The sequence below is a fragment of the Melanotaenia boesemani genome, chromosome 1 (genome assembly GCF_017639745.1).
Source record: "Melanotaenia boesemani isolate fMelBoe1 chromosome 1, fMelBoe1.pri, whole genome shotgun sequence".
Lineage (NCBI taxonomy): Eukaryota > Metazoa > Chordata > Actinopteri > Atheriniformes > Melanotaeniidae > Melanotaenia > Melanotaenia boesemani.
In genome coordinates this window covers 5606954-5677066 of record NC_055682.1, presented here as the reverse complement: position 1 = coordinate 5677066, position 70113 = coordinate 5606954, and the positions used below count along the sequence as shown (strand labels likewise).

The window sequence follows — 70113 nt, the reverse complement described above, 5'->3', positions numbered from 1 at the left end:
TCAATGCTGGAAAAACAAAGAAAATTATTTTCATTAATGTTTAATCATTTTGGACAATAATGTATGTGTATCTATGGTAGCTTTGAGTGATTAAAGAAATCTTAAAAGTTCCTAAAACTTTAATGATGAACAAAAGTTTCAGTCAGCATGTAAATATGGTATAAGGTGATATATGAACCTTTTTATTATCTATCAAACAACAAACAGGCTTGGTGTGCAAAGGACTCGACACAACACAAAAACCTACAACAACTCTTACCATACTTACCTTTCTCTCTGCCAAGGAAACGAAGGGCTGAAATCTCAGAGAAGGTACATCCACCGAGGAACATGACCAAAATGATGTGCTTAGCTTCGCTCTTTGCTCTTAAATCAGCTCCGCTGCTTCCTGACGTGAGACAGAGAACATCCAGCGCTCAGCGATACAAAAATGTAAGTGTGGGTTTACTTAGATGTATTAAGAGTGACCCTCGCTTTATAAAATGATTTATTAGGTGATAACCTGTAACAGCAAATTCATGGCCGTTTAGCAGCCTGCTGACTTCTTCAAGCCCCGTCCAACCGTCGCGCTCCAGCACCTACAAAACAGACACCAGCAATAAAATGACAACAGCTTTTATCCTGATAAGTCACATCCAGTGGAAGATTCCAGTTGACAAACTCACCTGCTCGATGAGTTTGCAGCTCAGAGGGATGTAAGCGCCGCTGAAGATGTAAGCCATGTCTCGAGGGACACGCAAGTCATATTCTTCATCTGACTTTGGCACCTTTACACAAAATATCACAATAAACTTAATATCAAACAGCGTTTTTAGTGTGGTAAAGACAAAACATAACTTTACATTTTTACTGACATAATTCTAATAACAAAGGGAGTTAAGCAGTTAAGATTATCACCAGTTACCAGATTAAGCTTTCGGCTCAATGCTCGGAAATTGCTTTTCTTTGCCAGAGAGGAAAAAGCATCAGTCAGCTTTCCTAGGAGGAAAAAAAAAAGTACAACCAAATGCAACTATAAAATTCTGCATCCAGCCATGAATTCTAGACTAAGGTCTGTTTTACCTGCAGTTCGGTCATTGACCAGTTTGCCCACTTTGCTCTCCATAACCGTAAGTGTCTCCCCAGGCTGCTGCTCGACCAGCAGCCCCAGCTGCCTCAGGTTGGAAAATGTGAGTAGGTGGTCCACTCCATAGCTCTGATGAGGTCAGGCAGGGAAAACATCACAGAATGCACCAGCACGGGTCATAAAAAATCAAATCAGTATGTGTTAGCCTGCCTCTAAGAAATCCCAGTGATAGCACTGACAGAGACCGATTATGCTCAGAACATTTCTTATAAAACATAAACATGTTTTGGCCACGCTAACAAGGCTGAAAACTGTTTTTTTTCTTTTTGAACAGAAGTTGCTAAAAATGGGCATGAAGGGTTCGTCTCCATTTTTCATGCCGTCTGCACATAAAAAGTAATAATCCCACAAAAACACATTTTACCTTAGATATTTGAAAATAAAAACATGTCACAACTAATATAGAAACTTTCAGTAAAAAAAAAGAAAAAAAAGAAGAAAAAAAAACAAAACAAACAAAAAAAAACCCACAATAATTCCCAGTTTATTTGCAGTCATAGGGCAGACAGATGCCTGTAACTGTTGCTGTCATAAAAATGTTCTGACAGCTTTCTGTGCTCACCTGAAGATACTGCGACTTTAATGATCGGAAATCTTTTGGAAGAAGTCCTGGAAGGAAAATCACATCCCATCATTTGTAAAGAAAACAGAAAAAAATATTTTTAATTTCTCTTTTTAAATAAAGAAAAGTAAATCACCATTTTCTGTGATAGACAGAAGACAAAGCAGCCTCAAACTTTCTATCATGGAAACCTGCAGAAAAAAATGGACACACACAGATAAAATACTTTATTTACTTTGTAAATATTTTCACCCGCCTACATCTATTTAATAGATAAAAACCAACCTGTCTGTTGATGTGCTCCTCTATGAAAGAAATGCATTCACGGATTTCAAATCCTTCAAGTAAAGCTAAGAGGGAAAGTATAAAATCCTTATTAGTAACAAGCTGCACAAAAACAAACAAACAAACAAACAAACAAATCACATCCTGTGGTATAAAAATAAAAGTTTGGTTTTGCTTTGGTTGTACTGACTGTAGGATTAGTGAGATGTGTTTGAGAGAATACAGTATATGTGGGTGTGTGAAAAATAAAAAACAAACAAAACAAAACTGACTTTTCATGTTTTGGTTCTCTTCAGTCGGAAATCGTGACTAAATGAGTCAGTAAACATTTTTTTTATCTGCAGGGTAAAGTTTTATTCCTTTAAAAAGTTGCTGCATTCGCTGTAACTCAGAAATGGGACATTTGAACTTTTCTGTAGCTGTATTAACATCTAGTTGTATCACCTGAATGAGCAAATAATTCTATACCAGAACATTGATCAATGTTTTATTTCCAAACAAAGAAACTTTTAATTGGTATTCTTTAACTTTTTACCAATCAAAAGATGGAATTCTGATTCCCCATTTGTTATTGAATGCACCATTGCCATTACAAAAAAACATAAATAAATACCACTGCTGAAATGTTGGATATATGTGCAGCAGTTCTTAGTGTTTTCTGCTGAAAACCTTATCAAAACACAGAAGAACATAGCAATAAGGAAGTTCAGTGTTTATGGAGCAAATAAGTAATGGTGTGAGTTCTCAGTGGAGTTACTAACCTGCTTAATAACTATCTGATAACGTGTTTTAACAGACTTGTGACCAGACTGTGCCTATAAGAGGGCATCAGTAGCCAAACAGCAGACCATGGCCCAACAGGACACAGAAGAAATTAAAGTAATTGATGCTAAAATTGACTGTCAGGCTGTTTTTTATCACTTCGGTGTGTGGGCAAAACTCTCAGGAAATTAAATACATGATCTCCTTCTATACCGTAATTGAAAGAACTCACTCTACACCCCCTAAAATGGTCTTTTGGACTTGAGTTGTAAATTAATGGAATAAAAAAGAGCTGCTACAGTCCATCTTTGTGTTACCTTGCCCAAAGCACTGAGCATAAAACCTCAGGACACTGTGCCAGTTTGTGGGGAAGGAAAAAAAAAGGATATTATGCAGAATATCTCCTTTTAAAAGCAGGATAGTTTGACTCATCATCATTAAATTATACAGAATTTTCCAGCTGCAGAGTAGAGAAAGGAATCCTGACTTACATCTCCAGACCATGCTGCTCTGGCTTTCTGATTGAGTTGTTACAGGTTTCCTACACTCTTGAAGTACATGAAATTCAACAAGCTGCCTTGTTTTAATAACTTCATCTGCCATCACATAACTTCACTGATCAATTTAACAATTCTGTTTCAAAGCTATAGAATATCCAATAACATGAGCAGAAAAGACTAGTAAAACCAGAGTCTCATGTATTCTTACAATGTTCTGTCTTCAACAGCTCCTGAAAGTCCTGCTTTGTTTTCTTCTTCATTATAGATTCACTGGCACCGATGTCTGAAAGAAAACGTGCCGCTCAACAGTGCAGTCTTGCAAATATTACTTTAAAATGTGGAATAATCACTCTGAAGTAGGGTGCAGTGCTGCAATGCTCACGTAGACTAAGCAGCCGATGCTCCTGTTTCAAGCCTTTTAGCTCCTCTGACACAAATGCCTTCATTTGCTTTATGTCCATCCCCCGACGTTTCTGCAGTTAAAAGAGGGCGATACTTACACCAGTCACCTTAACTACAGAGAGGAATGACTTTTTGTAAACATGTACTCACATCATATGCAGTCTGGAGGTTCCTGGCTTTCTGGCTGAGAAATCCAAAGACGTTAGAGAAATGTTCGTTTCTGATTTCACCGAAGACCTGCGAGACGAGACGGCTCAGACGTTTAATTTAACATCATGGCAGTGACGACATGCAGCAGACGCTTCAGCTCTGGTGTCAGCCTTACTTTATCCTGAGAGTTCAGCATGACTTTCACACTTTTGTCAGAAGAAGTGACATCGGGTCCAAACTCCACACATCCTGCAGAGCACACGCTGCAATGAGACGACACTTCGACACAAACAGACGCTGCAAATACTCAGTTCAGTCACATTAAACGTTCAACTGTTTGTGATTTAACCTGTTAAGGCCCGACCCATGAAGAAATTGTAAGAAAAGTCCAATTTTTTAAATATGAGGTCTTTATTTGGCCTTTTAACAAACTGTAACAAAAAATTTACATTTTTTTTGGGGGGGGGGGGGGGGGGGGGGGGGGTATCTACCATTTATTACCATGCGATATATTAAAAATATTATAATGTGGTTTTCTGCTTTCTGTGAGCAAAGTGTCTCAGAAACTGTACGTGACAAATATGTCACATTGGACTCTTTTGGGTTAAACCATCAAATCAAAAGACATGAGGGTGTAAAGTTATTGGAAAAAAGATTAAAGATCATTCCAATCAAAAGAAACGTGAGGAAATAAAAACGATGGGGAAGCCTTTTATCTTGAATGCGCCCCAACACCTCAGAACCTTCAAATCAAGAAGACTGGCTCTTTTTAATCTATGTCTGTATCTGACTTTGTCTCAGTCGAGTACAAATTCAAGGCCATAAAAACCAGCTAAGCTTTGCTGTTTTTGTCCAAACTTCTTTCAGAAATCATTCTCTGTCCTCCTACGTTTGCAGTCATTATAGCCTGGAAACCAGACCAGTCTGTGAGCCAACCCCCAGAGCCCACTCAGCCTTCCACAGGCCAACCAATCACAACCACGTTGATGAGCATTTGAAACAATGACATTGTTGTAGCTCATTTCCAAGTCTTACCAGACAGGTTTTTTTCTGCTTTGAATGGTTTCAGGTCTGTCCAGCAACCTCCAGTGGATTTTTGGGTTATGTCCCCAGTTAATAACTAGTGGAAATATGAATTCTTGAGGTCTTAATCGAAGTAGCATTTGTGTGTTTTGTCTGGCAAACACAAATATGTAGATGAGACATGCCAAGACATGCCTCATCATCTTTTCTCAGATTTTTGGTAGATGAAATGTCTGCTATTGATTTATCAATAGCATTGGTACTTTCACAAATTTGTCCATGTTTTGCTAACAGGATGCTCACAGCTAACAGCAAAACCTATTAGTTTTATTTAGCCTCGCTGTATTCCACAGTCATAACTCTGGGCTGCTCCCTAGTTTGGGAACCACTGTACATCTAGAGGAAGATGTAAGCCATTGAATCGGGACCGAGCTTAGTGAGGAGACATGGCAGCAAATGAAACTCATTCACACCTCTTCCTTCGCACCAGAGACATCTGTCTTAAAGTAAACAACATGAATGCAGACCTGACTTTTTTATCAAAACCCACCACATTTGATCCTGAATATATCATCCACGAGTCCTTCATAGACGACTTGTGAGCACAGCGGCGTGACGAAGTCCACGTCTGCAAAGGCAACAGTAATGTTATGGTGGGAAGAAAGCGAGGCACAGCATCAGCATGGAGGACGTGTGGCTTCTTACCTCGGTCAATAAGAAAAACATTCCCGATTTCAGCCTTATGAGCTTTTTTTTCTCCCTCTTCCACCTGCTCCCTCCAAGACTCGTAAGTCATCTGGTGTTGAACAAACAGAATTAATGGCAGCTCAATTCCTCATTACACAAATATCATAAAACATAATTTAAATAAACAAAAACAAAAAATCAGAGTGGATCTGAATGCTAAACTCAAAAACACAACCAGTCTTTGGCCTCTAAATATGCAGACCTTAGCACAGCGTCCAATCCCGTAGACCTTCGAGAAAGGCCCGTAAAGGGAGTGAAGGAGGTGCAGAGCGCTGCCGGCTGTCCTCACCCACCGCTGGTCTCCTGCCTGAGAAAACACAGCTTTTATATGCTTTTAATATGCTTTTAAATGTTGTGTGACATTTAATTAAAATAAAAAACAGACAGAATAGTTTTACCAGACATGATTGTGACAACAATGCACCCTTTGTCAAACTTAAGAGCTGTTTTTACTGAAAGTTCGTCCCAGTTTGACTAGAATAAAGGGCTAATAAACCAAGTAAATTCATCATTTAAATGCTGGAAACTGGAAGATCTGAATGACTGAAGTAATAACAAATTTTGTTTTTGTGAAGTGGATATGGGGAATGACACATTTTAAGGTCAGAAAATTAAATACTGCTTTATTAAACTATACTAATTAACCCTTTCCTTCTGTGTTTTGCAGAAAGAATGTGTGCATACACATTACCTATACGTACCAGAAAGTTGTCTCGAAAGAACTCGGGCAGCTCCAGACTGATGATATCATCATCCAGTGGAAGAAGGTAGAAAGCCCATTCATCAATGGTCACATCTGTAGAGACAGTCACCATTACTTCTTCCATTCACTGACAATGATCAGTGCTACTAGCAAAAAAAATCCTCACCACCAAAGATGCCCTGCTCCTCTAGCACAGCCTCACATGCATAAAACTAAACAGCAAAGAAAGACAAAGGAGTTCAAAAAATGACTTGTTACAATATCAAACCAAGATATACACAACACCAAAGCAGGATGTACCTTTTGGGGGGTAAAGATTATCTTGTATCTTCTAAATTTTCCAGATGCCTTGTCTGTGTTGGCCACATCTGGAACATGTGGATAAGTAGTTTGAAACATCTATCAGACAGTATGTAAAAAAATACAGCATTCAAGGACAACAAGAAGTCAGTGCAAGCATGTACATGTACATAAGATTAATTGTTACATACAACAGCTGTACATACCACATATCCACTTCACAGTTTTTATTCTTGGCCGGATCAGAAAACAGAGCCTGAAAACAGAATGATGCCACATTGTCAGGAAGTCACATTGGGCATATTAGTGTAAAACTGGGTATTAAGTGGTATAAAAATGAAAGCTCACTGATCTGAGGTGCTTAGAATAGGTTTGTGCTCCACTTTGTAGAGTTTATCAACATCATGTTGCTGCAAAAATAGGGAGATGATTTACAAAGTTCTTCGAAATGCAGGTAGCTTTTTTCTGTCTTTATCTGATGGGTGAAGGAAAGAGTTGTTAATATGGTTCACCTTTAGTGTTGAGACATTTGCAATTCGATCCAATGGACTCATCAAGTCTGCTTCAATGAAGAGATCTTTTTTACCCGGCAGCTGTGGGACAAGAGAGGAAAGAGACAAGACCATGGACATCTGGAACTGGAAAATGCAAATGCTCCTTTTTTGTTGCTTTTAGTCTTTTTCAACTTTCTCTTTCATATTATAACAGGGTGAAACTATCACCAAATGCTTTTGGATGGGGGGGGGGGGGGGGGGTCTATATCTGTCGTCAATACTGCTACGATGTACGTGGGATGTGATTAGAAATGCAACATCAGCATGGCAAAATTTTACAATAGATAGATAAAAGTAAACAGTGACATCGCAGGGAATTTATCTTAAACTGAAGCCAGATGGCTGTGGTATGTGGTATACCTGTGGTATTGTGACTTGCTCCTACCTGTTCCAGAAGGTAGATGAGCTGATCTCTTGCCAGCCTCTTGAGCAAAGAGAAGTCCGGGAGCTCCGGAGAATCTCTCCTGGCACCGTGAGCCATCCTGGATTACAGCTACGACAGTACAACAGTTACTCATCCACCACTCGCATATATAAAATATCAATAAAAAAAAAGTTACTATTACAAAATTATAACACGCAGTGCCAGCGATGCTACCAGTAACAGGAAACAAAATCTGTACTGTGGTAAGCCTACAAGCTGTTAGCTTATAGGCTAAAAATAAAAACGATATTTCAATTTCCCCATCTAAAACTGGCGACCAAAACTGACATCGACATCATTTACATAGAAATGCATTAAACATATAAATAGATTTTATGGCATTTGTCTTTAAAAAAAAAATCAACAAAAAACGTTTAACTGAGAGTAGCAGCTACCTGCTTCCGCGGTTTTAGCAGCGGAATAAATGATGTGATCGCTTGTTTCCTTCCGGACACTACAAGAAGCGGACTACTTTACCAACAAAAAAGGGACGATCTGGCGACGATACAGTTAAAGCCAGATGACGGTTTGATTTGGTTAAATGTAAAATTTCAGCATGAATTCAGACGCGGCATTATTGTTAGAAACGGTCAATTTCGCTGCAGACAAACATCGCAACCAGCGACGTAAAGATTCGGAGGGAACGCCGTACATTAATCACCCCATAGGTCGGTAGGAACCTTTGAACATACATGTTTGTACAAAGTTGCTTTAACACTTAAAACCTGAGCCGGCTGAATAAAACACATTTCATATATTTAGTTCGTTTCTTATTAGTTGTTGGAGTCTTGTTGCTGAATTGGAAAAAAGAACAATATTAGATAATATAATTGATTGCATTAAGTGAGAATAAAAAAAAAAATCATAAAATCATTTTAACTCTTAGCACAATTAATTTGTATCTCAAAATTTCAAAGCACAGAAAAAATTATATTAAGACACAATGTCTACGTTTCTAGATTATTAATAAACACACACACACACATATATATACATATATATATAATCTCATGACATATATATACAAACTATATATATACTTTTAATAAGTTATTTAAAGAGTGGAATATAGAACATGTGTATGAGGTAGTGGAGAGAAAAGTCATAAATAAATGCATATAATTGGGCATTAAGTTAGTTTCAGACATAAACGGTGGCCTGAGTACTTGCTGGGAGGGTTTTTGCAGTTGAAGGTGGAATAGAAATCCTTTTTGTTCTTTCTTGGAGAGTGCTGTCACTTCTCAGGTCTTATGTGGTTTGTAACTGACTTTCTACATGTCACCTATAGTAAATTTGTGTCTCTTTTCTTACTAATTTCCGTGTCAATGGAAAGGTTGTTGATGCTGGTAGTTGGTCCTCGTCTTTGTACAGTAAGTTTCCATTGCCATGACAAAGGCCACGAGTTGTATCACCTGTAAACTTTATGCTAAAAACATTTCTGAGCATTATAAGACTGAGAGCTTTGCCTTCAGGAGCTAAAAGCAATAAGATCTTTTGCTGACTTTCCTTTCTCTGATGCAGCTCTGTGTGTGTACTTTTAAGGAGTGGCAAGGATCCTTAGCCATGAAGGAGGAATCACAGACATTGAGGTTTTGCAAGTATGTTATCAGTTGCTGACAGTCCAATCCATTCAGATAATTTGTATCCTGTCTTGTTAAACCAGTTGTGTTGTTTAAACTCTGCAGGCCGCTTTGCTTCATGACACTGTGGAGGACACAGACACCACCCCTGCAGAGCTGGAAGCTAAATTTGGGCCAGTTGTTTCTCGAATTGTCCAGGAAGTGACAGATGACAAAAGTCTGTCAAAACAGGAGAGGAAGCGACAGCAGGTGGAGCATGCACCTCACCGCAGCCATCAAGCCAAACTGGTGAAACTGGCAGACAAACTGTACAACCTGAGGGACCTGAACCGCTGCACACCGGTTGGTCTGTACCAGTCTGTCACTATTTTTAAACTGTAGCTGAACCTGAGACATTTAACTACTTAGATTTTTTGTTATATAATAATTACTTTAATTGTGAAAGTTACCACAAAGTTTTATCAGCAACTAGTCCAAAAGCCAGGCCGTGTGATGTGGTTGGCGATGAAGTCATATTTACATAATGTGATGGCAGCATTAATGCAGAAATATTTGTACAGCAACGTATGTCTTTAAGACTGCATCTTTTCCAAAGACATCCATGTATTTTTACATGGATGATTATGAAAAGGGGTGCAGTTACTTGACTGGCCCAGACTTGCAGCCTCAATATGTTTCCAACAGAGAAAAGTTGGAGAATTTTACAATACCATGCTGTTTAACACTATATGAGCTCCTGTCCAGTAAACAGAAGAATCAGTCAGTAACAACAGCCCCACTACTGAACTTTGTTAGACTTTTATTCTTTTGTGCCCTATAATGGAGGTTAATTTGACATCTGTCTTGCATCCTGTCTCTTCTCTCAGCTCCATCCAGCCAGTAAATGTCAGTCCAATGTTGATTCTTTTCTTATCTCTTAATCTGTTACTTTCTCTCGTTCTTCAGCTTGCTTCCTCCGCTAACATCCTCTTTTGTTCCATTGCTAAATCAGCCGTAGTGCACATTTAAAATGGCCAATGTGTTGATATCCACTTGCGGATGTGTGATACAGTACGATGAAGCAAAATGCAGCTGTCACGTGATGCTCTTGGCTGAGGGGGAAAAGCTGTGGTTTCTCAGCTTCAGGACACTGCATTGCAATCACGGCTCTAGGAATGTGCACAATTGACGTCAGTTTGCCATCAAAACTAGACAAAAGCACTGAGTTTTAAGAAATTTATTTAGTATTGCTTTATTTTACACTTTCGACTCACTGTGTTTACAAAACAGATGCACACTTGCTCTTCTGACTATACTTTGTTGTCAATAGCTGACTCTTCTTTTTACTGAACTGGAACTGTGGAGCAAATGCATCCTATGGTTTAAAACTGTATGGTATTTAAGGTTAGAAACATAGTATTACAACCAAATTTTCAATGAAGCTACTGTCATTCACATATTTCTGTTTCTTTTGTCAGGTGGCTAAAATAAATTGAGACTAAAACATAGACCATCTGCCAACTTGCAGCCACTTAGACCAGTTTCATTCTGTTGCTTTGCTTTAATATAAGTTTTGCAACTGCAGTTTCATCTGACAGTCACCGTTTGTGTAACTTAAAGTCAACATCCATGCAGTGAATTTGTCTATACCCCCCGCTCCGTGCATGTACAGTGAGACAAGGGAGAATATTTAAATTAACCAGCCAAGTTTGCATGCACTGTTAAGTCTAGCTATAACCACAGTTTGACTTACTGCAACTGTGCATTTAAATGTACTTTGTGTAAAATATTTGCTGATTTTTTTTTGTGAATTACAAAAACATTAACCTAATCAATTACTATCCCTTTGTCTGTGTGTGTGTGTTTCTCACAGGTTGGACAGCTGAGCGGGTCCAGGAGTACTTTGTGTGGGCCTGTGAGGTTGTGAAAGGCCTGAAAGGAACTAACTCTGCTCTGGAGGAGAAGCTGGAGGAGCTGTTTAAACAGAGAGGGGTCCAGCTCTAACAGAACGGACCACAACAAGCTGGAAACAGACTCCTTAAATTAAAAAATAACATCTAATTTACATCTAACATCTAATAAGTTTGAAATGCTCAAAATAAATCTTTCTTTCATACACATTTGTGCTGCACAGTGTTTATAGTATATGTTTGGAGTAATACCATGCCATGAAAATGCATTTTGTCGCGCATCTTTATTTGACCAGAAAAAATAAACAGTGTATATGTTGAAATTTTAATGTGTGATTATGTGAATGCCATATTAGCGTATTTATTTGTTAACCATAAAAATGGGTCAGTGAGGATCTGATCGACTGAGCTACTTGTGTTGTGCATAAAATCGAGTTTGTAGCCACTAGAGGGCAATGTTATTCAGAATAGCTACAAATTTGTCTCATTTTATAATTTTTATCAAGGTGTTTATTTCTGAAAAAAATAGAACATAATTGCGAATGATTATTGCAACAACATAATTAGAAATGATTTCGTTTTAAATTCAAAGTCATTCAAACGGAAAACAGCGTCGGAACAAATCCACTTCCTGTCCTTCGGCACATTTAGTCAAACTTCCGTTTAGCTTCTTCTCCAACGAGCTTGTTTTTGGCTGCGTAAATACCCTTGATATTGTTCCTGTTTATTCCTGTTAATTCAGCATTATATCGGCGACCAGGCAGTCATGTCTAGTCACGAATCCATCAACATGAAGCTTCCACCGATCCAGTCCACGGCCGGAGCCGTACCGGTCCGGAACGAGAAAGGTGAGAATTATCAATTAGCTAGCTAGGTAAGTTAGCATAGCAGCGTTGCTCAAGTTAGAAAACATGTTCATAGATATAATTTAGTGTATTATGGACACTTAAATTATTTCTTCAGTGGGAGCAAATAACTTACATAACTCATAACTCTGGTGTTGGACGGAGAAATAAACGCATAAAATTCCCCTTAGGATGCAGCACGTCTCCAGCCAACACAACACAAAACACAGCACATCGGAGCATTTTGCAAAACTGTTATCATACATTTCTATTGGTTATTTTTAGTCTATAACACGTAAAAAAAACTGTTAATAAAAGTAGCTGTACTATTACGAGTAATACCGCTTTTGATCGGATGTTTGTTCTCAAAAAGGACTTAAACGAGTCGAATCAATACGTCTATCTAAATGACGACAGTGTAAATAGAACAAGTACAGAAGTGCAAATAAGAGCAGGTTAGTGATAGGAGAGGTGTTATTTGAAAAATGAGCCTTGAAGAAGTTATTGAAGGCACAGATTATATCTCTGCACTGACAGCACCTGGTAGCTCATTTCACCATCCTGGAACCACAAATGGCACTGTAAACGGTGGGCTGAGACTGCCTTGTGCATAGACATTTCCGAGCGAATCAGAGTGATCAGGAATGATTATGAACTCCTATGACTGAATTTAGATAGCTGCCTGCAAACCCTTGTTCTATAGGGGAGACTTAGTGACTTGACTTTGATTCAAGCAGCCATGAGTAGCTAGTGGAGTGCATTAAGCATTGAATTGGTCCTTTTTGGTTGATCAAACACCAAACATGTACCAAGAGTAGAGCTGCTTAGTGGAACATGATAGTAACCAAGGTAGGAGATAACCATGGCTTGTACCAACAGTTGGGTGGCATTTAGAGTCAGACACAGCCTGATTTTTCTTATGCTAGGGTCAGAGTGACATGACTGAGACAGATGCATCCATCATGACATCCAGGTTTCTTACATCTCTTGGAGAGAAAATTGAAGAGGCACTTTTTAAAAAGCAAAATTATGTTTCAACTCCAACTAAAAAGCATCAATGATTTTCAAACACAATTCATGTTAGTGACATATTCATGTTCAACTTTTAGTGACATACGTTTAACTGAAGGACCCATAGTTTGAAACGGAAATTGATTTCTATAGACTGAGGTGTGTGAGACGCTTGGATTTCTTATGGCTTATCCTGGTGTGAGCTTTTTATTACCACTCCACATCCTATTTGCCTAAAGTTGAATGTGATGACATTTTTGTTTTTACCAACAACTGCAAACTGTGTCTATTTTATAGTTTAATTAAATAGAAAGCAGAGTAAAACATTAAATCAACATCTTTTCCGAAATAAGAATTACTTGAGTTGTTTTTATTAGTATTTTTACTTCATTTCACGGACTGCTTTGGTTCTCAAATAAGCACAATTTCCAGGAAGTTTTCTAAAATACAACAGATCTTAAAGTCTGTCTGTCTCGTTGAATTGCTTTAAATTTAATTTGATATTCAGAAGAACAAAGGAAATCATTAAAAAAATTTTAGTTTTGAAAACATTTTCTCTTGAAATAAGGATTTTAGATTTTACTGTACGGTTTCAGAACTTTAAGTGCATAAAAGAAATACTGATTAATTGCAATGAATTATCACCTTATCCCTCAGTCTCAACAAAAATGCGACATTATAAACTTCAAAGTTGATTTTTTTGTGGATCTGTGGAAGTGCTGTCCCTGATTAGTCTTCTGTTTTAAATGTCTTGCTGATGTTTCTGCCTATTCCAGGTGAGCTCTCCATGGAGAAGGTGAAAGTGAAGAGGTATGTGTCAGGTAAACGTCCAGATTACGCCCCAATGGAGTCGTCAGATGAGGAAGAAGAGGAATTCAAGTTTGTGAAGGTGGGAAAGGAAATGGAGCCTGAGGTGGAGCAGGAGGAAGAGGACGTCTCCGATCCACGCCTTAAACGTTTGCTGAATCGTGTTTCTGAAGATGTGGAGGAGAGGTATCACTCCGCTTGGAAAGTTTTACAGAAATGATCTCCACACTCTGTGGTGCTGAAACACTTCCCGTTCCTTTGTGCTCAGACTTGCAAGACACAGACAGATCATGGAGCCTGAAGTTGTGGCTGAGAGCAGCGAGGACTCAGATGAAGGCACTTGGCACCCTGAGCGTGAGGAGAGCAGCGAGGAGGAAGAGGAGGAAGAGGAAGAAGTAGATGATGAGGTTGGTATAATGAAAACAGTTCTGTTTTTTTTTTTATTTCATTGCATTGTAACAAATTATTAATAACGTGATTCTGCACAGGAAATTGAGAGGAGAAGAGCAATGATGCGCCAGCGAGCCGTAGAAAGGAAAAACGAGGAGATGGAAGTCATGGAGGTGGAAGAGGAGGGGAAGTCAGGGGAGGAGTCCGAGTCCGAGTCTGAGTATGAAGAATATACGGACAGCGAGGACGAAGCAGAGCCACGACTCAAACCTGTCTTCATTCGCAAGTATGTAGATGCTCCTAGAAACAAACACAACTTAACCCTTGATTTTCTGTTAAAGATTTTCATCTTTATTCTCCATTCAAACCAAAACCAATAACACTCTTGGGAAAATGATAGAAAATGACATCCTGTTTCATCTGACCGCTGCCTGAAGCAAACCAAAGATCAACTTTTATAGATGGATTTCTTGTGTGTGCTTTAACGTTTGTGGCACCAGTTCACAATAAGGTTATTTCAGTGCATTTGACACACAGAAATTCTTTAATTGTCTTTGAGCAGCATTTGGTGACAGTGGGGAGGAAACCAGACTCTCTTTATCTTGAGAACCCCTCAGACAGGACCGGGCTCATGGAGACCATCTGCCTAAACTGGTTTAGATGAGGAGGAAAGTGGTCCTATAGCAACTAATCGGATCATTCTTGTTCAGCTGATTATGAGCTAACTATAAAATTTACAGAGAAAATAAATAAATAAAAAGTTTGGGTAAAGATGTCTACCTCAAGAACTGAGGTTGGGAGGAGAGGAGCCTGACAGCTGATGACTCCGCCTCCCATTAAAAAAAAAAAACAGTAGTAGCTTTGTTTGAATGTTATTGGGTATTTATTAATTATTAAGCATGTCTGACTCTTGTTCCCTTTTAAAGCTGAACTGGACTAAAAAGGCTGTTTAGCTATCAGGAGAAACATGTCGGACTGGATTCTGGAAGCTGTTTCCATGTGAGGCCCAGTTTGTTACAGGAATAAATACCCAGTTCTGTGAAGCTTCGAAACTAATGAATCTTATTAAATTTTGATCTTTTGTCTTATAACTAAGGTCACTGTGTATCACTTCTCTGTTAGAACAAGCAGACTGGAGACACGTGTCTTGGTTGTCATAATTAATAAAGCCAGCATGATAAATGTTGATGTGAATTATTTTGCTTTCCTGTCACCAAACTATTTCTGCCATCTTACTCAGTAGCTGTTGATTAAACAACCAATCAAAACTCATATAAACATCTTGAATTTTAGAGGTATCATTAATTGTGAATGTCATATTGACTGTCTCTGATGTGTCTTTGCTTGTAGCGAGGGGTAAAACCAGTCAAATGCAGATTGCAGTGCAGTAACTGGTGTCCATGCATCTGCTCAATCAGTTATCAAAACAACAGCTAAATTCCCTACACTGGAACTTTATTTAAGAGCATTTTTATCTATTTGATTTTAATTTTTTTGTTTCTGTTTTTAATTTCTTTTAAAGTTTGTTTTTAATGCACTTGTTATTGCTTCCTGCAGCCCACCGTGATGCTTTAAATGTTTTATGTAAAGCAATTTGAATTGTCTTGTACATGAAATGTACTATACAAATAAACTTGCGTTGCCTTTCTCTGCGCTGTAGGAAGGACAGAGTCACAGTGGCGGAGCGTGAAGCAGAGGAGCAGAGGCAGAGAGAGCTGGAGGCCGAGGCCAAGAGGCAGGCAGAGGAGCGGCGGCGCTACACCCTCAAGATTGTAGAGGAGGAGGCCAAGAAGGAGTTTGAGGAGAATCGTCGCACCCTGGCTGCTCTGGAAGCCCTGGACACCGACGGCGAGAACGAGGAGGAAGAATACGAAGCCTGGAAGGTCAGAGAGCTGAAACGCATCAAGAGAGACAGAGAAGCCCGAGAAACGTAAGTAAATACAAATTCCACTTCCTCAGATGAAAGTCATATCATGTTTTGTGGAGGATGGTAATGTGTGGTGTTTGTCCTCAGCATGGAGAAGGAGAAGGCAGAAATCGAAAGATTCCACAACCTGACGGAGGAGGAGCGGAGGGCTGAGCTCCGCAACAGCGGCAAGGTCGTCACCAACAAAGCCACAAAGGGCAAATACAAGTTCCTCCAGAAGTACTACCACAGAGGAGCCTTCTTCATGGTGAGTCCTGGCAGAGGCTTTTCTTTTTGTGGTTGTCTTTACTGGACATCATACGTCTTAGTTTGTTTGGTGCATCAGGATCCACACCCAGAAAACAGCTCGTTTTACCCCCAGAAACCTCCTTAGGAATACATGCAGGTGAGACTTGGTTTATAAGTTTCATTCATCGCTTATCTACAGTGATTTATTGGCATCTGGTGTGTTTTAGTTTATCTAAATATGATTTGTATGTAAAATTAATAAAATAATAATAAATCATATAATAAAATAAGTCTGATGGATAGACAGCACTTTAACCATTTAATGTTATTGTTGAATGTTTAATGCACTAAGAAAAAAGCAAGAAAATATTTCTTTGCATTTTTAACAATAAGAAGAAGAATCTGTGTTTTTTTTTTTAAACAAATTGTTTAGATGGCAGGTAATAATATAGCAACTAAACTGTCAAAACTTAAAACAGTAATGATAAAAAAAAAAACACTTAATTTTGCATATCACACCCAAACCAAGTGGTAGAGATGCGTCAGGCAGGTTTATTTCATAAGTTCTTAGTAAGACTCATAGTTAGAAAGATTTGCTCTAGCAAACAGTAGAGCAGGCTGTTAGAGGGGTAAATATGCTCCTTATAATCTCAGATGTAATACATGCAACTAAAGTATTGATATGTTTACTAGATTCAGTCTATCTGAAGTCATTTTCAGCTAACTGAGTGTGTGTTTCAACTGTTTTACACGTAGGATTGTTATTTCCTTAAAAATCCAGCAGCATCAAACACACACTGGATAATTTCCCACATTTCACCTGTAAAGGTGTATCTGTATTTTCCGTGTATGGTTTTTGTGCACATTTATTGGAGCTCTGAGGAAGTTTAGTGTAGAAACTTGCTAAAATACTTCTGACTTGAAAGGATTTATCTGGATGTCATTGTTAGATTCTTGAAGCACTAAAACAGGGATCACCAATTCCAGACTTCCTGGGCCAGTGTTCTGCAGGTTTTAGATGTTTCCCTGCTGCAACACATCTGATCCAATGAATGAATCAAAAGGCTGGTGCAGAACTTGCTGGAGAACTATTTCATTTGAATCAGGCATGTTGCAGGACCAAGATGTCCAGAGATCACGACCTTTATTAGATCCTGAAAATGTAAAAAATTAGAAAAAAAAAGCCTTGAGACTTCATTTTCTAGACACAAAAAACAGTTTTCTTTAACTCCTTATTGCCTAATGACATTTGTTACGTGCAGCTACTGAGACCTTTCGCATAATTGTATATTATATGTAGTAATAGTAATGTGTGTATATATGTAGTAAAAGAGCTTTTCACAGTCAAAAAGCACTTTTACATAAAGAGTAAAACAGATAAGACATCATTTCCAGTAAAAGGTAGAATAATAGACATTAAAAAAACTGCTTGTTCAGACATAAGAGTGTCCACATGTGCACTTGGCACCAGGACACACTAGGCCGCAGTTCGATGATCGACTTTGTAGTCGTGTCGTCGGACTTGCGGCCACATGTTCTGGACACTCGGGTGAAGAAAGAGGCGGAGCTGTCAACTGATCACCACCTGGTGGTGAGTTGGCTCAGATGCTGTGGGAGGATGCCGGTCAGGCCTGGCAGACCCAAGCGTGTTGTGAGGGTCTGCTGGGAACGTCTGGCAGAGTCCCCTGTCAGAAAGAGTTTCAACTCCCATCTCCGGCAGAGCTTCAACCATGTCCCAGGTGAGGTGGGGGACATTGAGTCTGAATTGGGCTGTGTTCCATGCCTCTATTGTCGAGGGGCGGCCAGCCGCAGCTGTGGCCGTAGGGTCGTCGGTGCCTGTCGTGGCGGTAACCCCAAACTCGTTGGTGGACACCAGCAGTAAGGGATGCCGTCAAGCTGAAGGAGGAGTCCTATTGGGCCTTTTTGGCCTGTGGGACTCCAGAGGCAGCTGATGGCGGGCCAAGTGGAGCGCAGCTTCGGCGGTCGCTAAGGCAAAAACTGGGCACGTCCCACCGGAAAGAGGCCCCGGGGAAGACCTAGGACACGCTGGATGGACTACATCTCTCGGCTGGCCTGGGAACGCCTCGGGATCCCTCCAGATGAGCTGGTGAATGTGGCCGGGGAGAGGGAAGTCTGGGATTCCCTGCTCAGGCAGCTGCCCCCGCGACCCGACTCCGGATAAGCGGCAGAAAATGGATGGATGGATGGATAAACTGCTAGTTAAAATGTTGCTCATAACCCTGTTGTGTGAATGTCATCTGCCACCTGGTGGAGACCTTTTGCTCTACAATAATTCTGACATGTCGCACAGTAACAAACGGTACATATATTCAGGTTATTTTATTTTATTGTTTTTGTTCAAGGTCCAAATAAAGACTTTGGATTTAAATAGTGATAAATTTCTGCCCATTATTTCTTGGGTCAGGCATTTGAATATTATAGATTAGAGTCTGATTAATGTGGAAAATACTGTCTTTTCTCACATATGACCATATCCTTGAATAAAATGCCCGTCTGAAACTGATTCATACATTTGAGATTGTTTACATTTTAAGTCCACCACATCTCACCTCCAGCTGTACATGTTCACTGTAAATGATCCCAGTCTGTAGGCGATTTACTCGATTTGAAACAAGATGAAGTTAAAAGCCTAAACAGGAAAAATGTTTCAGCAAAAAGTGGATGGCAGGATGCAGCATCAACTCATAAATTGGTGTGCAACTATAAATATGTGGTTTGTGTTGCAGGATGAGGAGGATGACGTTTATAAGAGAGATTTTAGTGCCCCTACCCTGGAGGACCACTTCAACAAAACCATCTTACCCAAAGTCATGCAGGTGAGTCGTTTCTCAAATTTCATCTGACTCGCATGTGAGTTTGTCAAAGCTAGACTGTGTTCAGATGACGGGATAAACAGGCGGTGTTTGCAGCTTTGCGGTTATTTGTGTGCTCATCTTTGGATGAAAGAAAACTTTACCTGAATTGTCTTATCCAGAACAAGAAGCACACCAGTACATTGTGTTTCCTTCAGGCTGCAGCACATAACAGCCTTTATTGTTCAAGATGTATTTGCTGACATCGTCATTTCCCCCCCATAAGGTCAAAAACTTTGGGCGGTCTGGACGCACCAAGTACACCCACCTGGTGGACCAGGACACCACATCATTCGACTCTGCCTGGGCCCAGGAGAGCGCTCAGAACAGCAAGTTCTTCAAGCAGAAGGCAGCAGGCGTGAGGGACGTGTTTGACAAGCCCACAGTGAAGAAGAGGAAGACTTAAGATGCAGGCCACTGTGCACAGAGACTGAGCTGCATCCAGAGTGATTCTACCACTTTAATCTGTTTTACCAGGAAGATGCAGCATCTTCGTCGATTCCTCAAAATCCAAGTGACAAATTTAAGGATGCATCTTGGGATGTGGAACTTAAACTGAATTCAGTGTCATCGCTGCTCCAGCTGAAAGCAGTGGCTTGTGATGTAATCTGTAAATAGTCAGCTTGTAACTACTGTTGGTTTGAAAAATCCTCCCTCTGACTTCCTGTTCAACCCCTTTTTCCTGCCAGTTTTGTGTAATTATTACAGATATTGTCACCTGAGTGTTTCAATAAAACATATTTTCATCATTTCTACAAATGGGCACAAAAGATTCAAGTGAAGTATCAACTTTATTAAAAAAAAAACAAAAACAACCCTGGGTAGATCACAGTAGATCACACCCCAACAGTTAAACTGCTCAGCTTGACTGATTTGATGAGTTTAAATGAAGTAGGCCAGTGTGTCAATGTCAGTTCAGTTGGTCAGAGCCACCAGAGCCTCCACCACATTCCCCATGTGTTCCCTCAGGCTGCGCTCCGCCGTGGCCCTCGAAATCTCCATCTCCGACATCTACACAGGACACAGACATCAAGTCTATGAATCAAATCCAGCTCAAACCAGAAAAATTAAATGGATCAGATGGAAGCAACACCTTCAAAACCACCACTCCTTTGATACGACACATTGTTGATACGGTTTGGGCTTTGGAGTTGTTAATGCTGCAGTCTTAACATGACTGGCTGAGTTAATACTGGATGCAGGAAGTGGCTTTTTTTTTTTTTCTTTCTTTCTTTCCACCAATTGACAAATGTTTTCATGTCAGATTTGGACCACTTGCATTAGTGGCTCTGCCTGTGGTCAGCATAAATATAGAGGCAAATGTACCACTTACAAAAAGTTAGGAATATTTAGCTTTTTGTACGATGTCAGAATGAAACTAAAATACACTATAACTTTTACAGATTAATTTAAACCCTCTAGAGCCTTTGAATACACATTTACAACTTGTCCCAGTTTAAATATTTATTATATAACATGCTGTTTTCTAACAGGGCGTTTACCGTATTAAAAACCCCAAAAGAAGTGTCTGAAGTTTGAATCGATCACTGAATGTTCTGGTTAAAAGCTTGTATCTAAACAGTCCTTTTCATCATACTGTAGAGATACAGACATCATGAGACCAAGACGACACCTAACACGTGACAACTTATTGACACGTTGACATATTTATGTTGTGCTATACCAGGGGAGCCCAAGTCCGGTCCTCGAGATCTACCATCCTGCAACTTTTAGATGCATCCCTTCTCCAACACACCTGAATCAAATGACTGGCTCGTTACCAGGCCTCTGCAGAGCTGAATGACATGCAGATGGCATTTGATCCCAGTCTGTTGGAGAAGGGTTGTATCTAAAAGTTGCAGGATGGTAGCTCTCGAGGACCAGACTTGGGCACCCCTGTGCTATACCCACCGCTGTTAGCTTTTCTTTAAATAATTTGTTTGACACTAAGGAAAAACCATCTTATGCATCTGATCCCAGATCTCAATGAAAACATTAAAAGTGACTTGGTTTCAGTCACCTTTTAGTTTTGTTTCTGAGACAAATAAAATCCCTGTAGCCAGATTAAAAGAAAAATAAAGCTGGAAAACCTTTCAAGAAGATTAATGCCCGTTTTGGAATACAGGTGAAACTAAAAAATTAGAATATTGCACAAAACTTGATTTATTTCAGTAATTCAACTTTAAGCATTTGTTATAATTTTGATGATTATGACTTATAGCTAAGATAAAAACCCAAAAATCTAAATCTCAGAAAATTAGAATAGTGTGAAAAGGTTCAATGTTGTAGCCTCCAAGTGCTACATTCTAGTCAGCGAATTAAAACATCTACAAAGGACTCCTGAGCCTTTAAATTGTTTCTCAGTTTATTATATTAGAATTCACAATCATGGGGAAGGCTGCTGACCCGGCAGTTGTGCAGAAAACCATCACTGACTCCCTCCACAAGGAGGGGATGCCTCAAAAGGTATTTGCAAAAGAAGTTGGTGCTTTCAAAATGCTGCATCAAAGCACATCAATAAAAAGTTGGGGAAGGGAAAAGTGTGGAAGGAAAGGTGGAACAACCAGCAGGGATGACTGCAGCCTGGACAGGATGGTCAGGAAAAGGCCATTCAAAAATGTGGGGGAGCTTCACAAGGAGTGGACAGAGGCTGGAGTTAGTGCTTCAAGAGCCACCACACACAGATGGATCCTGGACCTGGACCTCATATGTTATATTCCTCTTAGCAAGCAAAAGAACAAAGGAGCTGGTCTGTTGAGTAGTGGTCCAAAGTGTTATTTTCTGATGAGGCTACGGGGCCGTCCCCACGATGCCGGATTGCAGCAAAACCACAAAAGTATTTAGCAAACCACCCTTTCATCTCCACGAAGCCAGGGATTAGCCTCCATGAAACCGACCATGTCTGAAGCCAGGTACCAGAGTGGAGAGGTTTGAGTCCTCTACCGTCTGCGGTACTGTGCGTACAGATAAGCCGCACGACTCCAGGATATGATGTCAATGTGATGAACACGCGCCGATTCCCAGTCCACCCTTCCTCGAGTTTTTTATGCTTTGTAGTCAAGCATTTTTGGAAGCAGCAGCTCAACTTCATTAGTCCAAAGAAATGTTTGTCTTTTGCCTCGCAGTGAATTTTCAGCTATCTTCTCTTCTCTGCTTCCATTGTGAATTTTCTGCAACACGCAGCGACCCTTTATCTGCGCATGTGTGGTTTTAATCTAGCTTTGGAGTGTTACTCTTTAGCACCCCCCACAGCCTTGTAGTATGTACCACAGCGGTGTCGTGGGGATGTAGAAGCCTTTCTCCTATTTTTCGGCACCGTTTTCATATTGTTTTCACACCTGAACCGGCTTCGGTGCCGTGTGGACATAGCCTAAGTTTGCACATCATTTGGTAATGAAGGTCCCAGAGTCTGGAGGATGGAGAGGCAACAATCCAAGATGGTGTGAAGTTTCCAGCCTGTGTTGATTTGGGGAGCCATGTCATCTGCTGGTGTTGGTCCACTGTGCATTATTAAGTCCTGCCCACACTGCCAAAAGAATCAAATCCTGGTATAATGACGAAGGGGATTGCTGTGCTTGATTGACCAGCCAACTCTCCTGACCTGAACCCCATAGAAAATCTATGGGGTATTGTCAAAAAAAATAATGAAGAGTTGAAAGCTGCAATTCACTTCTTTTTGGTCTCCCCGATAAATCACTTCATAAACTACAGCTTCTTCAGAACTCTGCTGCCCGGATTATCACTTGCACACCTTCTTTTCAACACATCACACCGGTTCTCAAACAACTTCACTGGCTCCCAATAAAATTCAGAATCAACTACAAGATCCTGCTTTTCACCTTCAAATGTCTCCATAATCTGGCCCCTCCATATCTGTCTGACCTACTCCATATAGCTACTCCCTCCCGCACTCTCAGATCATCTTCCTCCATTCACCTTTCTGTGCCCCGTGCCCGTCTCACCACCATGGGGAGCAGAGCCTTCAGTCGCTCTGCTCCCCAGCTCTGGAACACACTCCCACCTGAACTCCGTAACATCGACTCACTTCCATCATTCAAATCACAACTTAAAACTCATCTGTTTAAACTGGCCTTCTCACCTTAATGTTTTTAACTGTCTGCTGCATGATGTTTGTTTTGATGTTTTGTTTTATGTTTTAACTGATTTTAATTGTCTTTTGTGAGGTGACCTTGGGTCTTGAAAGGCGCCTTGAAATAAAATTTATTATTATTATTATTATTATTATTGAAGCATCCTGGTCTTCCATTATACTGCAGCAGTGCCACAGGCTGATAACATCCATGTCATGCCACACTGAGGCAGTAATTCATGCAAAAGGGGCTCAAACAAGGTACTGAGTTTATATGCATGACTATACTCTTCAGATGGTCAACATTTGTGTATTCAAAACCTTTTTATTTTTTATTAATTTATGTAATATGTAATGTAATATTCCAATTTTCTGAGATGTTGATTTTTGGGTTTTCATAAGCTATAAACCATAATCATCTAAACAATAATGAATAAACGCTTGAATAATCTCACTATGCATGTAATGAGTCTATATTAGTTTCCCCTTTTAAATTGTTGCAGTGCATTAGTGCCGACACATCTTTTCTCATGGACTGAACCAAAAAATGTCTGGGTTTTAAATGAAGCAGATAGAAGAAACAATCCCTAAATGAAAATGTAAAAAGAAAGAAAAGAAACAAACTCACAATTAGCTCAACATCTTCTTTCTTGATGGTGACTTTGGCCAACTCTTTTTCTCTGTAAGCATTAAAAAAAAAAACAGCTCATGTCTTTTCTGCATTAAAGTTAAAAGCCTAAAGTGCATTTCCCAGATCTGCCAGGGACATATTTGACAAAACATGTGGAGAAAATTGATTTTATAGATGGAGGAGCTAAAATGTTAACGGTCAGACATGAAGTGTGAAATGGTGAACTTACCTTTCTTGTTTGGCTTTCTGTTCTCGTGACCTTCTGTCTCCTATCACTGACATGGCCTGAAAGAACAAACAGTTTTTTATATATAAAAAAAAAAAAAAAGAAATCCATTTGAAACTTTACTTATTTGACTTCAAACCTGCTGCTTAAATAAAACAGTTCTTACAGTAAATTCTAACTATAAAAGTTTAAACAGAAATATTCACTATATAAGCAATATTAGGGTGATTTTGTTTGTGACATTGGTCATTATCCTTATACAGCTGTACCGCTCTGAGCTGCTTTTCCCATATTCGAAGCCTGGCACCTCAGCTGATCAGCTCCTTTTGGAGGTACTGAGGTCTAGGTGGAAGCTCAGAGGGGAAAGCTTTGCAGTCGCTGCGTCTAAACTGTGGAACTCTTTACTGCTACAGGTTAGAGAAGCCCCATCACTGTCCATCTTTAAAACCTGCCTGAAGACTAGCATATGACTCTTGTTTTTCTTTTTCTTTTATTGTTTTACTGCTAGTTTCTTCTTTTTTTTATTTTACTTTTAACTTTTTTGCTACTATGCTGTGTTCAGCACTTTATTTGAACTGACGTTGTGTAAAAGTGCTCTATAAAGTTGAGTTGAGATATGGTATTACTACAGGTTGTATTATCTTTCTGCATTGACATTTCCTCCAGTGATGACGAGCCTTGTTTTCCAGTGAGGATGATGCCACCCCACAATCTTTCTATCTTTTATTTTCTCCAAATGTTTTATAGACTCTATTTGAAGATACCAATAACAAATATTTCTTGCAGCTCTAATGTTACTTTCAAAGTTTTCTGATTGGGTGAGTCGGAAAATTGCGTGTCAGATGTACATATTTAAGAAATAAAAAGTTCAACCAATGTTTAAATGTTTTCAAATATCACTATTTATGCTCTTCTATCTAATGTGAGTCTTGTATATTTGCTTCTTTATTTATATGGGCTTTCTTGATATTACTACCATGCTCTGTGCCTGTGTCAGTGAAGGTTCAACATAGTTCTATTAATATTTGGTTAATAAACAAACAAATAAACAAGTAAATAAAGTACACGAAGTTAGCTGGCTGGCTCCGATGCAGTTAGCCATATTGAAATGACTGAAAACGTTAGATAATTACACACAAAAGTCGCCTCATAAACTTTGGTGATCATTCGAAATGCACACAACTTGACAGTGTAAAAAGACTAAGTAGGCTTTCATAAATCAAACTCAATAAATTTTTTGGTTGTGTAGCAGCCATCATGTACGGCCAGTGAAGGCAGCGTTGGCCGCATGCTGACGTTAGCCTGCAGCTCTCACCGTTTCTAAGTCGGAGCTGGAGATTTCCTTCTCCTCTGCGTAGTCCGTGACTCTCTCCAAATCAGCGGCTCCACTGTCATGTTTGCGAGGTTTTTCTACCGGCTTTCCTGTACAGTTTTCCTCAGCTTCGAGGTCCAGGTCAACGTCTCCCTCCGCTGCCATGTTAGCTACACCGAGGCCGGAACAAAGAGAAAGGTTCCAACAAAAGTCGGAGGGAATTCGCTGACGTGCCGGAACTAAGACTTTAAGAATATGTGCATTGATATTTCTAAATTTAACAATAACTGTTTTCTATTCAGTTCTTTTAAAACATGGTCATTTAGTCAGTAAATCATGCAGATTATATCCTTCATTGATAACATACATAATTTAACATTAACAACAAAGCAAATAAACAAAATACCCTATAGCAGCCAATTTAACCCAGCAGTATTAATATAAATTATCAAAAAGGATAAGTTCTATTTTAAAAATGAATAAAATTTTCTATTATAAGTTTTATATGTATCAATGCCACCGTTTACATAACAAGAGAAAAAAAAACATGCAAACTATACTGGGAGAAAGACAGGTGAACATTTAACAAAAAGATTACAACAATATAAATATTAAACAGACGAGTTAAAAAACTTGCTTAGTCTGTTTTTATACAGGCAAAACACCATTTAATCTGAAATACACTGAGATTAAACAGATCATTCAGTTTTATGTATCATTTATTACTCTCACAGGAGGAGAAATTTCTAACTGTTCTCGTTTATTTTGTGAGCCAGTGACTGGAGTACAAAGAAATGTAATCAGAACGATTTGAGGAGTGTAAAAATCTACTCAGCTATTTTATTTTTTGAAGAAAATACAGTGACTGGATTATGTGACCCTCAAACTGTCCGGATTACTAAATCACTGTGCTTCTTTTCGTTCTATTTTTGTCTGTTTTAAGAGGTTTACTTTTACTTCAAGCACAGATTTCCTGTCTCCAGACTCTTTGAGGCCTGTAGTGTACTTGAGCTTTATCTTTTTACCCACCATAATAAGCTTAATGGGAAGGGAAACCTGTTCAAGCTGTCAGCCAGGAACACGACTGATAACCGTATCAGTGCTTTTTGGTTTGGTTCTTTAGGAGATGTGTGTTCTTCTGAGGAGCTGGAGGAATGGCACCAGGTCCGGAGAGAAGTCATTGCCGTCATATAAATCCCTTCATCCTGCTGTATGACTGTTTGCTGTCAGGCTGTTTGGAACTTGCTGCACTATGACAGGACACTGTTTTCGAGCTCAGGTGAGGCAGATACTACTCAAATCCTGTTCAATGTTTCAGTGCTAAGAGGATCTCCTTAGAAACGCACCTGCATTTCTTATCATCCATTCATGCTCTGTGAAAATTCTTAACTGGCCCAGTTCATTCTGCATCTGCATCACGATGCCTAGAACAAAATAATGGTCTATATCTGCTATAACTCCCTTTTTAAGGCTTTTCTATTTAGATAATATCTGGAAATGTTTTTAAGTATTACTGACACTGATTGGTTAGAATGTCTGCTGAAGCACTATACACTCATACTTTCTCCCTTTTATGTCTGTTTCACATTATTTTATCGCCTGACTATTTTGATGGAAAATTATCTGCTGTGGGAAACAATGTTAAGAAAAGTTTTGGATGCCAAAATCCACAAAATATTAAAAAGGCCATAATAACCCCATTCCATGCAGAGAGTATATCTGATCATAAGACTCCTTACCAAAATCTTAAATTGTGACTGGTGGACTTTGATTTAACCAGTAGTCTCAAACTCTCCTGCACAAGCAAATCATTACTATCACAACACAGTGTCCAAGTTATCTAATATGGTCGCATATTTCAGATGGTATAACCCAACTAAACCGGCATGCACATCGTCTACAAGAACTATTTTAAAGGTGACATATGTAGCATTGACACCTAGTGTTTCAAATCAGCACTGCAGCACAAATTAAAACAAAACAGAGTGTTCTTTCACCTCCTTCCCTTCAGTGAGTGTCATACAGGTTACCAGTTTGGACGGAGAATGTAGTGCCAGCAAAACTCAAGATGATGAGCAAAGACGATTCACACACGGTAGTACATACACGCATACATACGTACTTACACACCACTTCTTTTACTGGATTTTATTACTGCATGCTGCTGACACAAAACAGCAATGCTGTGATTGCGTCTCTTACTTGGCAACCTAAGGGGCTCACATTTGACTGGCTCTGAAACCATGGAGGAAGTGAGGGTCTACGCAGTGCCCTGACGTTATATTGCTCCATACCTCCCAGTTTGAAAAGAGAAAAACTGGGCGCAAACATTGTTGGTGGAGAAGACAGATTGTTCAAATGGAATCTTCTTTCCATCTTGGGTGAAAAAATAGACAGTTTTTTTTTTTTTTTTAAATTAATTTTATAGTAAGTTTCTTACTTATTCAGCCTTTAAAAGTAAAAGTTTTTGCACCACAAAGAACAAGTGAGCCAACCATACTTCTACAGTGTAACACTTGCTTTTATTTCTTAGATGTCTCCAATAACACTGTGTTTGTTATACTTTATGGATGCCTGTTTCAATAATAAGGTCTAGTACAACTTAAATTGAACCTTACGGTCCGGGTTGTTCTATCACTAAATGAGATGAGTTAAAGGCAGCTAAGGGGGTTAACAGTTCTATGTGTTCATATTTATTCACTGGGTAGCAGAAAGTATCTGATTCTTCTACAACTACTCAGAAACATGGAATCACTCACATAAATAATGATAGTTAGAATTAACTAACCAACCCCCCCATTGCACTCCATTTGTTGCATACAAAGAAAAGTCATCAGCAATTTGGGTTGCAACTGACTCAGTAACCTCAGACACACCAAACATGCATGAAAACATGCAGAGCCACATCTAAGTTTAGGTGTTGGCAGTAAATGAAAAGTTCCCCAAAATCAAGCTGACTTCACGCTTAAGTCCAGGTTTATTACTGGACACCCACACTTCTCCTTTTAAAGTAATTAGGGAAAACATTTTGTAATCAAACTGAGATGCATCATTTCATGCCTTGGAATGTGCTGCTATATCAGCCTCCATTTTTTAAGGTTTAGTTTTCTGACAGATGTTGAGTATAATGGGAGGGATTTGCCCCAGTTTAGCCATCACAGCATTAGTGTGTGGCTCAGTGGAGGCTTTTAGGTAATCTCAAAGGTAGTGGATGTACAAAGTGGATGCCAAACCATTTCCTGTACAGGTGCTTTCTCAACTTCACATGGGAAAAACAACCCTGTGCAAACATAGGTTCTCAGCCCAAAGCTCCCAAACTAAATATGGAGCCATAAACATGTGAACATACAGTGCATAAGAAACCTTTATCAAAATTTAGACTTTTTATTTTAAGTACTGCCTGTCATTTACTCAAAAACCCTCCAAATAAGACAATCACATACAGGGTGCGATGCCGCTCACAGGCAGTAGATTAAAAAGAAAAGTGCTAACACTAGACTCAGTAAAATCCCTCTGAGTACGAGCAGGTTGAGTCATTACTTATGATGTGTTTCTATGGAAGCACAATGGTGCCGTTCAAGAGTGTATTCTTACTGTAAGAGTTTGATTCTTACAGGCAGCAGCTGCATGGGATCATTTATAAATGTCAGCCTTTTATTTACACACACATAAAGCTAATCCAAGTAAAACACCAGTCAGCAACCTTTAGCGACATTTAGATGGGGCCCGTGATGAGAAATGAATAGATAATTTTTTCTTGTCCTTTTTTATTGTAAACAAGGCTTGGACCTCAGCCAACTGTTATTGCGCAAGCCTATTGAAACCATAGATTGAGCGCTTTCACTCAAGCAGTGATTTGCATCCGCTAATTTGCTTTTGTTTGTTCTCTTTGGCACTTCCTCCTCTCTCACAAGGCAGCAGTAATTATCTGAGAGTGAAGGGGCCCCCAGGAATGCCAGGCCCTGGCTGACTGGACGCTCAGTGCAACACGTGTTTATTGCCGGGCTTGACTGATTTACACCCAGCTCATGCTGGAGGAAATAATCCAAATTTAAATACATAATATACTGTTTACTAAACAGCAGTTGTTTGTAAGCCTGGAAGGATGTTTGTTGGCTCTGGTTTTTGTGGGACAATGAATATTTATAGTTGTTTTAACTTAATTTTCTCAGCTGGATTCACATTTTTAAATTTATTTTCAAAACTTAATTTTAATAATCACTTCCATTATCCATAATCATATTTAGAGCCCTGTAATTAACAGGTGGGTCATGCTGTTCTTTTGCTTTAAGCTGCATCAGTTTGAATGGAGGAAAGTTTGGGTGATAATGCTCTGATTTTGCCGTATATTTCTTGCTGCTTGTAAACAGTGAGTGTTTAACAGACAGAATTGCAGATTCAGGTTTGTTATGTGTGGACTAAACTCAACCCAAGTGTTAAAAGCATGATCAGATCATGAAACCAAGGGCTTGTGAGCTTTGACAGACATGAGAAAAGCCTCCCATATTTCTTTACAACATGACACAGTCTGATCATGTAGAGCATTTGTAGGTCTTCTTCAGTCTTCTTGTGATTCATTTCTCATAGTCGTTTTATTTGTTTGTGTCTAAGTTTTTGGTTGTTTTTTTTTTGTCTTATTTCTAAGCCTGTTTTTGTAATTATTCACATTTTTGGGATTACTTACATTCTTTGTGGTTACTTTGCATCGTATTCAGGGATTTTTTCATCTCTTAGTTGTCATTTGTTGATGTTGTTGTTAGTTATGTTGATTTATTAAAATCTCAGCCTCTGAAAACCAGGGCCAGAGTCCTTGGACCCCTCTGAGGCTGCTCAGACATCCATTCAGGGGTTAAAATTTGATCAAGACAACTAATTAAAATGAATAAACAGCTGTTTTAAAGCATGGTTTAGATGTGGTAGTTTTCAGCTGTGGCGCGATGGTTCAGTTCATCCTAAATACTGGGCTTTGTAATCTTAGCTGCTCCTTTGTCACCATCAGTCGACTAATCCTGCAACCGATGATTTGCTCGAAGGTTCTGGGAGTAACTCCATTCACTGGATCTGTAAGTCCAAGCCTCTTAGGTGGGTGTGAACCAGGCTTACCTCTTATTTTCTCTTATTTAACTATCTATTTGTTAACCAGTTCTGAGAAAGTGAATCTGGACAGACTGTGGCTCGTCTTAAGAACTTACTGTAGGCCAGACGTTGGCACAGACAGACCAACATAAACAATAGGAATTACAGTCCTAAAAACAACCTAGTAGGACAGAGAGACATAACAACAGCGAATGTGATAAACAACCTGCTGTTCTCTGCTTTTGTCAGAAAACCATCAATATTAAACTTACAACAACCACGTTCACCTGCAGTTAATACCTGTTTTCACTCTGAACAAAAGGCCATAATTATAGAGACTTTACTGTATTATCAATTCATTCATTTATTTATTTACTTACTTATTAATTTACTTATTTAGTTAAGTATTTATTTGCTTATTCATTAATTAATTTATTTTTGTATTCCATTTTGCTTTACATGCAAGTTTGGCTTAACAAAACGATCCAATAAAATTCACAGTAATCTTTACCAATCCATCCATCCATCCATCCATCCATCTATCCATCCATCCATCCATCCATCCATCCATCCATCCATCCATCTATCCATCCATCCATCCATCCATTCATCCATCCATCCATCCATCATATGCCTGAAGTTATCTTTGATAATTATAATTAAATTTGATTTCAATTTCAAGAAATTTGAAACTTAAATAATCACTAAGAAATATTTTATTTAAAAAGCAGAGATCAGAGAAAAAATATCTCACATCTCATTTAAAAACATTTAGTTCAGTGGGTTATTTTGAATTAGCAGCTTTTTACTTAAGAAGATTGCGTAAATTCAACCAACAGTCTGCCTTTAACATCAAATTAAAGTTGCATGTAGGTTAATGCGTGGGAAGCAGCGCAGTACTCGCCAAGCGCAGCATGGCCGGATAGCTTCTGGCTCGCTCTAACAGACTGCAGCTAAAGTCCTGCCTGGGCTGTTGAAGGTCATCCTGACTGAGAGGAGGGCCGGACAACGACAGGATTATCCTGCTGCTCCGCCCTGCACACTAACCTAAATCTAATCTGACTCTCTTCATGCACTCAGCACTTTTTAACCGTTGTTACGCACATCATTTCATTTCATTGCTGCTGCACATTGCAGGAGACAAACTCAGTGTTTCTACATGCTGCTGCACGATGGTTTATATCCACACGTATCCATCCAGTTAAAAGCATAAAAGCAAATGCATCACCAAAACATAACCTTAAATACTTACTGAAAAATTAAAAGGAAGCTTTAGATAAAACTGTACGTTTTTGTTAAAGCATTTTACATCAAAGCAGAGCAAAACTTTTTTTATCCATATGATACCTCAAAGTTGAATATGAGCCTCTTTAATATAGAAATTGTTTATTTTATGTGGACAGAAATTGACAGAACTCAACAAAGGAAAATACTAAGTATCTGAAGAGACTGGAGAGAAGCACACTGGAGTGTGCAACCCTGAAGCTACATTATAACTCTGATAGAGGACTGTGTTTTTCTTTTTCATCTCAGACTTAAACAAATTCTAAAAGTTAAAAAAGAAACTTTAAAAAGTGAAAAATGACAGTAAAGAGCAAGGAAAAATTCTATCAGTGCAGAAAAACTGTTAAGAAATGTTATTACTAGTATCAAGTAGCTTTATTTATTTAAAAAAAAAATTAAAAAGAACAACAACTGTAAATATAAGTAAGAAAGGGACAATTACCAGCAGGGTTTATTAGATAATTAATTATCTAGAAGAACAAATCATGTGAAATCTGAACTGCTGGATGCAGCTCTATGTATTTTCAGCCTAATCCCGTTTTGGCCCTCCATCTGAGGCCCCAAAAATCCACTGGCCTGTTTATTATTAAGCTGTGAGAACATCTACTAATGCACTCTGCCTTTGTTGATTCCACATCAGTAATACGTTCCGTTCCCGTGTTCCTGGGTGCTAATGCACTCATGACAACTCACTGGGATTACGGATGTGGCCTCTTTCAGTGAGTGACACACAGACTCAGATTTGGACCAGGTCTTGATGAGGGGGGTCAGCTTCAGCATCCAGCAATCAAACTGGGTAATTGTTCAATTTTGTAAATCCGGCTTAAATACAAGAATTGTCCAATCCCATCATAGTAGGGTTTGAGCAGTGTTGGGGGAAGGGGCAGGATGGACAGATGGAACGGACACATGGTATCTGTCGACCTCCTCCCCCGCCTCCTCCTCCTCTTCTCCTCACCCTCCTCTCCCTCCCTTCACTGACTCTGCCTAATCTGAGGGGGAGGAATGAGGGAGGGCACTGGGCATTTGCCATCAACTCTCCCTCTTTTTTGGCAGCAGCCAACTCAGCAGCAGAGTGAAGGCACGCAGGATATGGGCAAAAAACAACTTTTTCCCCTGTGAGAGTGGACCGAGAGCAGCTGAATCAGGGCTCATGCTGAGGGTCTCGGCTGCAGGGAGCCCTGCTGGACAAGATTTACTGCTAATCCAGCATAAGGAGCTCGTAGGGACAACCTAGTGGACTTTGTGGTTTTACTTTTCATTTTCCTGACAGGCCTGTTAGCAGCCGTGTTCTGGCCTCTTTGAGGATGTAAGGATGCCATCTTTGCAGAAGCTCTGAGGGACTGCTTGTACTGGAAATTTATGGCCAAATGTAGAACCGTGGCAGCTGAGGAGAAGCAGTTTAAGGGCACAATGTCGGCCACACAGGGGATGAACCGCACCAGCATCTACAGCTACTTCCTCAATATGGTGGCCTATCAGGTGAGAGCTGATGAGGAGCAGCTGGAGGTGGAAAGCTGTCTGAAGTGTTATTATCACTAATAAATCAGTGTGCAAGCTGCATTTTAATGTTATAGCTTTGTTTAAGAGTTTATTTTAAAAGTAGCTGGCATCAACCACCTGTTGTATTATTTGTATTATTTGTATTTTATTTTTATTTCTCAGCATGAAAATTTAATTTTAAAATTTACAAAGTGGATATATTCAAGCAAAATAAATTACAAATAGTATAAAATATGTTTTAAGGCTTTTAGAGGCACTTCATAAACAACTACATAATCTAATCGGGTGATTAGAATGGCTCATAAAGATTCATAACTACAATTTCTTCAATGCAACTACGGTAAAGGGGTTGATTTGGGTTTGAAAGGCCTGATTTGGTTGAACTTTTCTTGACTTTGTGATATTATCAAGTCTGTGTGACACTTTGTCCTCTATGTGTTTAAAAACTTCCAGTCCACTTTGAGTTGAGTTGGGTTATTAGAATTCATAGAGAATGTAAAAACAACTTTTTTTTTAATTTGTTGATGTTAGAATCAGTGATTGCGAAGATATTCAGCCCAAATAAATAAATAAATAATATGTCATATATAACAGTATATATGATAAATAGAACTGATCAAAGGGCATCAGTACATATTAGTCTGAAACTGGCCATTCTGCATTTTCTCTTTTGATGAAACCAAACAAAATTTTTGCTCTGTGATAATGTTTAATCAACTGTGTTTTACATCTATTCTGCCTGAACTGACAGTGTTGTGTTTCAGTGGTTCTGAAACTTTTTGAGCCATGACTCCCACTATCACGCGATGACTTAGTGATTAATTGTGTGATGTATCAAATGGGTCATCTTGGAGCCATCCTCTAAATGTAAGGTTGGAAAACTGTCAGAATCTTTATAAATAAGGCGGATAAAGTGGTTTTTGGTGGTTCATTGCTGTGACAAGCCACCTACATGTCCCCAATTTCAGTTCTCTCTTGCAGCTCTTAATATGGCATGTGTACTAACTTTGTTGTTTATGTGTTATGGGCTCGACACACAGGAGGCAAAGTTGCTCCTTCTCCATTTACTTCCTATGGAACTTGCACGATAAGATGGAAATCGCTCCTCCAGCCAAGCGACAGGAGACAGTCATGCACGTGAAATTTTGTGCTCGTTCACGTAGACGTGCACATGAGGGCTAGTGACACAACACAAGAAAATAAAAAAATGTTTAATTTTTGTTGCTTTTGCATGGCACTACAACCAACCAGCGAGCGTTTCATGGACTGACCAATGAGCGGAGAGCAGGCTAGACAGTGCAGTCTGCAAACTCTTTTAACATGGAGGAACAGATCATTTTAGCTGTGTCGGACTTTACTACACTCTACAATATTTCAGGCAAAGATTATAGAGGTCCTGGATTTATCTAAATCAGCCTTGAGGTCCGCCATCAAATGAAAATATACACCATGCTGTTTCCTTGTTTGTAAAATAGGATGAACCCAGGGTTGTTTTTCTCATTTCTACAGTAGAGTCAACGACAAGATTTCTGTCAGTTCAAGCAAAAATCTTCTGACTGTTCATCCTTCATGCTTTGTCTGTCATGGACTGCTTTGAAAATGTCAAAATTTCCTCCAGTGTGTAACCAATCACATTTTTTGGAGAGAAGCGATCCGAGCGAGCGAGCGATCCGAGCGAGCGAGCGATATGTGACGCTGCCACTGCCACTGCTGTTTGTTATGTCAGGTGTGTTGGGTTTCACCTGCGTGGCGATGAATTTTCCATGTCGCTGTCATTTGTCATCCCCCCCCCCCCCCCCTCCCATGTGTCAAGTCCATTAATAATAAACAAGGTGCTAATTTCAAAGATTTATCTCTTCATTAATAGTTTAATTTTAACAGCTGTGCTAAAAACGCCTAGTTTATTTGATAAATGTAGGCTATATTTTGTAAAATTATCTGGTGACCCCCTGAAATGATTTGACGACCCCCATGGGGGTCCTGATCCCCAGTTTGAGAACCACTGCTTTATTTAATGCTGAACAACTTCTCATACAAGCACCACAGAACCCTGTTTAGTTATTGAAATTGATAGACATGAGGCCTTTAAAATCCTTCATTTTTGGCCTAAAACAGGTTTTATTGGATAAAAGCTTTGTTGTGGACCAACTGTTTTACTGGACTACATTTATTGGATTCTTGCTGATATAACAGCAGCTTTTCTGTTGTAGTACCATCTACTGCTGCATACAGTATGGCTTCAAAGATAAATTGTATTGGCGATTGGTCAGAAATAAGTGTTTACTGAATCTACAGTTATGATTGTAGCTAGAAGTGGTATACAAAATTTAAATTCCCAGAATCTTAGCTTTCCAATGGTGTATATCATGTGTTTGTAATTGGAAGGGAGAATGAGTAAAATACATACTTATTTCTTGCGTCCCACCCACAGGACCTCTGGTACCAATGGGTTAAATTACATTTTCTGTGCATGTATCTGCTTGAGAATGAAAAATGTCTTGTTCTTGTTTGTAAGATGGATAAATATTTAATTTTACAAGCAAGCAGATAGGTGGAAAATCTTCCTACATGCATTATGAATCTAATTATACAGTATATTTTGTTAACTGAGCAACCTTTATTAGGAGAGACCAACCAACTCCATTGTATTTAGAAAATGTAAACAAATTTTAAATTTGATACAGAATTTAGATGGACAGAAAGACACTGGACATGTGGTAAAGATGAGAAGGAGCATCCAGGTTGTTATCAGAGAAAGATGTAAAAGCCTGTTTGTAATTGTATGATGGTATGGTTGTGCATCAGTAGTCATGGCATGAACAACTAAATGTGATGACTGATGCAGAGGTGGATATTGGAATTTTAGAGAGACATATGCCACCATGAAGGTGACATCTTTTCCTCTGAGATCTGTAATTATTTCAGCATAACAGGGCCACATCTGATTCTGCATGACTTCCACATACACACACAGAGTGTATGTTTGACTGGCCTGCCTGCCCCCACATCTGTCCACAAAATGTAAGAAGCATGAAGAGGAGAATCAGACAACATCAACAGGCTGCTGAACAAGTGAAAACTTCAGCAAGAACAGACATGGATTCCTCTGAAAAACTAAAACAATTAGTATTCTCAGGTCCCAAACCATTAAACAGTACAATTAAAAGGAAATTGATTTAACTCAAGACTAAACACATATATATATATCCCAACTTTTTTGAGTATGTTTCTGCATCAAAATTAAAATTTTGATATACTTTTCTAATACAATGAAGTTGGTCATTGAAGACAAACAGGTCAGCTCAGCTGTAGAATGATGTATATTTAACAGCCAGAAGGTATTTCTATTTGCAGATCATTTCCAGTTTGGGCTATTTTGTGGGATTGTTTGACAGAAGAACATTTAAGAACAACAGTAGCATCGTTCTTTAAAGTGAGAATACACGACAGTGTGTGTTGTTTGTGTTTTTTGTTGCTAAACTACACTTTAGCATGTCACAGATGAATGTATTATTTTAATCACATAACAAACTGTAAACAGCTTAGGCTGCCTGATGAGGCGCCTCCCTCTCAGTCAATTCAGCTTGTGACAATGTTTTTAAATCTGATCAGACAGGAAAATTGTGGGAATTTAAAAGTCCCATATTATGCAAAATTCACTTTGTAAAGGTTTTACAACAGTCATATGTGTCCTAATAGTCTGTGTATGAGGCCCAAAAACTGATCTAAGTGCATCAGTACTTGTGGCCCACATCACTTTAAGGAAACAAATTGATTTACATGTGTGAAAGGGATGTAAACTGACATGAAATGACGTTGATATTTTATTTTATTTCACTTTCCTTTAGTTACAGATAGAAAAAGTTACATCCTCATATGTAGAACAGTTGAAAAATAACAATAGATAATCAAAACAGTTACTAATCGGAAGTGCATTGCTTTGCAGGACTGAATAACAATTCTGTTAGTTCATAAATGAGTTATTGGTTTTGCTTTCAAGGATATTTTGGATTGGAAACTAGATACGATCTGCAGAGCAAACCTGATTTTTGGAAAACTTTTATACCATCACACTAGCTTCAAGCCACAGAGCAATAAAGAGTATAAGTTAAGTTTCACCAGAAAACATTTAATTGGTATGTTTGCCTAAAATGTTGCAGAGTCACAATCCATGGTTGGAAATCGTAAGAAAGTGATGTATCAGTTTGGGCTTGTTTTATAAAGGATGGTATCCATGTTACGTTACAGCAGCCACTCGTGCACAAAAATGAAAATGTAATTTGTGTGGCAATTTTGCATCATGTTGCAAGAATCTGGGTATATGCTTCCCTTCTTACTTTTTATGTTGTCTTGAAGCTGCGTCTTTCCTTGTCTAGGCTATTATTTTTTATGAATTGGCTTTTATGAACATTTATGGGATCACAGTGAATTTGCACAAATTAATTTGTCTAAGTGACCTAAAATTACTTTGTTGTAAATTGGTGCTATACAAATAAAGCTTAATTGAATTGAATCTTTGTACAGACAAAGAATAAAGACTTAGACTGAGACAACCTAGACAACTTTATTAGTCCCACCAGAGGCAATTTGTTTGAGCAGCACAACAACACACAATACATAAAACAACAACAACAAAAACATACGTATAGCATGAAGGACACAAGAAGAGCTCAGTGATATATATATATATATATATATATATATATATATATATATATATATATATATATATGGTAAAAAAAACTTTACAAACTACAGGGAATTTAAAAGGCAAGGCAGTTTATTTGTATAGCACATTTCATGTACATGGACAATTCAAAGTGCTTTACATAAAGAAATAGTAAAAGGCAGCAACACATAGCAAGAATCACAATAAAATAATAAATTACATTAAAATGATTAAAAGCAAGATGAGTTAAAAAGTTAGGATGCAGTTTTCATGCATGGGCGCATGAGGAAAAAAAAAAGTTTAAAAATGTCTACATTTGGGGAAAGTTTAATCTCCACTGGCAGTTTGTTCCACTTGTTTGCAGCATAACAGCTAAATGCTGCTTCTCCATGTTTAGTCTGGACTCTGGTCTGGACTAGTTGACCAGAGTCTTTGGATCTAAGAGCTCTGCTAGGTTTATATTCTCTGAACATATCATAGATGTATTCTGGGCCTAAACCATTCTGGGATTTGTAAACAATCAGAAGGGTTTTAAAATCTATTCTGTGACTGATTGGAAGCCAGTGTAAAGATTTCAAAACTGGTGTGATGTGTTCAGGTCTCTTAGTCCTGGTTAAAACTCCAGCAGCAGCGGTTTGGATGAGCTGCAGATGTTTAATGCTCTTTTTAGGAAGTCCTGCTTAAAGACCAGTACAGTAATCCAGCCTACTGGAGATGAATGCATGGATGAGTTTCTCTTGGTCTTTCTGGGAGACTAAACTTTTAATTATGTTGATGTTTCTGAGCTGGTAAAAAGCTTCTTAGTGAAGCTTTGATGTGGCTGCTGAAAGTCAGATCTGAGTCTATCAACACTCCCAGGTTACGAACTTGGTTGGTGATTTTAAGAGCCTGAGTCTCCAGGTGTTTACCAATGTTGACCCTCTTCTCTTTGCTACCAAACAGAATAATCTCAGTTTTGTCTTCATTTAATTGTAGGAAATTCTCCATCATCCAGGTGTTTATTTGCTCCAGACACTGACACATTAAGTCTATTGGACTGCAGTCATCTGGTGACAGAGACACAAAGTTGTGTATCATCTGCATAACTTTGATAATTAATACTATAGTTCTGTAATATTTGACCCAGAGGGAGCATATACAAGTTGAACAGAAGAGGTCCAAGGACTGACCCCTGGGGGACTCCACAAGTCATGGCCACTCGCTCAGATTCATAGCTGCCGATCGTAACAAAATAACTCCGGCCTTCTAAATAGGACCTGAACCATTAAGGACCGCTCCAGAAAGTCCAACCCAGTTTTCCAGCCTGTGCAACAGGATTCTGTGATCTACAGTGTCAAACGCAGCACTGAGAACCAACAGAACCAGGACTGATACTAGACCAGAATCAGTATTCAACCTAATGTCATTTAACACTTTGACCAGAGCTGTTTCAGTGCTGTGATGAGGTCGGAAGCCGGACTGAAATTTATCAAGATTTCCACTTTCATTTAAAAAGTCATTAAGCTGGTGAAATACAACTTTCTCAATAATCTTGGAAATAAAAGAGAGGTTAGAGACAGGTCTATAGTTGTTCATTATAGAGGCGTCTAGAGTCCTTTTCTTTAGGAGTGGCTTAATAGCAGCTATCTTTAGTGACTTGGGAAAAATGCCTGATGCCAGTGAGCTGTTAACTATCAGTAGGAGACCACTTTCTACTGAGGTAAAAACTGTTGTTAAAAAGTCGGATGGTATCATGTCCAGAGTGCATGTTGTTGATTTCAAATACCAAACTGTTTCTTGTAGGATTTTTAAATCAACCATTTTAAATTGTGACATAACATCAGAATTATTTCCGGTTTTTAGACACAGAGTAGCACTTGGGATACAAGATTTTGTATAACAGTTTGTTTTACAATATGGTAAAACATAGCGAAGGCAACAAGGAAAACTCATTTTTTTAAGCATGACCAGAAGAAGATATGATCCATTAGCTTTCTGGACAATCTGATTATTACAGAACAAACCAGGTCCCTCTGCTGCACTCCTGTGATTTTAGAACAAATTTTCACAATGCGATTGAGACTGTTCTTGTCTTTGAGCGTGATGCTGTTATACCGGCAGATAAAAGAGAAACACAGGAGGTTCTCAATGAAAACCTGATAGAACCTACACATGATGATGGAAATGACCGAAAACGAGTTCAGTTTCCTCCAGAGGTAGGTTCTTTGTTGTGCCTTTTTCAGAACAGCTGCTGTGTTGACATCAAATTTAAGTTGGTTGTCAAAGAAAGTACCAAGGTACTTATAGGAGGAAACGATTTCCACCCCTCGTTATGAAAAGTACTTTCAGTGGCAGAAACCTTTCTATGTCTAAAATCAAAATTGAGTTCCTTTGTTTTTGTGACATTTAGCACCAAGAAATTGAGGTCACATCAAGAAATAAAATCAGAGAGCGCAGTTCTGATTCCAGACCACTGAGAAGAGACACCTGTGCAGTGTCATCTGAGAACTTGACCAAGTAGCTGTGTTCAAAAGTGCTTTTACATTCATTAGTGTATAAAATAAAAAGAAGATAAAACACAGCCGTGCGGCGAACCTGTACAGTGACACAGTCTGACAGACGGTTATTAACAAGAACTCTGTTTCCTCATAGTCAAGAAATCTAAAATCCAAAGGACCATTTGGTGAGACAATCTAAATTAATTTAAGAGCCCCTCAATTAAAAGATGTGGCTGCATTGTATTAAAGGCAAATGAAAAATGTGCAAATAAAAGTCTAGCTTGAGGCTTTTCTAAATGCTTTAATAGAGAATCCAGGATAAAGTTTTGCATCCTCAACTCTCATTCCTGCTTTGTAAACAAATTGCATGGAGTTGATTTTCCCTTCAACATAGAGTTTGGAAAATGTAGTCATGGAACATTTTAGTGTGAAACTGCAATGTTTTGCTCCGTGAACTGCAAGTTTTTATATGTTTTAAATGAAATCAGTTCGAGAAAATGTTAAAAAATGTTTTTTTTTATGGAAGACATACACTTTAAAAGGAAAATGAACAACAGTGCTGATGGTATTTTTACAATGCAATGAAAACTCTGCCATCTAACCTGGGTGCACTGTATGACCCACTCTATTATTTGGCTATTTTTAAATGTAAGTGATTATTCTGTGTTCATGGCAGATAATCTCTTTCACTCAATGCAACAACTTCTCTCTGCGAGCAGTAATCCTGTATTATGAACCTCAAACTAGGCCACAGGATAAACACCTGTCTATGTACGAGATGGCCTAAATAAAGGTTAGAAAGTTTTATTATTTAGAAAGTTATTCCTTGAGGAAAAATCCTGCACAGAAAATTGTTTGCACAGTTCAAAAAAACAATTTATTTGTTTTTTGGCAAAAGGGAAAATTAGATTATTTACTATATCTTTTCAACAAAATATTGCGCATTTAGTGTTACTAACATTCTGCACGAGAATAAACCCAATAAACCCATTGATTGAAATATAGCATTTTTTTACACAGATAACCTGAGGACAATTGTGATGAATGCAATGAACTTCAGCAATCAGTAAAATAAGTTCTGATATTGACATGAAGTCATTATCTTTTTGAACATTTGACCACATTTATAGATTCGCAGACAGAGACAAAGTTTGAACAATTTGTCTCTTCATGCACATTTCCCAGCATCAAATCATTTTTATTGTATGGGATTAAAGATCTATTTTATTTAGTCTTCCCTTCAGCAAGAAGATGTTGGATAATCTTCTCTATATTATCCTACAGATTATGACTTGCACGTGATGAGTAATAATATATCAGGGATTCACTGCACCGCCATGTATTCATACAGCAGAAGTGTCCTGCCTGGTCACAGATGTAGAAAATCACGGTGTAGTTCAGGGAAAAAAAAAGAAAAAGGACAACTGAATCCAATAACTGGACCACTCCCATCCCACCCTCCACATTGTGACCCTGATGTGCCAGACAGACCTCCAGACAGCAATCTGTACTTTGCTGAGGCATCAGACAGATTTGCATGCAGGTTTTTCCCTCTAAGATTTAGTTCAGGATGAGTGGTGCTGGGCTTATGTCCAGTCTACAGCCCTGATTTATCAGAATCAGAACCAGCCAGATGTTGTTGGACTCATTAGATTAATCTTCCCCCAACTATCCAACTGCCAAACTATAATGTAGGTTATCTGACAATATGCAGTCCACTTGTACTCCCAGGTTTACTTCCAGAGGACTACAGACTGTTTGGACTTTAATATTTGGATTCATTTAATGGTTCGGCACATTCATGGCACATTCAGTGCCATGCACCAGTGGATGCACCATTGTTCTTTTTAATTTCTGTGGCATTCAAATTTGGCAGAATTGCATTTGAGAATTATTGAAACAGGTTCAATAGCACCATTGTCATAAGGTTGTCATTTACTTTACACCTTTTATTAGATGGAATTAAAACAGTTTTTGTGATGTTTCATCAGGACACTGACTGGGAGAGTTAAAATATTTTTTATTTCTCCAGTTGTCTCATGTACAATAACCCTGAGACAGTTTATTTGGCTCTATGGATTGAATGTTTTTGGTCATTTTCCAAAAACATAAACAAAATTTACTGGGTCAGTCTCTATTTATGATATCTTTAGTGATGTTCTCTACCGAAATACATGTATTCATTACATATGACCTAAATTTATAAATTCAGCTTCTCAAAGTTAAAGCTTCCCAATCTAACTTTAAAAATATATTTCATGTCCTTACCCTGACATAAACGACAGAGATGGCATGATGTCAGACATAATGTTGGACTCCATTACCAGAATCCATTGAAGGGTTAAGATCTTTTTTTTTTTCTTTTCTTGATATGTAAATTATGGCGGACCAAAACTGCCAAAATTAAAAATAAATACAGAAATATAAAAATGGCCGTGAATCAGAAACCAACTTCACAATAGTGTTAGGCACTGCGGGGTGCTCAGTGGCAAACCTGTATGATGACAGAATTAAAAGAAGACTCGGATGAGTATGTTTTTCTCCGGGAGCAGCGGGTGCAGTAGACCAGGAAAGGAAGAAGGTAAAAGTTAATTCAGGGAATTTTAGTTGCGACCTTCAGCAGGCGTTCACTGAAGATTTTGAAGTTTTCATCTCAACGATCCAGGCAATGTTCTCCAAGCATCACAGCCAACTTTACCAGAATCTTCAGCCTGTGAGTTGTGCACGTCTGCACCTGGAACAGCCTCTCAGTTACTGCATCCACACCAAAAAGTAAACAATCATTAGTGATTGTGTGATTTTTCAGCTAAAAGAGCAATGTGCCGAATTTCCTGTGAAGTCTTCTGCTGAAAGTCAGACATTTCTGCTGGAGTTGCATCAGCCTAAAATCTTTATTTCCCTCCCGAGGCCACAGAGCAGGCAGGCTGTCCACCTCTCCCTGCACTAACAGCCTGTGACCTGCACAGTGTTGACTGACCACTAGGCAAGGATCTGCCCCAAGGACACGCCTTAAAAGGCCTCCCTCATTTAGATAATAACGCAGAAATGCATACAGAAATGTAAAAAGGAGACAGAAATAAATACGCTTGGAAAAATAGAGGAAGAAAATGCAAGATTGGAAATAATGAGGATGTAAATATTACTGTGAATAAAAAAAGTGTCAATAAATAAAAAATATCAGATGAAAATAAAATACAGAAATAAATAGTTTGGGGAATATGAAAATGTAAAAGGAAAATAATGCAGAAATAAATACAGGAATAAAAATAAAGGAGGGAAAGAATCACAAAATAAAATTGAACTGAAAATTACATGAAAAGGTAATTAAATAGGAGTATTAATACAAAGTTAAATTAAAAGTGTTGGGACTATGAAGGAGTTTGAAGATTTTCTTCAGGCTACAAAAGACAGTTTAGTAGAGCAACAGCAAATGTTTTAATGATCTTAATGAAGTTCCACAATCCTTACAATATTATTTCTGGGTTAAATATATTGTCTGAAGTCTAGATAATGATTAGTTCATTACTAATTCTGCACTATATTGAAATTAAGATATAATGCTGTACCAGAACAAAAATGAATCATGTAAAGCAGGTGTCTTATAGAAACATAGAAGCCATATTCCAGCAAATATTTTCATAATTTGAATATAGTCTCTAAGTGAAAATAAATGACATCAAATAGAGGTGTAAGATCAGACACCATGTGACGCCAGTCTCTTCATGAATTCAAAATTGAGGAAAATATGTCTTCCTTCAAAGAGACAGATTATTTTTTCATTATACTCCATTAATCCCACCTGGGAAATTCTTTCTCATTATTTAACCCATCATAGTTGCGCTAGGAGCAGAGGGAGCAGTTGGAGGTTAAGGGTCTTGCTCAGGGACCCTCAATGGTCCACTTTCTGGGAACAAGTCCAGGGACAAGTCTGGGAAATTAAGCCACCCGGATCCAAGCCCACCTCTCTAACTACTACTTCCTCATGGATAATTTCCTCTTAAATATGGTCAGAGGAAGTAAAAACTATGCAAAGTTATTTTTGGGGGGTTTTATTGGCCTTTCACTAGAAGTTAGGCCCATGTTTTAGCCCTCAAAATCATATCAGAATGATCCAGAGAGCTTAAGCTGGCTTCCTGCAGGTAAATGACATCTCGAACAACTTGCGTGACATTTTTTGAGCAACAAATTTAATCTGAAAGTAAACATGTTTGTTTTTCTTATCCTTTGCCTAATTCAGGTAGACATATTTTAAAAGCTACACTGTTTTCTCAGTTATTTTGTCTTCAGGCTGTGTGGTTTTTGGTTGGATGTTGAGCTTGCCTCTCTCCTCTCCTGCTCAGATATGCTGCTGCTGTGGACCGGCTCCCTGCTCGCTCTGCTGTGCCTTCTGCCCTCCGGTCAAATCCTCCACCAGCACACGGATCATGTACACCCTCTTCCACATCATGACCTGCGCCGTCTCCTGCCTCATGCTTTCCCGCACTGTGTCTGAGCTCGTCAGGGAAAATGTAAGCACAGTTTTTATCATCTGGTCAAAGTTAGCTGTGATAACTACATGAGGCTCTTTGTGCGTTGTCTGAAATTAAAGGAGGTTGTTCAAAATTGCCACTCACTTCTAGAAGCCACCAAAAGATTGCACAGCTTGACATTACCATTACTCAGAGAAATCCAATTTCTAACATTATTGAATGAATTATAATTCTGTACAAGGCATTAAAGGCATCTAACGTATTGTTCTACAGTAGTTCAAGTCATTATAAATTACAGGAGGTTCTCAGTGCGGATAGATTTGTATTTCTTTAAATGCAACCTTGTCTGTGTATGGGATACCTCAAGGCTCTATCCAAGACTCTGTCTCAGCCAGCTGTTGAAAATGCAGCCTCTAATTTCTTTTAAAGCAAGAATAAGTGAACATGACCATACAAAACAGGTACTGGGCTCTCTCCCTGGTTACCTGGGAAAAGGAACTTTGACGTCTTTATACTCCAGCTAGAACACTGAGGTCAGTTAACCAAATGTTTTTAGATTTTTCAAGATCCATGTGCAAAAATAGAGATGATTGTATCTTGGCAGTTGTTGTTCTCTCTGGAGCAACTTATCCATTCATCTAAGGGCTCTTATTCAACAAGCCAACATCAAGTAAAAGCTGGGATAAAAGGAGCCCATGCTGGATTTTTTCTGGTCACCAACATCTGGGGAAAAACAAAAAGTGGCACTCAAACACACTGCAAAGACCACATCCAACTACTAGCCTGGATGTGCCATCTGTATAGACACTTTTGTTTTCACTTCAGACACATCTGGAGGAACGCCTTTGAAAATTCCATGTTCTGATATGTACCAACCTCATTTCCAGCAAAGTTGGGAAGAACTAAAATGCAAGAAAAACATAAATCTGTAATTTGTAAATTTGTTTGAAACTTTGTTAGTGGAGATTCGTTAATGTTGCATGAGAAGTTGCTGTTCCTTGTGTAAAGCTGGTTTCACACCAGATCAGGTCTGCATTGTGCTCACCGATGAAGTTGGGCACATCTGCAAATCATGGTCAAGTTTGGTGCCAGTTGCTGGGTGAGCAATACAATACACAAGAAGTAGCTTAACCAGCTGCAGACGTGGTTGCAGGATGTGTCTGATGATATTGATGATGAGGAGGAGGCGAGTAGCAGCTAAGAGGGCGAGTTTATTTCTACTGTGAAAGGAAGCCAGGAGAGATTGAACAAATTGAGGGGTCATCGCAAATTTTCAACTTCCATGTAACCTGCATGGATGTTGAACGTGACCTTGTGCAGATCTATTTTCATATAAAGCAACACATAGACATGAATGGGTTTGGAAGCAGAGTGCAGTTCCTCTCATCCTTTGTTAAAGCCCCTGTTGAGTGACAATGTTTTAATGTTACCTTGGAGCACATGTGATAATACCCATCATGACAGGTTGGGTTCTCATGGAATGCTCATTCAACATGGGTTTGTGTTCTTGGCCTTTATGCAATCAACACTGCTCAGATTCTATGAATCTTTTTACAACAAAGTTCTTGGCTATTTAACCTATTAATGATGCTCTGACAGAGGTCAGCACAAACTGTTGGACCACCACCCATCCTTGTTTGGAAAGACTAAATCATTAGAGGATAATCTTTTTACACACAACCCTGACACGCTCACCTGTAATTAATTAATCTGCAGATTGTAGAATCATCTAGAAAACTGTACTTGTATAATCTGTACAATTTTGTCTTTACCCCAGTCCCGACCCCTCATTTAGATTGTACTGCTGCAAGAAACTGGTTAAAATTTCCTAAAAACAATGATGTTGGTCAGTGAAGACACTGAGAAGAGGTTCAAAATAAATAAATGACAGATTTCCCTTTTCACAGCTTTTTAGAAAATTTCTCAACATTTTCTGGAAATGAAGTTTGCATTATTAAACCTAATTTATTATTTTTTTTCTACTAAAACGTATAAGAAAATACATTTTCTAATCTGGCTTCAGATTCCTCAAGACCCACATCCATGTGGATGTGCATGTGCAGTTGTAAATTCACATTGTGTGCATGTTTCAGGTGCCTTTCTTCAACGTGGTGTGCGACCAGGCGCATGGCGGCGGCCACTGTGAGATGCTGGTGGGCTACTCGGCCGTCTACAGAGTCTGCTTTGGTACCTCCTGCTTCTACTTGATGATGGCGATCTTTCTCATTGATGTGAAATCCAGTCAGGACTTCAGAGCGCTCATACACAACGGGTCAGTCAGTTGTGGGTTTTATCATGAAGGAAAACTTTAATACGCTTTTTCTCGCCCTGTGAAGACTTTTATGTAATTTTCCTGAATCAAATGACACTTTTACAGACTTCACTACTCTTTATAAAGAGAGTGTTTTCCCCACCACCCTCAGCTTACCTGACAAGACCTGTGAGTCTATTTAAAGGTCCTTGTCTTTGTACTTTCCATCGCAGGGCAGTAGATTAATGCTCTGACGTAGCTCAGATTAGGATTTGACAGGCTGGATTGCTACTCCTCTCTGGAATAAGATTCTTATTGGTGCCTCAGTGAAAGACTTCAGCGTCTTTGGCAAAGGATGCAGCTCTTACTGGACAGCTAGATGGGGTCAGTGAGTGACCCAGTGCCCTGCTAAAACACTCAAAGACCAGACAAAGTCCCAAATAGCTGCAAAAGGAAAGTTTTTGAAGGGAGACTGAGATAAAAATGTACTTTTACAGTACTTTTGCATTATGTGTAAAATGACTATACATGTAGGTTTTTTTCAGGATTTTTTCATGATGGAAAAGGCTGTGGTATCTTATTTCAATCAAAGAATTTAAATGAGAAATCAATATTATAAAGGAAAAAAATGCATCATAAAAACACTACACGTGAAAATTTAGTTAAGTTAATTAAACCATTGTTGATTTAAAGGCTAAATAAGTAGCCTTTTTTCTGTAAAAAATAATTTAAAATGTTCTCATTTGTTGCGAGGGATAAAAAGGAAGCTTCCCTGTCTCTCTACATCAACAATGTCTTTGTCAGCTTTTCTCCTTTCATGGCGAAATAACGTCGGTGCGCTGGTTTAGCTCTTAACTGGTTCCTTAATTAATCATAAGCGACTCCCCGAGGTTGCCAAACAACAACACAGCAGCAGCGTGCAGCTATGGAAGCTAGTAAGAAAAGCGGACCAGAAATAGTTTCAGAAAGACCTCGTTTTTCGCTCGTCATCATGATGTTTGCTGGCGCTATGTTTGCCATCCTCCATAGACCGTATGTAAAAGAGCCTCCTCTCACAAACTGGCAACCTGTGCGAAACTCTCCGAGTGGGAGGGGGGCAGGGAGGAAGAACAGTGGTGTTTTTCTCTTTTTGGTTCTGATTTGAAACCCCACGTGTCATTGTTACTTATTTCACCTTTAACATAATCTCAGAACTTATAAGCAAGTTCTGTCTCAAAGTCTTAAAAAATAGCTGAGAGGTGGAGCGACCGTGTAAAGTAGGTGAATAATTACCAAGAAAAAAAAACAAAGAATGAACCTCAATAAATGTTTTTCCCCCCCAAAATATAAAAACTTACACTTATAAATCAGAAAAGCAAAAAGGGTGAAAAATTACTTTATTTTCTGCCTGCTAATAGTTGAAATATTACTTTATTATTCACATGTTAAAACCTGAGGTCCTCTGATTGGGGGGGCTCTGAGACCAGATGGTGCTAAACTGTACCAAAATGGCCATTTTGGAGACCTTGCCCGAACTAAAACCTCTCTAATTTAGTGCTGGTTCACTTCATCAGAGTCTGCATTTGCAGAGATAATATTCACACAATGAACTATGACCTAATATAAGTACAGATGCAGTTTTCTGCAGTGATATTAATGTGTATCCTCTATTTGTTCTATGTGCCATTCATTTATTCTTTACCAGTAAATATTTACACATCTTAATCCATCTCACAAGTGTTCCCTTCAAATAGATGAAGTTCGAAAAGTTTCACAAACAATTTTAGTTAACTTGTCAATCACTCAAATGAACAAAAACTTATTTTTTTAGGCCAGTTTGTGTATATTTTTAAATAAACTAGTAAGATTTTACAGTGAATAAGCTGATGTTTTTCTGCATCATTTCCCCTGTAGCTTCTGGTTTCTGAAGTTTATCACCCTGCTCGGGATGTGCACTGCTGCCTTCTTCATCCCAACAGAGTCCTTCCTGCACGGTGAGCTCTTTCTGACACACCTGAAAATTTTAACCACTCAAAGTACACAGATGATTGCAAAAGTGCACTTCCTCCTATATACTTCTAGGGGGCAGCAACAACCTGCTCCTGAAACTTTTTTCAAGTCAACCTGCTGCAGAGAGTAAATCATCGCACCATAAATCTCAGCAGTGTGTTTTCACTTTGTTTTGGGACAATAAATGTGGTGGTGATACAAGCCTGATATCAGAACTGATTTATGATCTGTGGTTTGCTTGGCTCTCTTTCTCTTCCTCTGTTTGTTGATCTTTTTATCGCTTCCCTTAAAGAAATCATTGGATGGTTCTCTTTTTCTCCCTCAGCTTGGCATTATGTTGGTGTGGTGGGAGGATTTGCCTTCATCCTCATCCAACTCATCCTCATCACAGCTTTTGCACACACCTGGAACAAGAACTGGTGAGTTAGGAAGTCATAAAGTTTTTATGATTGAAAGTTTATATAGAAAACTGTAGAAGGCAAACGGATCACAGGTGACGTAGGCTACCAAAAGTATATAAACAGTGTTTGTGGCCACAGTAGCACTACGAGCTACTTGTTTTATGGAACTAGCTGCCGGTTTGTGTGCGGGACACAGGAACTAAGATTTAATTAAAGCCTCTCTTGAGAAAGCCCTCCGATAATTTCTTTTGGCCTCTGGTATTGTGAAACATGATCCACCTTTTAGTTTATTTAGTCTTATTTTATATCCTTGCTTTATTATTATATTACTATTATATTGTGTCTTTTAATCTTGTTGCCCATATTTTTGATGGTTTTATGGTTGTAATTGCTTATATATACACACTACTGTTCAAAAGTTTGGGGTCACTTCCCCATGGCAAAGTGACCCCAAACTTTTGAACGGTAGTATATTATATATATATATATATATATGTTTGTCTTTTATATATGTTTTACTCTGCAAAGCACTTTGGGTTGCTTGTACATGCTTGAGAAAGTGCTAGTTAAATAAAGTTGAGTTTTAGGGGGGTTAGGGTTAGCCTTCAGCTTCAATAATGACTTTTTTCTCTGTTAATGTGGGAACAGTTTCCCATACATTTACTCTTGTTAGTCTGAGACCCTAACTCAAAATAATGTCTGAACCTAACAGACACTCTTGCATTTGAACAGGACCAAATGCAGAACATTCAACATCTGGTGGAAACACTGAAACCAGAAAAAAATGGAGGCTGCATGAGCAGCACATGGTTTTGGTATGGATACACTTTCAGTGTGTTCTCATAGCTTTTGGCTTTTCAGATTAATTCACAAGCTTTCAAAGTCAAATGGCCATAAAATTTCAAGAATATTTGTACTACAGTTATGCTGATAAAAAAAGTGGTTAAAATCAACAGTGTTAGGTCTAAACAACTGGAGAACAGATGGAAAAGACACTCAAGCCATCTGACTAATGACTGATGCTGCAGAGGAAGATGATTGATTATATTGGGAGAAAGATCCTGCTCCTGAGCAATATGCACAGTTTTGAAAAACTGAGGAACATGAATTTGTTGGAAAACTCAAAACAAATTGTCTTAAAAGCTTCTTGCATACATACATACTGAATTCATCCTGATTAACATCTGGAAAGACTTTCTCCTTTGCACTGGTGATGATGGGATCATCTGTCCAGCCGAGTCTGTAAATCACACTGACTGAAGCAGACAGATGTTCAAATATAAAAGTACTATGAGCTATTTGTTTTAACCAACTTTTGAGTTTGACCTTCAGCTGCAAATAAAGACAATAAGCGTGTTTACAACTTTATATTTAATGCCACTTTCTTATGTATTTATTGATGTGGTTAGCTTCATCTCCCCTTGTCAAACTCTTTCTTCACATGCCCTCATACAACCAGACATCCCTGTCCCAGATGTGATTAACCACATCCAGCTGTTGCTGCCAGTCTTATACAGCCACCACTGTATTCTGCTGTATAATGACAGAGTTGTAGCTACAACATCTAAGAGGATTTACTCATTCAGGGACTTTTCCAAAGCAAATGTACCAAACTACAAAATCCTCTTATTTCTTTTATAATGGTTAGAGCTTTTCATCCTCTCCCCCAAAATAACCACCTCTTTTCTTCTTGATCTTTAGGTCAGAAATGATCATTTTTACTTCCTATAGTCCAAGACAGACATACCTTTTAAGCTAATGCTAAACAGTTGATGTTTGGTGAATGAAGGAAAAAGTTGAAAATAATTAGGTCCATTAATGAAATGGTTAAAGGACAGCCTATGGAATATTTACTGCACCACAATCTGACTCTTCTTAAAAAACAATATTTGCAAATGTCAAATATTTAAAGAAAGATAGTTTGATATTTTGTAAAAAAAAAAAATTTACTTGTGTTAAATTTGATGGGAACGGAAAATTGTTGTAGAATGAGAATAATGCCTCATTCTCGTCCATTATAAGGGTTAAAGCTGCTCATCAACCCTGGATCTCTATTCTGCATTTTGTAATTCATAATATGTCAGACTGGTAAACGATCTAGACTGCTGGAAGGCCAGTCCAATACCCAGATTCTTCTTCAAGTCCATGCTGTTGTAATGGGTGCAGTGTGTGGTTTCAGCATTGTCTTGCTGAAATATGCAAATCCTTTTCTGAAAAAGACTTGATGGGAGCATATGTAGCTCCATCAAACCAGGAACATAACTCCCAGGTTTGATGGAGCTCTTCTAAATGTGCTAGTTGTGAGTTCCATGTTGACTAACACACCCCCATACCATCGGAAATGCAAACCAGATAGTCCTTTTCCTCTTTAGTCCAGAAGACATGGTGTCCATGATTTCCAAAAGAAATTTTAAATTTTGATTCTTCCAACAGAACAATTCTTCCACCATAGTCCATTTTAAATTACTTCTATCCAGAAATACCCCAGATGGCAGACATGTTTGGACCATATGTGGACCAGATGTTGGCCTGGACACAGTTTACAGCAAGTGTTGTGTAGGCCAAAAGTGGTCTGAAAATGGACACAGATTGTGGCATATTCCTTGTGGGCCACATCTGGTCATGATGTGGCCGAGTTTCGGAAGCCATACTCACATTTAGTGAGTGAACATTTTTTTGCAATCTGGGTCAGCTGTCTTCTTTGAGCTGAAAGTAATTTCAAATGGACTGGGAGTAAAACCACTCTGGTAAGATGAAATGAAATTCAAATAATTATACAGATTACTTAACATCTGCCCATCTTTACTTCTGAGAGACTCTGCCTCTGAGGTGCTCTTTTTATACCCAATTACTGACCTGTTGCCACTCAACTTAAAAAAAAAAATTATATTGCAACATTTTGCACTGGGAACAATTTCCTGGTTTGAGATGGGGTTCTCAAACCAGTAAACCTAAAATGTGGCACAAAACTATTTTGATACATTTGAATAAAAGTTTCCACTCAAAATAGAAAATCCAAAGAGGAAGCCCCCCCCCCCAGTAAATGTAATTGGCATGCAGAGTGAATATCTGTGCAGGAAGTGGGTAAAGTCAATGTTATGTGACTCCAGGTTGACCGGAGCAGCAGAGAACAAGCGATGGTATCTGGCAGTGATGTGTGCCACCCTCTTCTTCTACACCATCGCCACCATGGCCTTCACCTTCATGTACAAGTACTACACACACCCTATCGCCTGCCACTTTAACAAAGTTCTGCTGTGGATCAACCTGAGTCTCTGCGGCCTCATGTCCTTCATCGCCATCACACCGTGTGTCAAGCAGAGTAAGTTGATTAAACACACACACGCGAGCGTCTGTCATCGATTTTCAGCAGTGACATAATGATTAGTCTGCTTCCACACAAGAAAAAAATCCACCAGATAAAACCAGTGCTGCAGCAGTAAAAAAACAGTTACTTAATCTGTTAATGCCTTTAAGACTAAAAGCCTGCAAGCTCTGAAGTTTAGGATTTTAACTCCTACAGGCTGGTTACAAAGGTCATTAATACCAGAGTGCATTATTTCTGTAGATTCTATGTCATAATGAACATATATAAGCAATCAAATTAATGTGTAATATAAAAGAAGCTCCTCTATCTGCAAAGGTTTTAAGAAAAAAACGGTCTCCATATAAATGTGAGATCACTCCTTCAGAAAGCAGTAATCAGTTCCATTAGTACCTTATAGCTACACAAGTACAGAATTTGGAATATTTTCAGAAATTATACAAATATCTTACATTTGCCTCATCATTTTGATGAAATTAGACTTTGATATGAAAAGAAATAACACTGATTCAGACAATTTACTGAAGAAAAGTGGAGGAATCTATCTCACAACTACAAATAAGCATGCTGCAAACTTAACTTAAAACATAATTCAAAAGTCTAAAAGAAGCTTTCAGGACTTTGAACTATAGGAAAAAAGTCAGTGAGAGAAGTTACAGAACTTCAGGCTTACCTGGACCGATATGAAGCGCTGCTTTCTCCCTGTAGGTTCACCACACTAGATCAAGTTGTCTCATTGGGTAAAGGTGAAGAAGGATATGACTACTGACAGAAAAGGAAAAGACCAACATTTTCATTTACTTTCCGACAAGAAACGCAGTCCTGCTAGGATTATGTTTTATGTTCAGATGACCAAAGTAAAGCAAAGTAGTTAACTTTGTTTTCTGATCTGAAAACAAAAACTCAAAAACATTGTGGCTGTTTGACGATGCTGCCGGCTGCTGATGTGGAAACTGGAAGCACGTCGCCTATTAGTTGTATACAATCAATAGTGGGTTTTTGTTTTGTTTTTTTACTTTTGTTAAAATGATTTCAATTTGTTAGAGAGCTTACGCCAGAAACAGCACATGAAAGATAAAAAAGAATTTAAGATAACAGATTTTGGTTTTAGCACTGTTAGTGAACTTTTGTTGTGACTGGTTGGACTAATACAGAGAAAACACACATTTCTTTTCAACAGAGAAGATCGGTTTTGATTTGAATCAATACAGAAATAAATACAAGTTCACAAATCAATTCTCTAAAAGAAAAAAAATCTTTTATTTCTCTCAGTATCAAAACTTAAAGTTCAGTTGTAGCTGTTTTTATTCTTATTTAATTTATTAATTGTTTTTCCATTTTCCTCCTTAAAGAGGATGTTTGTGCGTATTTAGAGTTTTCTAGTGTGTATCCTCACCTTGACTTTCTTTTTCCCCATAGAGCAGCCTCGGTCTGGACTCCTTCAGGCCTCCATCATCAGCTGTTATGTCATGTACCTCACTTTTTCTGCGCTGTCCAGTCGCCCACCAGAGAAAGGTACGTTAACTAACCAGAGAGGAGCACCGTCTCTGTCCAGTGTCACCACTGACATAAAATGCACTCAAGGTTTTTCTGTTTTAAAAGTGGAAACACATGGAGGGGGTGATGGTCTTAAAGCTTTTCAACCATCTGTACAGATCTGCAGAAGAAAACTTGTCGATTAAGTTCCATCAGGAACAATACTCAGGTCTGCAGAGATTTTCTTAAGTTGGTAAAACTTTATTCTGAATATGTCTATAACTAAGCTTTTAATCTGCAGGGTTTCAGGATGTTTCAGCTCTCTAGGGAAAAGGGGGTTGTGAACATTAAACAAATTCTTAATTATAAAGTATTATAGGGGTTATTTATCAGTGACAACAAGCCGGAATATAAAGTGCATTAACAGAAAACAAGGTCTCAACAATACCCAGAGGCTCTACAAGCCAAACACAAAAAAGTGGAGGATTAAGCAAAACAGGCCACCAGGGCTGACTAATAACTCCACTTTATCTACAAATAACCAAAGAAACACAGGTTCTCAAAAGTTCAAACAAAGGTGCAAAAGTTCACAAAAGATCCACAAACTACTAAATACACAAAGTTCCACAAAGTCTTAAAAAGCACAAGAACCACAAGGTCTACAGAGGAGACAGTCAAACCCAAAGTTTGGCAAACTGTGCTGAAACCACAGACCTGCCCTGAATCATCGTCAGCCTGCTCGTTAAATAGGGCTGATGAGCCAGGACCAGATGGAGAGGAAGAGCAAGCAGAGAATCCTGGTTCGGGGATGTCAGAGTCAGCCAATCGTAGGCAAGGACCAGCACAGCAGGGTACAGGGTGGATCTCAGCTGTCCAGTTGTCTAAGTGGGATCACACAGTCAGTTTAACATATCCAGAGGCCATGGGCCATAACAAAGGATGAATGATTTATAACACAAGTGCATATTTGATAAGGAAAATAATCTAAAGTCTACCACACACTTAATGGATGTCAAGAAAATCAGTGGATAAAGATTACAGATGTTCTTTATGTAGTCTGCAGCACTTGAACACATCTAATCCAGATTCTAATTATGATGTGTGATTGTTAAAATATAACTTATTTTGACATTCACCAAGCTTAGTGTCTCTCTCTAAAGACTCACTTATGGAAAAAGGCAAGTTGTACCCTTTTGCACAAAACAAACAAACAAAATAACAAACAAAAAAAAACAATGATTTTTGTCTCACACCTGTTTAGCATAAGATCAGGTTAAGCAGAATATGAAACCCTACTAAAATTTAATACAGACGTTCCCCTATTACACACAAAAACACTCACACACACTTACAGACATTCATGCACACACATGCCCTTCTTTATTGTTTGCCTTTACCTTATTCACGATGACTTCCCTGTTGCCTTCAGGTAAGAGTAAAGTCCCTGCATGACCAAGATACTGTATTAGTGCCACACCTTTACAAAGGAGCCTGTGCTATCTGGGCTTTACAAATAAATCGCACATGCAAATATAGATGCTACACATGCACATGCACACCTGAACATGCACATACACGCAGTCATACATAATCTGGGATGTGCTCTGACATGCTGCCTGCTGGGCTGGTGGCTTGTGGTGAGGGCAGACTGGGAGACATTCGTTTCACATTCCTCTTGAATCCATTGACAACATAATAGCACAGGAATACAGCCTGGCAGTGTCATTACATGTGTTCTCAAACAGCTTATCTGATGAACAGGAAAGTGCAAAACAACGTTCAGACCCCCAGGTACAGAGTGTTTTATAAAAGTCTGACAACACTGGAGAGCACACAATTGTTTTTTAAATATAGCTGTTTAAGGCACAGTTGATGCATTGTTTTTTGGTCCAGTTTTATTATATATGCATACATATATATATATGTATATATATATATATATATATATATATATATATATATATATATATATATAAACAGGAGTTCAGCTGCAAACATTGAACCCCGCTTCATTTAGATTCATTTAAATGTCAAACTTTGGTGGGGTTGATTTATTGACTCAGACTTTGGTTTGGTTGATGTTAAATCAAATAAAGAGACCCTCCTGGCAAGCTTCATGGTACTTAGCTAATAATGTTTCTGCTAATCTTGCTACTGGTTGCAAAGGGCAGCATGGCCACAGTGCAAATACAAACTATTAAGAGTGGTGGAAAGTAACGCAAGTACATTTGTGCAGAATTACAGACAGTTAAGTATTTTGTATGTTCATCTAACAGACAACAGCTTGCAGAAATTTGCAAAGCTTAATCACCTTAGCAAGGCAGAAAAATCCAAATGATGTTCTTCATACACCATTTACAGGGAAGTTAGGAGGTTTTCATGTATCTATGATTAGAGAGAAAGCTAACGTGTCACTGTGTTATTGGTGTTTCTACAATCAACTGATTTAACGGCTATAGGTGAGGGTGTCTGGATTGGGTATAAAAGGGCATTCACCCAAAGCTTATTCCAAGTAATGGCTTGTACTAGACTTGGTCAGAGAATGGTCAGTAAGTTCTAAAAAATATTTCTAAATGCAAGATTGCAAAGAACTTTGTTCTTACAGCATCATCATGAAAAGATTCAGGGAGTCTGGGAGAATCTTGTGCATAAAGACAAAACAACTGTATCAGTTCTGTGCAGAAACATGGTGAAGTCCTCTGTAAGACATAAAAAAAGTAAATATTCTGAGTTTTAAAACTTCAGATTAGTGTAACTCAACTGGTTGAGCAGCTGCACCATGTACAGAGGCTCAACATAGCCAGCCCACGTTCAAATCCCAGCCTGGGACCCTTTGCTGCATGTCATTGCCTTCTCTCTCTGAGTCCCTTTCCTGTCAAGCTACTGTTGAATACAGACCACTACAACCCAAAAATCCTTTAAAAAAATCCAAATGACAAAGGAGAATACCAGGTGGACTTTTCCATTTACAAGACAATGTTCTGATCAGGCTCTTATAAGATCCTGGAACTTAATTAAACTTCCTCCAGATAATTATCTTAAAGTGCTTAGGTTAAAGAAAAAAGTCTAACTAGCTTGGTTTTTTTTACACACGCTGTCATTCTCAGACACATTACAGGTGTGTGTGTGCATGTGTGTGTGCATGTACAGGATGATTGTTTACAGTTGGTGTGTGTGAGTCTTGTGGCTGCGAAGGACATTGTAGCAACTTGTTGAGAAAATATGTACTTTGGGCCGGTTAGAAAAACACGTCTTCAGACAGAGAGCTACACACAAAGGTGCAAACACACACAAATGCGCACTCAGCAGCTTTATAAGATCTCATTTTCATTCATTGATGCAGAGTTTCCTTCATTAGCGGCTCCAGAGCAGCAGTTTCTCACCTGTTATGGTAACATATCAAGAGAAGTGTTTCTTTGTGCATATATGTGTGAACCATCCTCATTACTGTCCTCCTGTCACAGAAATGGAAAACACACACAAGCATATACTCATTTTTGTTAGTAAAGTTAGTCAGGAGTGCAACTGAAAATACAAGACAAAGAGCAGGACTTGTTCTCTCTCACTTGAAGACTCTTGACCTGACTGTACACTTGTGTGTCTGTCTTTGTGTCTTTGTGAGGAATAATTCAATTCAATTTCAGGATGTCATGAGGATGGATCTTCAGAAGGCCATTCGATTTAGGATAAAACATAGTTAAGATTAGATGATTGGTAGCGACTGATAAGGTTAGGAAATGCATGGTCCTTAACAATGTGGAAACACAAGCACACACGTGTGTGTTATGCTCTAAATCCTGTAACAAGATGGGATTTTCACTGAACTCAAGTTCTGTTTTAAGCACACCACACAAACACAAAGTTTCTTTGGCGAATCCAGTTAAAACAACCTTCTGGAGGCTGGACTGGATTTCTGAGTTTGAGTGCATGTGTTTAGTAGTCAGAGCTTGTGCACATGTTTGTGCATGTGTGAGAATATACATTGCATATTTGAGAGTGTCCAGAGGGTGAGTCTATAAGAGGAAGTCCCAGAAGGGAAGGGAAAGTGCAGCCAAACCCTTTTTTTTACAAGAAAGAAAGGAATTTTCAAGGAAATGAAATGGGGAGGGGGAAAAAAAAATCAGGAAACTGACACAAACTTGACCTGCATGTGGCACATTTTCTTCTTCGAATTGTCCAATAAAGCAAAACATTAACATATGAAAAGAAAATGTGGGAGATTCGTCAAAGAGTACAATTTCAAAATAAACGATTTTGTTTTCAATTAACATATTTATATTGACCTATGATTCTAATCAGGCTCCTTATTGAGTCCAGTTTACCTGATCAGCTCTTTGGCTCTCAGGCCTCATTTTGCATTTTATAGAAACTAAAAAGACAAAATGTCTGACTTTCAAAAGGAAAAGAAAAGTGCCCCAGCACTGAAGTTTCTGAGTTCGCAACTACAACATTTTACATCATCCACTAGAAAGAAAGCTTTTTAAGTAAGTTTCCAATCTTTCTGTGATAAATCTCTATGAAAACTTTGGACAAAATACTTTTTTAAATTTCTAGTTTCAGAACACAATAAAAACTGATGAGCAGTTGAGGTTTTACCGGCAGACACAATTAGTCAGCTCCTCACGTTCTTCTCACTCACCCCATATGAAGAGTCTAATTGTTGCTTAAGCACACTAACACACTGTTAGTAAGTATATGAGCTTGAAGAAAAGAGATATTAAATACGATTAATAGAGTAAGAATATAAATGAAAATAAGTAGCGCACTTAAGTAATTCCTTGATAAGTATCCTAATAAATGTATTTACAAAAAATATAAAAATATGAGGTGTGTAATTCATTAGCCTCAGTGTGTCAGCAGATGGAGGAGTGTCAAACAGCATCATGCAGCGATGAAAGCGTAAAACCCAAACTATCACAGCCCAAGGCCAACCAAACAAAACATGATGCCAGCAGCTGCCGGCAGCATTTGGATGTAATTTGTAACTAAAGATTGGTCTCCTTGTTCAGAAAAAGGTTATTTTATGCCAAACATTCTGCTAAATGATACATTTAAACATGCTTTGTTGTAAAAAAAAAATCTGTTGGTTTCACTCAACACAATTCAGAAACAAATTTACATCAAATACAACATATTCCTTGTTTTATCCTGCAGTTTAACTCATCAAGTTGTGTTATTTTGTGTGTCAGTGGTGTACCAGGGCATGAACATGACCGTCTGTTACCCCAACGTGGGACAAAATGGCATGCAGAACGAAGGCAACGCTGTCGCTATAATTGGAGCTGCAATCATGTACTGCTGTGTCCTCTTTGCATGGTGAGTGCACACTTAAATGTTCAGAATATTAATAAAATGCTCAAACTTAAAATTATTAATCATATAACTTTACTGGAGGAATTCTGTGGAGATAAAAGTGTTCAAACCTATTTTCTCTGCAGTAATGAAGCTTCCTACCTGGCTGAGGTGTTCGGTCCGTTCTGGATGATCAAAGTTTATCGCTACGAGTTCCAGAAAGCAACCTGCTGCTTCTGCTGCCCTGAAGAGGAAGCAGGTTTGTACCAACTATCTCAGCATGTTTAATTTGACTCCTAAAGGAACAGAGTGCTCTGCTTGCATTATTACAATAATCATCCATAGATTACTGTTGAAAACATGTGGACAGAAAATCCTCAGGGAGAGATTTGTCTCTGTTAATTTCAGTTTGCCAAACTTATTTTTTTCATATGAATAAAAAAGGGGACATGAAGCCTTTTTTTAGGATGTTCTTTTTAGCATTCATGTATCTAACGGCTTTACCATGTCCTCCCCTGAGACCTATGAGGCTGACTCGTGTTGCACCTTGAAGTGTTTATAATCAGGATAGATCTCTGTTCATTTTTTTAAAGAAATTTATTCTACCCAAATTCCCTTATTTGCTTAATTTCAGTAATTCAAAACACATTGTTGAGACAGTTGACAGGATCAGCTCAAGTCGTGGTCTTCAGTGAAACTCTGAAACTCTTAGTGTGCATTCGTCCTGCTGCTGTTTGGTCCGCTATAAAAACAAACCCTGGTCCGCTTCCACGGATAGTCCAGTCTGTTTGGAGTAGCATGAACATGCATTCAAACATGCAGTCATTTAGCAACTTTAGGGCAGCAAATTTTTCTAACTGAAGACTTGGCAACAGTGCTTTTTAACTATTCATACTTTAGTATAAATGTTTTCATACAATCAACTTGCTGTAAACACTGTAAAACAGTTATTTAAAAAAGTGTTTCCTTTCATAATGATTATACAGATAGTTTACTTTATAACTACATGCTCTGTTGTAATGTTGGATTTTACATTTTTACCTTACGATTTTACCTTACACATGTTTGTTTTTAATTATGAACATTCAGTTTGAGACATTTTATTAATTTATTTTCCAGCTGAAGAGGAGTTTGCAGTTGATGACGATGACAAAGGCTGTCAGAGGGTTATTCACAACGAGACCCAGAGAGTGGCATACAGTTACTTCTTCTTCCATTTTGTCTTCTTCTTGGCCTCGCTGTATGTCATGATGACCCTCACCAACTGGTTCAGGTTAGTCTGAGACATTTACACACTTCAATCTTTTCTAAAAAATGCTTTTCTTATTTTTCTTTTTATATTCTGATGATCTCTCAGCAGTTTTTCTTTAGTAAACTTTACTGTTTTCTTCCAGCTATGAGTCAGCAGTGCTGGAAACCACCTTCACCCACGGCAGCTGGTCTACGTTCTGGGTGAAGATATCCTCCTGTTGGGCCTGTGTGATCCTCTACCTCTGGCTGCTGCTGGGTCCTCTGTGCAGCTGTCAGAACGAGTCCAGACCTCGGCGCTCGCGCATCAAACGTCGGACAGCATCGTGCCGCCACGTCAGCGTCAGCGTCTGACGGTATCTAAAGCATCCACGCAGGGGGAAAGCAAACATGATGTGATTTCGACAAGGGGTCACATGACTCAGACCTCCCTATTGTGCCCTTCAGGAGGACATTTTTATGAGTGGAACTTATTGGAGTCAGGGGTCACAGACCCACGGTGGTGTGAGAAGAAACGATGACAGGGCTCAGCACTCGGTGCCCTGTTGATATGTGAAAAACTGGCCCTCATTTCACACGCTTGATGGCCTAAAATGCAACAACTAATGGGGATGTGACGGGTTTGGAGACACAGTCACAGAATGAATTGCCAAAGGGATCAGAAGGAGTGGACTTACATTCTATTATGTCAGATAAAAATGACAAAGGTATAAAGATAGGTCATTTTAAATTTTTTACTATTTCATTTTTATTTTTGCAGTATTTAGACATCTGTTATAAAAAGAGAAAACTTATAGACATTTGCTGTATTAATGCTACAGAGAACCACATCTCAAACATTTCTATCTATTTTTACTTTCCTGAGAAGTGAAAAATCATCCTGAGACAGAGAATATTTTCAGTCCTCTGATCTTAGACAACATTTGATGGTTTTGAGCATGAACAAATCTTTCAAAAGTGACAAAAAAACAACATGTAAGTTGTCTATTTAGCAAGAGCAAGCTCTTACCGATACATTTCACAGAAATAATGTAAATACTAAGGAAAATCTTGGGCCATTTGTGTGCAACTAATGGTGCCATGCATAGTTTTCCTTTGTTTTATCCAGATATTGATGAATGATTACATATAGTGCTATTTAAGATTAGTGGTCTAAGTAACTGAGTAACCACTTGGTTTGTTGACACTTGTTTTAAGGCTCAAGTTCAGCATTTTGGCAAATTGTCCATCCCAAGTGTATCAGTCAGTCTTTTCAGTCCCAACTCCATTTAATCTAAATAGGACCATACTCCATAAAATTAATGTTCTGCTCCATCAAAGTTTTAGTGTCTAATGTTTAGGGCTAAAGAATAAAAACAACAATACTATGATAACCCAGAAGGGACAAACAAATACATGCAGCATTTTTATAACCACTGTAGTTTGACTACATGTGAGAAAGTGGAAGTGAGGTGAATAAGTTTGAGGTATTTCTGGAAAACTCTGAGTAATGTGAAGTAAGAACCATTAGAGTGGTTAGACCATTAGCTTTATGTTACAGGTTTCTTAAATAAATAAAATGAATTGTCTTTCTTCACCGTCATCACATCAGACTTAGAAGGAAAATGAAACATCTTGTATTAAATCCTAGTTTAAGACGTAAAACTAGTCATTAAAGAGGAACTACGGAACTGGCAGATTTTCTCACTGAAGCCCACTAACGAAGGATAATTCAGCATCCATCTTGCATCCTGTCTCTTCTCTGAGATCTCCCCAGCCAGTAAAGTCAGTTCCATGTGGACTCTTGTCTTATAATTTACTTTTTTTCCTTTCCTTAATTCCTCTGATAACGTCCTCTTGCGTTTCTTTGCTGCATCAGCCATGGTTCATGTTCAAAGCAGCCAGTGTGTTGATATCCAGTTGCTGTCTTGTAAAGTTGTGAGGTCTGGTTTCTCAGGCCCTGGACACTGCAGGTAATGATGACTCAAGAAATGTACATGATAAATGCCAATGTGCAATCTAAACAAGTCAGAGGCACAGAGTAGAGGTTAGACACTTATATTTTGTCACAGCTATCTTAAAACCATATTAGTCATTACAAACATAAATGACCCACTCTAGAGGCAGTATCTGATTTGTCTCTTCTGGGTTACCATAGTAGCATAAAGGTGTAATGTAGCAGAGAGGTATATAACTTTACACCGTTAAAAACATTTTTATTCATATAATTTCATGTTTCTGAAAATAGACCATATGACAAAATACTTGTTTTGCAACCACAGGAGTTGCAGTCTGCTGGCCACAAGATAAAATACACATTTTTAGGCACCTCTACATCGGAAACTTTGTTTTTTCCATTGTTTGTTACACATTCAGTGCATGAAGCACTGCTCCATTCACACTGCAGGCAAAGTGACTGAAATCAGACATTTTTGCCCTTACGTGACAAGGGTTCAAATTGTACAGGGGCTTCTCCCCAGAAGCCTCACTTTCGGGCAGGCAATGTGATTTTGCAAATCATGTGCACACATATATATAATATTTTATGGTAGCAGAGTCAAAAACATTCTGCTACAACTGATACAATCAGAAACATCTGAGCATCAAAGCGGTTTGATGGAAAGTTCTTTTAACAACCACAGAAAGCGATAAATGAAGCGGTCACTGTTTTGGCAGCTCATGGCACACGACAAACACTGAAAATTCAAAATAACTAATTCATAAATAGTTATAATTAACCCAATATGAGATTGAACATATAAACAATGGATGGAACAATGTTATAATTATTTTTGGCTCTGATTGAAACTGATACACACACACTAACAAATGTAGCATCCATATTTACTTCATTTAAACACAGCGTGCCGCATGCGACATCACGTCTATCTCTGTGCTTGCGGCTCACTTCAGAGCTGCCGACAGTTCACACTGAAGTATGGAGGTCGCATTCAAATGATACTATAAAAAACATGCAAAAAATTAATTTAGCTAAAAAATCTGTTTTGATCAGTAAGACCTGCTGGACGAAGTCACAGTTTTACTGAAGTTCTCAGACACCAAATAACTGTGTGAGCTTTATTTCATTACTGCTAGTGGTTACAGAACAGAAAATGTACAGTTAAATAAATTCAATCAAATATTTTAATTAATTTATACATTTACTGTTAATAGAGCAGCTGCTGTTTCTTATCATCAATCCAAAACCGAAGAAAGATGTGTTCATGTGTTCAAATATAACTTGAAGTGTCCAAGATCACAGGAGCATGCATGCATCATCTCTGCATCGTTTCACATGACTGATTTTTAAACGCTCACAGGGTTGTTGTGGGTCGACTGAGAGGCAGCTAAACAGAAATGCATGATGCTGGGAAAAGTCAACACAGGAGATGTGGTTAAAAATCTAATGCTTGCAGTATGTTGCTTTACACTTCATCATTCACTTCTATTCACCATGTCCAGATGGTATTAAATCTTGTTTACAATGGATTTGATTAGTTACAATCAGAACTCAATAAAATTTAAAAACTGAAGTGCTGAAAAAATTTGAAACTGTTAATGCAATTTCACAGGGGATAGACATTTTCTGTCTCATGCCTTCAGATGAAGTAGTCATATCAATAGGATGCTGAGCTGAAAGATAAAATAGTCCCTCTCCGTCCTTTATGTAGATATGTGAACCTGATTAGTTTTCAAAACTCTCCCTTCTCCAACAGGGGAACTGAGCCAAGTGTCTGGGATGACTTTTTAAAGAAATTATTTTTAAGTTAATGAGCAGAAAACTGACTCAGTTCAAAATAAATATGTACAGATCTAGTATTTTTATTCACATGTAGTGTTTTCTTAGATGTAAAGCTTTTTCCTTGTTGTGTGTAAATACAATGTTTTCTTACAAATGTTGCGGCCATCATGTCTGGTTTGTTAATCACATAAATGTGTGAGTAATAATCATTCATACATGACAGAAAAAGAAACTTACACTGGCACATTTTCATGGGGTTCGAGATTAAATATAATATTATGAATGTATAGAACAAGGCACACTTTAACTGTTTAACAGGCAGCTCTCTAAGAAATGCAGTAAAATTATACTTACCATACAATAAAATACTGAATAGGAAAAAAAAAAACAAAACTCATGTAATGCATCAGTCAACCTTAAATACACTGTGAAAAATTAATACCACAATTAAGCAAAATAAAACATGAACCTCATTATATGAGTGGCTCACAAGTAGTCTTGTGATTTAAGCTTGTTTTCTTACATAAATAAACCGTGAATTAGTATATTGTTAAATATAAGTATAAAAAAACACATCATGTTGGACGTCAGTCTATTATGTTGTTAGTTTTGGTAAAATGTTCTCCATTTCAAAGTTTTATTTTATTTTTTTAAGTCATTACTATACCAAATGTTTATTCTCTTACTTTCAATATGTTACATACTTTTTTGTTCTTGTAAAATGTCCGCATTATTAAAAAGGCCAAACAATGAGTTTTAAGCAACAACATCGTAATGAAATACATTTGCATAATCCCTGCCTAGTAGCCAGTTTGATACACCTAAGAAAAATCTTTATTGTAGTCACATAACATCACATCCATCTCAGTTGTTATGGGTAACATGAAGTGGTGGTCAACCAAGCTCATTACAGGCCAGAGCATATGAGACAAATATGTTGTTGATTGTTAGAAAATGCTGTACGTTTGTGTTGTTAAGGTTAGGAGGGTTCCTCATAAAATCATAAAAATTGAATTTTTATACTCAAGGATTACAAAGAGATGTTGAGAGGTCTGTGAACCTTTCTTTGGGATCTAAAGGAGCTGAGTCAAATCCTGTCCGATCACCTGGTTAAAGTAAATAACTTTGTAAATAACTTTACTTCCGTTGGTTAGGGTCCATCTCTGTTAGCTTCTGCTGTGTTGTAGGTAAATTAAAGTTCATGGGTGATAAAGGTTTCAGCTGCTTTCTTGTTTTTCTCACCACAATTGTGGTTTCTAACCAAGAACATATGAGTTATAATTTTAACTTAGGCTAATGATTGTGGCAACACAGACTGGCTCCTATGAGGAATCTAGGCCAGGGATGGACAAACTTGGTCCTGCAAGTTTTAGATATTTCCCTGTTTCAACAAACAAACATTTAAATGAATGGATCATTAATTCATTGTGCAGAACCTGACAACAAGTTGGTGGATCTATTTAATTTGAATAAGATGTGTTGGAGCAGGAAAACATGTAAAAAATGTGCAGGATAGTCAACAGCTGAGTGATACAGCAGTTTCCACACATGTGGGAACAACAATATTAAATCACTAAAATCTGTACTTGTGCCATAAAACGTCTTTATCCCAACACTTTTCACTCATCCATAAAAAGTTATAGGCTTCCAAACTTCCATGTTGTCACCTGCTTGGTTGTATTTAACTTAATTTTATTCCACCTATGAAAAGCTTAAATCTGTCTTAAATGCCATATGAGGATCTATGTCATCACATAGCTCAACATTTTTAAGGTACCTAGAGCATGAACCTACATCTGAACTTTGAAAATACTCTGACAACATCTGATATTGTTCTTGAAAAATGTTGGCCATTATGATTTGTTTGGCCACCACTTCACTCACTCACCAGAAGCACGTGAACCTAACAGACACATAACTGAATACAAGCAATAAACAGCAGTCTTGTTGTCTGCCTCTTGCAGTCAAATTTCTATTGACATCAAATGACCAGTTGGAGCAGTTGGAAGTTAAAATGATGCATTTTGAAGAAACGATGGCAAAAGCTGCAGCAGCTATGCACCGTATGAGGAGTACTTTTTAAACCCTGAAGGAGGTCAACCTGTTCAAGTAAAAGTTAGCAAATTAAATAATGAACACTTAGATGAGCATAACATGTGCCAGAACATTGTTTTGCCATCGTATAAATGTTATGATCCAAAATTGCATCTGGAAATGGATTAGCTTTGTCTCTCATTAACAAGCATTTTAATACAAACAAGGAATAAATGGTAATTGGAAATAGCTAGTGGATACAAGTCTTCTTTTCAATCTGTGGTTCTATTATTTCCATCAGAGCATTAAATTGGATCATCGAGATCCTGAAATATACCTGAAAACAAGTGGGATAGTTCAGTGGCTTTTTGTCTCTCCTTGATCTTGACGTCACATTGAATGGTGACTACTTTAAATTACTGAGGCGACCATTAAATGTGTACTGTTTATCCATCACAGATACATTAATCAAAATCAGTGTGCAAACGTTTTGTGCATAACCATCTTTGTCACATGACAGACAGATTATAAAAAACTATGAAAAGTACAGATTTATGTCAATTTTCTGTGTAAATGTTGGCCAGACTGACGCAAATCTCATCAGTATTTAACACTTGCAGCTGTAGATCACAAAATATTGCATCTGGACAAACGATACTTAATATATAAAATAAAAGGAGTTTAAACATTAAATAAATCTGGTTCATGTATTTAGTGGAATTCAGTACAGCTATTGTTTAAGGAGATTTTTCTTTTAAGTTTTCACACACATAACACACAGACAAAAACAATAAAAAAAATAAATGCCTGCTGTGGGAAACCAGCAGAGTTCAGTCAATGTTCTTCTCTTTGGTATTTGTTTAAAGGTGGGCACAAGCATCCACCTAAAGTGCTCTACCTGGTACAATAAGCTGGTCAGGCTTTTAAATAAACGTGGAGTTCTTTTGGTTTGTTCATGTGACAAGTTTCAAATAAAGTTGAAACCATCAACGATCCAGCTGTCATCTTCCTCCAGTGATGTCACACTACAGGGTACATCAGTTTGAAGATCCACAATGAAAGATGGCTGATGAATAAACTATGTGCCTCATTCTCTGACAAACACCGTCACAAACTAGACTCTTCTTCTCTGCTCTGGTGGTTGTTTGGGTCCTCTGTTGCTGCAGAGCCTTTCAAGCGGTCGCAGCAGTTCGTCCTCTCTGGGTCTGTATGGCACCACATAGCTATCCTCTTCCAGCAGGATGCGGTTCAGGGTGTGCTCGTAGTTTATGTGGCGACGCACCATCAGGATGTACTGTTGCCCCACCTCCAGGTGAGGACAGTCACACACATTCGGGACCCAGAGGAACTCCCGGTGCTCCAGGCGGAAGCGGTTCCGGTAGGTGTGGATGATCTGAACATCATACCGAGTCTCCTGACCTCTGTAAAGCTTCTCTATCACTCTAGCCCGAAATACTAGCAGAAAATATAGACAAAAGTTAGAATGATGTCAAAAAGTTACCAAGAAACAACAAAGCTTTAAAATAAATCTTACCAAAGTCCTTTTGGCAATACTGTCTCTGGCGCTCCCTTCGACCTTTAATCCTTAGACATTTCCAACAATGCCCTGAGGGATAAACCAGGCAGAGGTAAGCTCACATGTACAGACATAATATATACAGTAAGTACATTTAATTGTAAAGAACTGATTGATGCATGTTTGCAATTTATCTTGTTGGTGAACATTTATCAGACTTAAACAAGTCTGACGTCATGCTGGTTGACACGTTTACACAGGGTTTTAAGAGGGAAGTTATGTTTCTATGGAAATAAAATAGCAGCAAAAATTTGTGATACACTTTGGTGAGATCCACTGAGCTCCTTTATTAATCAAGCTTGGTGTGTGCTTAGTGTCTGAAACTATTTAGAAAGAATCTGATTCTTTAAGATTTCCTCATAATGACTGAGACGAGAACCTGGATAACTTTGGTAACTTGGGTAACTTGGGTTATGGTCAGCTGTTTGTTGAAGATGAGGAGTAAAAGTAGTGAACATACTTCCAGGTGAAGGCTGAGGAAGTCGGTTTCGATGGCTCTCCTCCCGCTCCAGGCGAGCTATGGGCTGATGAGGGTGCTGGTGGCGGTTGTGGTGAAAAGACTGACGTGGTGGCTTCAAATGTTTTAAAACTTCAAGACAAAAAAACACAAGTTTTTTAGTCAATGGTGGAGCAAGTGAGAGTCTGATCTAGCTTCTGTAACAGTGTTAACACAAGTCATTTTTTGTTGATATACAAAGCTAAAAGTAATTCTGGTGAGATCTTTTAATTATCAATCAGAACTAAACAGCCTTTAAAATCTCTGCACTGTCTCCCTGAAGTACAATTTCACAAAAAGAAACTCATCACAAAACTGAATTTCATATTATAAAAAGATATAAAACTACAGTATATCCACTGAGTGTTTTTCATTGGCCCTTTTTCCAACCAGCACTTCAACCTGAACCAGGTCTGTGTGAATCCATCTGAAGCAGACTGCTTACCATTTCAACCCTCTGCCTATTTTCAAGGCATCTGCTCAAAAAAGTGCATACCAGTAATGAAAAGAGTATATCTATGCAAACATGAGGTTCATTTGAGCAGTTTTGGAGTCAAAGTAAAAGGAACACATGTGAGACTTGCTGAGATGTGTAAATATCAGTTTGTGTTGCTAGAAATGCACAAATGATAAAAGTTCAGGTTCTTCTAAAAAGAAAAACACTTTCAGGAAGAATATAAAAATCCCTTTGGAATGATCGATTTGGATGATCCAAAGAAAGCAAATAAATGCAAAAAAAATGCATAAAATTAAAAATAATTTATGTATCCCAGAGGGAAATTTTAATGTTGTAGTAGTTTTAAAATTTAATCAAATGTTTTAAACTAACACAATATTATTCATTAGAAGACAATGCCTCATTTCTTGAGGGTGATGACTGCTGATCAGATCCCAAATTGAATAAATAGTGGTCATCAAAATCTGCTATACAAGATTTTAACACATGTATCCTTAGTCTAAGGCTGCAACTTGTCCATCCAATCAATTCTCTATACTGGTAACCCTAAGGTCTTGTGTTAAGCCTTTAAGGCTTTTTGCTTTAGTTTGAGTAATCATTGTTACTTTTAATTTTTTGGGGTAGACCTGTATCCTTTCTCTGTAATTTTTGTGATCTTTTTTAGTTATCTGTGCTGCTTCTGTTGTGTTTTGTTGTTTCAGTTTGTTCGGTCCATTGTTTTTTTTTTGGTTCTTTGATTTGAGCAGCACCACCCGCCCATCTCTAATGTTTGTTTCTGTTATTTTACCTTCCACCCACCATAGAACAATAAATTCCCTGTTACTCCCTTTTATATCTGGGTATCTTTATTTCATGTAGCGTCCCCTTTCCCTAGCCGAGCCAGGGTTGTAACACTGGTTCTTTGAGGGGTTTATTGCTGACGTATTTGATGCTAAATTAAGAGTGAACACCAAGGCCGGCTTTACGCAGGGGCAAGAGGGGGCAGTGCCCCCTCAAACAAACATTCTGCCCCCTCAATCAAA

The 70113-nt window shown here is 38.4% G+C and overlaps 6 protein-coding genes across 8 annotated transcripts in view; 3 read left to right on the top strand and 3 right to left on the bottom strand.

Moving 5' to 3' along the window:
* vps33b (VPS33B late endosome and lysosome associated) overlaps window positions 1-8047 on the bottom strand; it is a 9356-nt gene extending 1309 nt beyond the window's left edge. Inside the window, exons 1-23 of one of the 2 annotated variants that reach the window (XM_041993214.1) lie at window positions 7934-8047; window positions 7500-7607; window positions 7073-7153; window positions 6909-6970; window positions 6767-6816; window positions 6561-6628; window positions 6427-6472; window positions 6259-6353; window positions 5760-5864; window positions 5516-5606; window positions 5361-5438; window positions 3963-4036; window positions 3788-3874; window positions 3618-3708; window positions 3444-3518; window positions 1974-2038; window positions 1825-1879; window positions 1689-1735; window positions 1063-1195; window positions 905-978; window positions 666-767; window positions 503-578; window positions 269-388 (exon numbers count right to left, since the gene is read on the bottom strand). In XM_041993214.1, coding sequence (XP_041849148.1) covers window positions 269-388; window positions 503-578; window positions 666-767; window positions 905-978; window positions 1063-1195; window positions 1689-1735; window positions 1825-1879; window positions 1974-2038; window positions 3444-3518; window positions 3618-3708; window positions 3788-3874; window positions 3963-4036; window positions 5361-5438; window positions 5516-5606; window positions 5760-5864; window positions 6259-6353; window positions 6427-6472; window positions 6561-6628; window positions 6767-6816; window positions 6909-6970; window positions 7073-7153; window positions 7500-7595 — 1771 coding nt within the window. In that variant the 5' untranslated portion in view covers window positions 7596-7607; window positions 7934-8047. The remainder of the gene's footprint in view (window positions 1-268; window positions 389-502; window positions 579-665; window positions 768-904; window positions 979-1062; window positions 1196-1688; window positions 1736-1824; window positions 1880-1973; window positions 2039-3443; window positions 3519-3617; window positions 3709-3787; window positions 3875-3962; window positions 4037-5360; window positions 5439-5515; window positions 5607-5759; window positions 5865-6258; window positions 6354-6426; window positions 6473-6560; window positions 6629-6766; window positions 6817-6908; window positions 6971-7072; window positions 7154-7499; window positions 7608-7933) is intronic. The other variant, XM_041993222.1, reaches the window with a different exon arrangement.
* hddc3 (HD domain containing 3) lies at window positions 8000-11330 on the top strand. Its single transcript, XM_041993315.1, has 4 exons — window positions 8000-8206; window positions 9081-9136; window positions 9224-9464; window positions 10971-11330. The coding sequence occupies exons 1-4, from the start codon at window positions 8095-8097 to the stop codon at window positions 11099-11101; spliced, it is 540 nt and encodes a 179-aa protein (XP_041849249.1). The 5' UTR covers window positions 8000-8094; the 3' UTR covers window positions 11102-11330.
* Window positions 11331-11647: 317 nt separating this feature from the next.
* mfap1 (microfibril associated protein 1) lies at window positions 11648-19817 on the top strand. Its single transcript, XM_041993271.1, has 8 exons — window positions 11648-11855; window positions 13640-13856; window positions 13939-14077; window positions 14159-14346; window positions 15721-15990; window positions 16075-16234; window positions 18963-19052; window positions 19315-19817. Exons 1-8 carry the CDS (start codon window positions 11774-11776, stop codon window positions 19492-19494), a joined length of 1326 nt encoding a protein of 441 aa, XP_041849205.1. The 5' UTR covers window positions 11648-11773; the 3' UTR covers window positions 19495-19817.
* Window positions 19818-19860: 43 nt separating this feature from the next.
* On the bottom strand, window positions 19861-25553 carry hypk (huntingtin interacting protein K). Its single transcript, XM_041993330.1, has 4 exons — window positions 25351-25553; window positions 24039-24094; window positions 23807-23858; window positions 19861-20099 (listed from the first exon to the last, which is right to left on the bottom strand). The coding sequence occupies exons 1-4, from the start codon at window positions 25510-25512 to the stop codon at window positions 20004-20006; spliced, it is 366 nt and encodes a 121-aa protein (XP_041849264.1). The 5' UTR covers window positions 25513-25553; the 3' UTR covers window positions 19861-20003.
* Window positions 25554-32776: 7223 nt separating this feature from the next.
* Window positions 32777-62061, top strand: serinc4 (serine incorporator 4). The gene is made up of 11 exons (XM_041986377.1): window positions 32777-33189; window positions 44697-44864; window positions 46919-47097; window positions 48970-49049; window positions 49391-49484; window positions 52577-52788; window positions 54211-54306; window positions 59457-59583; window positions 59706-59818; window positions 60679-60832; window positions 60954-62061. The coding sequence occupies exons 1-11, from the start codon at window positions 33070-33072 to the stop codon at window positions 61159-61161; spliced, it is 1551 nt and encodes a 516-aa protein (XP_041842311.1). The 5' UTR covers window positions 32777-33069; the 3' UTR covers window positions 61162-62061.
* A 2866-nt stretch (window positions 62062-64927) lies between these two features.
* Window positions 64928-70113, bottom strand: part of adamtsl5 (ADAMTS like 5) — a 37888-nt gene continuing 32702 nt past the window's right edge. Inside the window, exons 11-14 of one of the 2 annotated variants that reach the window (XR_006010513.1) lie at window positions 68599-68727; window positions 68097-68168; window positions 67111-68017; window positions 66972-66981 (exon numbers count right to left, since the gene is read on the bottom strand). Coding sequence is in view for 1 of the 2 variants with exons in the window: in XM_041986376.1 (XP_041842310.1) it covers window positions 67677-68017; window positions 68097-68168; window positions 68599-68727 (542 nt within the window). In the remaining variant the exon portion in view is untranslated. Of the gene's footprint in view, window positions 68018-68096; window positions 68169-68598; window positions 68728-70113 lie in introns of both variants that reach the window. The other variant, XM_041986376.1, reaches the window with a different exon arrangement.

Bases quoted from the DNA above. Each gene is read 5' to 3' on its own strand.
- serinc4 (XM_041986377.1), top strand. From the start codon at position 33,070: ATGGCCAAATGTAGAACCGTGGCAGCTGAGGAGAAGCAGTTTAAGGGC. The intron at 52,789-54,210 runs GTAAGTTGATTA...TTTTCCCCATAG, and splicing joins CACACCGTGTGTCAAGCAGA to AGCAGCCTCGGTCTGGACTC. The intron at 59,584-59,705 runs GTGAGTGCACAC...TTTTCTCTGCAG, and splicing joins TGCTGTGTCCTCTTTGCATG to TAATGAAGCTTCCTACCTGG.
- hddc3 (XM_041993315.1), top strand. From the start codon at position 8,095: ATGAATTCAGACGCGGCATTATTGTTAGAAACGGTCAATTTCGCTGCA. The intron at 8,207-9,080 runs GTCGGTAGGAAC...TGTACTTTTAAG, and splicing joins GTACATTAATCACCCCATAG to GAGTGGCAAGGATCCTTAGC. The intron at 9,465-10,970 runs GTCTGTACCAGT...TGTTTCTCACAG, and splicing joins GAACCGCTGCACACCGGTTG to GTTGGACAGCTGAGCGGGTC.
- hypk (XM_041993330.1), bottom strand. From the start codon at position 25,512: ATGGCAGCGGAGGGAGACGTTGACCTGGACCTCGAAGCTGAGGAAAAC. The intron at 24,095-25,350 runs GTGAGAGCTGCA...TTGTTCTTTCAG, and splicing joins CCAGCTCCGACTTAGAAACG to GCCATGTCAGTGATAGGAGA. The intron at 20,100-23,806 runs GTGAGTTTGTTT...TGTCCTGTGTAG, and splicing joins AAGAAGATGTTGAGCTAATT to ATGTCGGAGATGGAGATTTC.
- mfap1 (XM_041993271.1), top strand. From the start codon at position 11,774: ATGTCTAGTCACGAATCCATCAACATGAAGCTTCCACCGATCCAGTCC. The intron at 14,078-14,158 runs GTTGGTATAATG...GATTCTGCACAG, and splicing joins AGGAAGAAGTAGATGATGAG to GAAATTGAGAGGAGAAGAGC. The intron at 19,053-19,314 runs GTGAGTCGTTTC...CCCCCCCATAAG, and splicing joins TCTTACCCAAAGTCATGCAG to GTCAAAAACTTTGGGCGGTC.